We start from the raw sequence: 72,089 nt of genomic DNA on the forward strand, positions 1-72,089 counted from the left end.
ACTACTGTGAATAATAAGAACTAATGTATATAGAAATAAAAGAAGTGGAAGACTAGATTTTGCTTTTTGATGTAAACCACTGACCCCTACAGTAGGAAAATAGCTGAAAGAATTGTTTGGCAATTTTTTAAATAAAAAACCAGCAGTAAAGATAAAATGAAATGATATAAAATACTCAATTCAAAAGAAGGCAGAAAAGGAAGGGGTAAAAAGCCCCCAAGAACAGAAGGGACAAATATAAAACAAATAGCAAATATTTTTATATAGATGCTCCTTGACTTATGATTATATCCCAATAAACTCATCCTAGGTTGAAAATACTTAGTCAAAAATCATTTAATACACCTAGCCTACCAAACATCAGTAACTTAGCAACTCAGTACACTGTAGTGCTGTTAGCTGTTTACCCTTGTGATCGCTTGGCTGACTGGGAGTGGGGGCTGGCTGCTGCTGCCCAGCATTGCAAGAGTACTGTACCATGTATAGCTAGCTAGGAAAATTCAAAGTAGTTTTATTGAATGAGTACCATTTTTATATCATCATCAAGTTGAGAAGTCCTAAATCAAACTATTATCAGCAGGAGACCACCTGTATATTTAAATATATCTATAGTGAAAACTGTATTAAATATAAGTGATCGAAACACAGAAAAAGTGGAAGTTGACAGACTGAACTTAACAAACATGACCAAATACCATTTCTGAAAAATAATCAGGATCTAAAGGGAAAGGAAAGTGTACAAAAGAGAGTAGAGGGCAACTAGAAAACACAATATGTGGACCTGGGACTCAGCTGTTGCTGTATCTTGCCTTTTTGGTAAGCCACCTCAATGTCCTTTTTCTCAGAAAGCAAATGAGATTTCTTATATCCCCCTGATTTATAGATTCTCCTGCTTTTAAGAGACAGAGCAGCAGCATTTTAAAGCTGGGATAAGTGGTATTCTCAATCTGGAATACAGGTTTCCAATTAGGTTCTGAAATTTCAGATTTTCAGCTCATAGTCTACTAGAATATTTCTAAAAATGCTCATAATCAAGATATAAATTACTGATGGATCCATTATGGGTTAACTCATTGTTACATGCTAACTTATTGTCACATATATATAATTGATAGAGATACATTAGAAACATTGAGAAACAATTGAAATAAATAGCTGGCACAGTACCTTTTGATAAACAATGGAGCACACAAGATCCTTGACAGCAGATAAAGATAGTTCTTGGGCTTCAATGGTAACACTCTCTCGTGTGAGGCCAATCTGCAGTAGAAATGAAACTGTATGCACAGAGCCTCTGGAGTTGGTGAGTGATGGTGCACTGAAGCTTCCATTAGAGAGTCGGGAAGAGAGTCCTGTCTGAGGACTTGAACACGGAGAAGGAGTTGGAAGCACAGGAGGAATAGTTGCAGGTAACACAGACTTCTGGGCTGATGGAGGAGAATTATTTGCAGACATCTGCCTTTCTTTAATCTTTAAAAAATAGTTGTCAATTATTTTTAAATGGTTATGAAAAGGTTTTCAAAATAACAGCAGTAAAAAAAAATGACTGTACTTTTGGATGTAGATGAAATCTTCTTTATTTCCTCTATTAAGCCATTCATACCGATGATTACAAATTCTATCACTGTGAGTTGAATGCACAAATAGTCCTACTTCTCTTAATATCAGTCCCATCAAAAACAGTCTTGTTTTTAGGGCCACAATCAAGGATTTGTACAGGATTTCACATTACTGAGTTATCTTCATGAGAATACAGTTGACAATGCTTATTTACTAAATATCTTCATCTATATTAAGTCTGTTTTTGTCTCTCACTTTTCATTTCATAAGATACACACTGAATCAAAATTGTTTTTCTGTCAAGATGAGAGCCTTCTGGTTTAAAAAATAATGTTTTAGATTAATTTATTCAGTACTTATCCTTTGGTTCACCGATTTGACAAGACACTTTCTCAAATCACTCTCTCAAATGTCCTCATTTTCATTTGGGGGGGGTAAACTTTTCTATGATGAAGTAAAAAGCTTTTAAAAATAGTACACGCATATTTCATTTGATGAATGGATCCATCAAGAAAAGTAGATGCTTTCTGAAATGCTGTCAGCCTAGAAGGAATTTTTAAAAAGTTTTTTTTAATAGTTTATATTCACTTGACATTAATTTAAAAAAATGTATGTATTCTGATACTTTTTTTTTTTTTAATTTTTTTAAATTTTTTATTGTTGGCTGTTCAAAACATTACATAGTACTTGATATATCATATTTCACAATTTGATTCAAGTGGGTTATGAGCTCCCCTTTTTACCCCATATACAGATTGCAGAATCACATCAGTTACACTCTGATACTTTTTTAAAACGATAATTTTTGGTTGTATGTTCACAATTCACAATGAGTAGCCATTTTTGGTCTAGCTATCAGAATCATTTTTTACTACAAGAATAATTTTAGAGAGAGCCTCCTGCTTTAAAAAATATCCCCGGCACTGCTAACACTTGAAACTTGAAGAAATGATCACTTTTAAAAAAGCTACAAGATTTTAAATCAATGAAATTCAACACTTTTATTGTACAATTATAAATGAGTATGACAAGAAGAGAAAAACAGAAGGGATAAAAAAGAAAAGATGTAAAACACATACCACCCAGTCATATAAAAGATGTATAACAATTTCCTAATATAGGTAAATTGAGTATTCTTTTTTTTTTATATGTTAAAAGTCTAATCCTGCAAAATATGACTCCTTACTTGCTTTGCTGACAAATTCCTTTCAGAAGGCTAAGGGACCAGGAGGGAATATACCAGACAACAAAGACATAAATACGTAAGATAGGAAAACAGGATAAAATGATTTTATCATAAGAAGTTCTAACAGTAGGAAAGACAACAGTAGATACAATTAAATATGTATGACAGTTGTTAGGAAAACAGTTCGGAAAGTTAAAAAACAAAAAACATTGGTATGACCCCACGTGGCTAAGTAAAATGGCTCATGAGAGGATTCTAAACTCTATCTATGTACCCATCAACAATTCCAATAATGAAAAAGTAAGGCATCCAATGTGGACGTAGAGTGACATGCTTGCAGAGTAGTTAATGGTGCTGAATTAGGATGAACATGACAGAACAACAAAGACATGCAGATACAGTATTATAAAAGAAAGCTCAGAGAAAACTGAGACCAGAAAAACTGTTAAAAGTATTTATAGCTACCTTCAAATAAATTATTATTCCACACTTATACTGTACAGTACCTAATAGTTCATTTCACATATTGCATCTCACAATACCTCTTTGAAAGTTGACAGAGAAATATTATCATTTTTGCAGATGAGAAAACTAAAGCACAGGGTAATAAAACAATTTACATAGTGTCACATGGCTATGAAGAGACAGAGTAGAAATCAGAATGCAGGTTACATATTTTCTTATCTAGTGCCTTCTCCACAATCACATAATATCTCTCAACAAGAACAAGGAACCGAGAATCACTTGTTCAGGGAGGATGTTGCTAAGGTTGACAGATCACAGACAGAATTGCTCAACTTGTATTTTGCTTTTCTTTTCCAACTGTTTTAAATTATAGCTGCAGAAAAAGATTAAGAACTGAAACCTAAGTCTCTTGACTTAAAGCAACTTTATGTGAGTTCAAGCCTCTGGGCCCAAATGCAGTCCACTCCATACACTTTGTGATCAAGTGTAATCACAAAGCTGACTCTGACAATCTTGGAGAAAGATTTCAGAATGAGAGAGTCATAATCCAGAAGTTGGGTAGAGTTGCTTCAAATACTGGGGGCTAGAGAAGCAGATAAGCAAATTTCAAAAATTAGATACATAAAGTTATAACTCTTTAACCAAATCCAAGAATAGATTATGAAGCAAATGGTTTGTGAATAACCAGAGAATAAAATGGTCACTAGATGTCAGCCTGAATTCAAATAGAAAAAGTAATGCCAAGTCCACTGCATTTACAACTTAGAAAAAATGACTATTACAGCTTCTTAGATGGAGGAAATAATACCTTACATTCACTGAACTCTTACTATCTGCTGGACACTGTTCTAAACACTGTATATGTATTACCTTATTTAATCCTTACAACTCACTTTATAGTTGAGAAAACAGAAGTTCAGAAGTTAAAGTACTTTCCATACTATCTTTCCAAATATGTTGTTTGTGAGTTGAATGTTAAGTGTCATTGGGAAATGTACTGCTCTGTCAACTTACATAATTCTTTAGGGGAGAGCCTTGGAACTCTGTTCTTAGCTTTACATTGTTTTTCATTATGTGTGCATTAATGAAGACACAGGTGACATGCTTATACAATCTTCAGATTGAACAAATACAGGAGAAATAAAAACTAAAATGAGTTTGAAACTTTACAAGGATAAATGTAAAGCTTTGCATTTTGTTTCAGAAATTTAAATGTGCATCAGAAAAAGGAAAATGTTGACTTGGAAATTGTTCATATGAGACTGGGTTATGAACCCAAGAGTTTAATATGCACTGTTAATATAATGGGTGACTAGGAAAATGATCAGAAAAAGGAAGCCAAAGAGAAAGGTACCTGGGTTCAGCTGAAGCGCCACCCTGCCCCACCCAGAGAAGCACATTTTGTGAGAACAAATGGAAAGGAGCCTGAACTGCTGGAACCTATTCCCTATGAATTCATGGCATAATAAATGTTTATATCTATATCTATATATCTATATCTATATCTATATCTATAGTGACTAGAAGACTAATGCAAAACTAAATTCCCTGGGCACCAAGAATGCATCAGCATCAATCTGTATACTGTAATGTTTATTTTCATGGCCCACATTTCTAGACCTACAGAGATTTAGAGTTGAAGAAAAAACTGCATCCAATAAAGGGGAAAGCAATGTCATGTGATAAACATGTGCTTAACAAAACCAAATAGACTAAGTGGTCTTCAAATACTTAAAGGGGTATTAATAGAGGGATTGGTTTTATTCAGTGTTATTGCAGAAGATGGAAACACTACTTACTTACTTACTTGTGTAAGTACCTATAACAATACCTAGTTTACAGTAAGTGCTCAAACTATTCAGTAAGTTTGAGCAATTTTCATGGTAACTACAAAAGAAATAGCAATTAAGGCCAGGCAAGTGGCGTATGCCTGTAATCCCAGCAAGAGGCTGAGGCAAGAAGATCACAAATTCAAAGCCAGCCTTGGCAATTTAGGGAGGCCCTAAACAACTTAGCAAGACCCTGACTCAAAATAAAAAAAATAAAAAGGGCTGGAGGTGTGGCTCAATGGTTAAGCAACCCTGAGTTCAATCCCTGGTACAAAAAAATAAAAAGAAAAAAAAAATTAAGCCTCTTACCTTATGCTAAACTCTGCAAGTGAGATAAACATACTTCATTAAATCCTTGCAACATCCTTATGAGATTTAACTCTTACAGAAAAGGAACCAGAGTTTCAAGAAGTTGCTGGTTGCCCACAATTACATAGCTAATAAGTGATGGAACTGAGATTCAAACTAAAATTTTCTGGACTTCAAATCCCTTTTCTAATATTTCATTCCATATCAACCGCCTAGCAACAGGTTGTCTTAAGAGGGAATGAACTCCATAAGATGTCTGACTCAACAGTTGTAAAGAGCTGAACTGTCACAATAAAGTAGTATAATACTGATGAACACTGTATACAAACCAATCTCTTAAAAATATAATATCACTGTTATATATTATTTGATCAATATCTTCCCAATAAGTTTCTATTTTATATACCAATTAATATTAAATAGTAGTAACTAATAATACAATTTACCTAATAGAACTGATAACTGTTTATAATTACATATAATTTTCTATAAAAGTGATTTTTTTTAAAGTTGCAGTATGAACAGTAAGAAACCAAGAAGTTGTCATATTATCTTCAGCCCACTCATTCCCTCTGTTTCCCTCTCCTTGTTTAGTTTAGGGAACTTTGATTTGCTCTGTAATTTGCAACAAGTTGTAGGAAGCAAAATATCAAGACCAAGTATTAAAAAAAAAAAAAAGCTAACAATTCTAATTTATACAAACCCTGGTATGTTGCTTTATTTTTTGTCTTTATGCTTCAAGTAGAAGGCTGAAATAGTATATCTTATTAATTTATAAACTGTATATCAATTAAATATATTATTTTTAACAGCTATAAGAGAGGTTATAATCAAAGATAATAGAATTTCTGTTTATGTGGAACATCTCAGGTATTCTTTTGGGGAGCTGTCATATTGTGTTTAAGTGAGTTTACATCATCCGTCACCATTGTTGAATGCAATCAAAACATAGAATTTTGGGGGGAGGGTGTGTACTGGGGATTGAACTCAGGGGCACTTGACCACTGAACCACAACTCCAGCCCTATTTTGTATTTTATTTAGAGGTAGAGTCTCAATGAGTTGCTTAGCCCCTAGCTTTTGCTGGGTCTGGCTTTGAACTTGCAATCTTCCTGCCTTAGCCTCCCCAGCGGCTGGGGTTACAAGCATGTGCCACCACACCTGGCTTAAAACATAGAATATTAAAGGCATCATGAGCCCAGTCTGCCAAATTATTATAGACAAAGGTCTTGGAGGTTAAGGGACTTGGTTGAAGGTTACTGCATGGTATATAACAAGTTCATCTACCTTCTTCCTCTCAGAGTCACCTTTCCTATAACACATTATTTTCTACCTTAACAAAGTAGCTACTTAAGAGAAGCTCTAACAGCAGCATTTTCATTCAACAAATCCTCATTGAGTAAGCAATATTTACCAGACTGCTATGAGACACTGGAGTTAAGATAGCAGTGACAGAAACAGACAAGGCCAGTGCTCTCAAGGAAGTCACAGACATTAAACAAACATTTGCATAAATAGCTAGGCAATTACAAACTATGAGAAGTGATATGACCATGCAAGGGGACTTAATTTCAGCTGAGGTCTCAAGGAAGGTCCCTTTAAGGAAGTGACATTTAAGCTAGGACCATTTGATACATACTAGTCAGAAAGGCAGAGAGAGGCAACAGAATCATAAGAAGACAAAACATATCTAGCTACTAAATATTCAAAAGATAGCTCATTATTTAGCGTAGACAACATTCTTTTTGAACTCAGTAAAAGCTAAAGAGGTAAAATGCTTTTCCTATTTGGAACAGTATATTTACCATGACTCCCACCAGCAAAAGGTCGCCCAGGTTCAATTTAGTTTTGTGTGCTAGGAATGCTAATGAAGTGGCAGGCTGGGTCTCCTCATCACCTCCATGTTATTATGTGCATGTCCTCTTTTAGCATGTAAAAAAACATATGACCTTTTTCAGTGCAACACTCACTGACAAGTGTGCTGAAGTCAATGTCCATGTTTTGCCTTGACAAGTTTCACTGTGCTTAATAGTGTGGATGTGGTCTTTATATTGTATATTGTGTAAAAACTCAAGTATCTGCTTATTTTTTAAAATACCAATATTTACTTAATACATTTTCAAAATCATGACTATTACTTTAGATTAATTCAACTAAATTGATTCCTTTAAAACTCTGCTTACCTGGACCATTGGCATTTGAATCTCAGTCCCTCCATTGTCAGGCAGAGTACTGAGAGGGCATAGTACCTGTGCTCTCTGCTCAGGCACTGAAAATTATATCCAGTAATAAGATTACAGACTGCCAGTCTTGCAATGCAAAGTGAATCTATGCTGAGTTTCATATATCTTCATCTTCGCCCCAGTAGTATATAAGAAATCTGATTGGCTAATATCCAAAGAGCAATTTCTCACATGCCACCACTATAAACTAATCACACAAGTGGAGAAAACTTTATTCCTACACTGAAATTAAAACTAAAACATCTCTTAAGTACCTACCTCAATTTTTTCATAAGACAACTGCTCCAAAGAGGTATGCACATATAACAAGTTCAATTTGAATTACATAATTGGAGGGACTCAAAGCACGAGCAGCACAGAAGATGGTGATTATTAAATCAAATTTAAACTTGTACTAGCAAATAATTTCCCCTTGTTCTGTATAGTTACTTTAAAAATGAGCAATTAATTTCACTATGGTTAATATTTTTGCCAATTATAGAATGTCTTTTTTAAAAACTGTACCAAAATTTCCCTTAGGAAAAGTGCATTTAAATTATCATCTATTCATTTTTTCCTGTATGAAGTGTTTTCAGTTTTTATGTAACTTAAAAAATTTAATATCCCAAAACTCATTACATTCTTTGTGTGTGTGTGGCAGTGTTTAACAGAAAGAAATGTCTATTTTAAAGGTCATCTGATGAAACCAAAAGCTTATAAAATGTGTACACTAAAAGACTCAGACTATCTGGGATACTTAAAAATTAATTTTAAAGTATACAGCAGTCAACATTCTTGAATCTGAGTAATCCTGAAATGGGAACTGTTTTACAACTAGCTTCTCAAACAGGAATACTCAAAGTTCATCTGCTCAGGTCTACATCATTTATATTATTACCTTATGGAGCAGAAGCTACCTTAAAGATTTCTGTGACACATTTTTAACTACTACTTTTACTAAAACTTGCAATTTCTTCCTTTCAGCTGAATTGCCATACCTGACCTCACCCCAGATTCTAATATGGGAAGAGGAAAGTAAAACGGGGAACTTTATGGAAATTTTCTGCAGCAAATCCATAGGTATTCCCTGCCTTTACTGCATTAAAAGTTTAAGCTTGACCTAAGCAAAAACAAAATCGCTAAAAACACCAGAACCACAACGTCAAGTTACAAGTATTTTAAGCGTAATAATATTTTCTAGAGGACAAATCGGCGCATTTAAAAAGTTTTCGTTTCATTTGTGGCTAAAGTTCATAAATTTAGGCCATGTCCTGCAGAGTAGGAGTTCAGGGTGTAACTTATCCTTCCTAATCAAAGATGACACCGATAGTCTCATTTCCTGTGGGGATGGGTGTGGCTGAAGAGACAGTTATGTCCATGCCATCAATCTGTGCGTGGAAAGCTCTGCAGGTTGCCTGTCGCTTTATATTCGTGCTTGCAGACCGCAAGGCCTACGCTTCTGGTTCGGACAACTTGAAACAAAATAACAGGCAATCAAATAGTATGTGGTTATTTTTATTGCTCAAAGAAACAGTCGCACTCTTCAGTACTTCGTCTCACGAAAACCCTCCTGAAGCCGAGAACAACTCGGAGCAATGCTGCAACTTGCAAACCTAAAGGCAATCAGGAAACCCGGGTGGGGAGACTCTCCAAGCACCTACTCACCCCTTTCAGACGGGTACAGCGTAAAGTGATGAAAAGAAACGAAAAGCCTCAGGCAAAATTCGGCACTCTGAGTGGCGTCCGCAACTAGTTTGGGGACACCGGGAACTGATGGACCCTGAAGGGCCGGGCGCGGTGGTCACCCGCGAGAGCGAATCCAAGTTGGCCTCCGCGCGGACGCCGGAACTTGGCCCCATCTGGCGGCCGCGCCGGCGCCCCCGGCCGCCCGCCGCCCCAACTTCCCGCCCAGCCCCGTGGCCGCCGCCCAGCCCCCGCGGGGTCCGGGTCCCGGTCCCGCCGCCGCCGCCGCGTGCGGGTGGGGGAGGGGCGCCGCCGCCTCAGCCCGACGGGCCGGGAGAACAAAGCGGCGGCGGCGGTGGCGGCGGGGCGAACTTTTTCGGTGTCTGCTCCTCACTCCCTGAGGCGACTACTTACAGAGGCGGGCTCGGCCCGTCGTGAGAAACTCCGCGCCCGCCAGCGTCTGGATCCCGGACCAGGCGCCAGCGAGGCTTCACGCGCCTCGCAGGATCCCGCCCGCCGCCGGCGCCCCTTCCTCCCCCCCTCCCGTCCCGTCCTGAGGCCGGAGGGCGGGGGGCCGGGGCGCGCGGGGCGGGGGCGCGCGGCCGGCGCGGCGCCTGCCGGGAGCTGTAGTTCCCCCGCGGCCCCGATCGGTGGTGTCCGCGCGGGAGGTCGTCCGCGCTCCGCACGCGGGTGAGGGGCTGCGGCAGCGTCGGGCGCGCTGGGCTTCTCACCACACCCTGTGGGGTCCCGGCGGCCCTGCGAGCGCTGGGCGGCGGAGCGGCGACGCCGCCCCTGGCGCGACCCCGTGTGTGCCCAGTCCCGCGCTGCACTTGAACCTCACCGTTCCTACTGACATGCCTTTTTCTCTTTTGCTCTCCGCTCCAAGGAAGACGATGGCGTCTAGAGGTGATGTCTCGAACTTGGGACTTCAGGGTGTCCAGAGCCGTAAGCAGGTCCCACCCTAAGACGCCGTCGACTCCCGCCCACATTCCCCTCCTACCCTCCAGGTGCCGCCTGACTTGGCGGCCGGGGCGTTCCGCACCGAGACGGACGCCGCCGGGGCGCATCACCTCGGCACCGCAAACCAGGAATGGCAATTTGCACTGTTTTCGCGTTTGCTCCTTGTCTATCTTCACCCTCGAGTATGACCTCTAACATCCAAGTGAAGTGCAGTCGAAAATCACCGAACCTCGGCTCCTACATGCAGTGTAACCAGGGTGACAGCGCGAACCTCGGCTCCTACATGCAGTGAAGCCAGGGTGACAGCGCAGGGCGAGTATTGGAGTGGAAGTCACATAGGGATCTAGGGGGAAGAGATGTTAAATTATAGATATATGTGGGAGAAAAGTCAGAGCGGCTAATGGTCATTGTCACAAAAAGACGTAGTTTTCCTGTCAACATTTTATCCGAAATAATACTTAAGTAAAATACAGGGAAACAATTGGAGGGGTTACAGTCAATGATCCCCATTCAGAGGTCAAGAGGGAAGTTTTGAGAATGGAAAGAAATCTGACCTAAGTGGGCACCACCTTTTTTTTCTTTCTTTCTTTCTTTTTGGTACCAGGAATTGAGCCCAAAGGTGCTTAACTACTGAGCCATATCCCCAGCCTTTTTTGTATTTTATTTAGAGACAGGGTCTTGCTAAGTTGGTCAGGGCCGTGCTATGTTGCTCTGGCTTTGAACTCTGAGATTCTCCTGCCTCAGCCTCCCAACCTGGGATTACAGGCGTGTGCCGCTGGGCCCCTACTTTTGATACCATATCATAATGTTAGTGGATATTCCTGGATTTGAAGTTAAGAAATGGGATTTTGTTGTGGCTGTTACTGCTGCTGCTGCTTTTCTGGAGATTGAACCCAGGGCCTCACACATGCTTAACACTGACTTTATGTCTAGCTATCTCTCCAGAGGCCCTATAGGGATTTTAAAATAAATTCTAATAAAGATGGAACAAGTAAAATTGTATGTAGCCCTGCTCTACTCCGAAGCTAGTTTTAAATGATGTTTCTGACACAGTCTCTGGAATTGTAAGCTGATGGTCTCCAGTAGCATCTAGCTCAATCTGATTATATTTTTGTATTTAGCCTTATTCTTCCATACTTTTGTTTTAGAATTGAAAGTAGATTCATTTATCTTCTTTTCAAAGAACTCTCTTGCCTTACTTTGACTTTTTTTTTTTCCCTTCCACTTCCCAAAGTTTTAGTCCAGCCCAAATATCCTTTTAGCAAAATTCCCAGGACCTCATTGGACCAGTTTGCAGCCAGTCTCATCTCATTATTGACTTCCATTTTCTGTTGTGATCCTTAAAGAGACAGAGTTACTCTTCTAGAAGAACTTTTCTAAATGAATCAAACTGTTAATATACAGAGTTTTAAGTGCTTGTGAGAGAACAGATTGTTTATATGTACTTTATTTCACTCACATTGCTTTGCTTCTTTATAAAAATAAATTGTCTTCTCCACTGTAGTTGAATCTTTCAACAACACATTTAAACATAAGACGTTTTGTACCTGTAATGTTTTTGTTTGACATGAACTTCAACTTCCTCAAGACGTTCCATTCTTGTTCTAAGGGCATTACAGAGATACAGATCGGGTTTAATAAGTGATATATTTTATCCCTAATAGAAAATGCAATCTGAATGACCCAGACAGAATTTTTCTTCTGAGTGGTATTTTGTGAAAACAAAATATTAAAATCTTTCTCTTCCATGGCCACAATTGTCAATCTTCTTTTCCCGTATGGAATATTCCTCCTCCTCATACTTAATGACACACACAAAGCCACACACATGGTACATAATATATGCCAAAAGCCAAAAGGGTCAAATTTTTGTGCCTTGAGACAGGAGAATTTCCTGATTAAAAATCCTAAATACAAAAAAAAAAAAAAAAAACATGATTTGCTAAGGACCAGCTGGGTTTAATTGATAGAATGTAGTTACTGGAAAATTGTTTTGTGTTTATGTCTTTTTTCATGACCTTGGAACATAACTGAAAAACTCAGAAAGCTGTCAATATAAAGTTAATTCGGTAGTTATGGGGGGGAAATACTTTAGGATCTATTTCTTAATCAACTGAGACACTTGATATAGACTTTGAAACCTCCTGCCTCTGTTTCCACTGCCATCACCCTGTTCATATCTCAGTTTGGATTACTACAATAGACTTTTAGCTGTTCTCCTTCAAGACTAGCTAGAATCATTATATCCTTGGAACTGTCTCCTCTGATTTGTATGCTTTCAGTAATTATTCTGTACTCTGATAAATCTTGATATACAATTCTCTTGTCATTTGTCACATTTGAATTGTAAATTGTTTATCGGATCCTCCTGGGCTTTCTGTCTGCCCTTTCCCCTACTGAATTTGTGGAAGCCCATGTCTTATTTTTTATTTACTCATCCATTAGCATAGTGCTTAGTAACTTTTGGCTGATTTGGGTGAATTTTTCAATATGTTTTTATCATATTGGTTAGCCTAGTACTCCTAAAATATTATGCAATAGACTCTGCATATATCCACATGTGTATTTATAACATCTGTATATAATCAAAAAGATATTATATAGCTCGACTAAGAGGAAGATTAGGAATATCTGGTAACTAAAGGGAGAGATTACTATATATGCCCCACCAAGAATTTCATATGGTGTCCTTAAAAGTGAGAATTCAGTTAATTTGCAATAAAAAGCCAATTATGTTGTCTCCTCCCCCATAATTTCTGTTTATCTTTGTGATTATAATATGGGTTTGTCCAGGAAAAAAAAAAGGTAATGCATAAATGTCCTAATGAATTTTTTAAAATGGAATTAACATTAGATTCCCTGTGGCTATAGAGCATTTCTTTTATTCTAGATTTAATATAATTGGGTATTAATTTTAAAACTCTCTTTTGAAAAACTGAAAACTAGTTACAATTCCTCCCTCTTTCTTTCTTTCTTTCTTTCTTTCTATTATTGAACTCAGGGATACCTTACCGCTGAATACATCCCATCCCTTTTTATTTTTTTATTTCCTGTTAAGTTGCTGAGGTCCTTGCTAAGTTCCTGAGGCTGGACTCAAACTTGTGATTCTCCTTCCTCAGCCTTCGGAGTCACTGGGATTACAGGCATGTGCCACTGTGCCCAGTTAGTTATAATATATTTAAAAAGTCAACTGAGAAAGAGAACAAAGGTACTATGGACCTCATAGGAAGCTATTTAAATTACCACACCAGGACCTATCCAAACAGAGGAGTTGAACCCTCTCTCTCATATTGTGGAGCCAAAGGAGTCCATTGGAAGGAAGCAGCTGGGAAGGTACTTAGGACAGTGTCCCTTAGGCTCTGCCATTTAGTACCTTCATGCCACTTAACTTCACTAAGAATTGATCTCTTTATATGAAGGGAAAGGAAATACTTATTTACCTCATAGGGTTCTTATGAGAGTTAAATGAAAAAAAAAAATACATGTAATGTAATCTAATCTGCCTTGGTATGTATCATGGTTCCATGGTGACCATGGGTAAGTTAAACTTTGTGCTTCTGTCTCTTCCTCATCAATTAATTTGGATGATAGTGATCCTTACCCCATGAATTTTTATAAGGATTAAATGAGATAATGCACAGAAAGCACTTTTTTAAATGCCTCACACACACAGTATGCTCAATAAATATTATTATTATGTGTTATACTAGTAGTATTTTTCATGTTAAAGAGCTTTTTATATCTATTTATCTCTTCCTATCCTTTGGCAGTACAGAGGAATAAAAGTAGGTTAACCTTGATTCTAGGGAGGGAGATTTAAAATAACAAAAAGCTGAAAAGGAACAGGAATGTGAATGGTCATAGAGTGAATTCCTTTTTGCTTCATCAAAGGGAGGCCAACTGCCACCCTCAAGTGACCAGAAGCTATCATTTATGCAGTGTTCCAGTACAACTAAAATCATTAGTTTTATGTTTGTTGGTTTTATTTTAAATATAGTCAGTTAAACTATCATGACCTGGATAGTTAATTTTAATTTGTACTCTGATCATAACACCTCAAAGTTGACAACATCAAGTAACTCCAGAATGAATTGAGTATACAACTTAGACTTGAAGCCGTCTGTTACTTAAATGATGAAGTCGAACTTAGCTGAAGCCTAATCTATTTTAATTTAGCTTGTTTGTTTTTCCTAGATTTCCTTTGAGACTTTACAGTCTTTGATTTATTGATTCACTAAACATTTTTGAGAGATATTTGTGTCTAAACCTAAAGACTGTTAGCTAAGTTATGGGAAAAATCTATAAAACATAAAAGAGTTTAAAAAAAAAGTAGGAGGCAAAATAAAGGGTTAGAAAATGTCGGAGAAGTGCATCCCATGTGTTTGTGGAGGATGATGGTATAAACAAACTAGCAGTTGTATAAAAGTAGAAAACATATAATTATGTATAGTGCATAATACTTGAAATAACAATGAGAGACTATTACTGGCTCATGTATTTACTATACTATACTATTTATTTATTTGTTTGCTGATTTATTTATTGGTGCTGGGGATTAAACCTAGGGTCTAATACATGCTAAGCACTTGCTCTACCACTGAGCTACATCCTTGGCCCCCAATATACTTTTTATTGTTATTTTAAAGTATTTTCCTTTTACTTATTAAAAAAAGTTTACTGTAAAACTGTATACTGTGTTTTGCTGGCAGGAGCCTCATATATTTAGCATCTCTTGATTGTATAATTTTTTTCTTGTACTTAATTTAATCTCCTGTTGTTTTGTTCATTATAGTCCTAGGAGCAATAAACTATACCACACATATATCAACCATATATCATCTCATGAAAACCCTCCCGAAGCCAAGAACAACTCGGAGCAACGCTGCAACTTGCAAACCTAAAGGCAATCAGGAAACCCGGGTACATATAGCTTAGGTGTGTATTAAGTGTGTATTGTGTGTATTACATCTAGGTTTGTGTAAGTACTCTGTGACAATTGCACAATGACAGAATTGCCTAATAATGCACTTCTTAGAATGTATCTATTTTGTTAAATGACACACTTATACCTATATTTGTATGATAAAGATGTGTGTATTCTGTAACTAGCTGCATGATTTAATAAAATGTATTTGTAGCACACAGAGATGTGTGTAATCAGGCTATTGTTTATCTGCTATATCATGTTTCCCTCACATTTTCAGTCTGTAAAAATCCTGAATAATAATTTTTATTGCATCCTATATATATGGCTTTCTCATGAATGACATTCATTTCCTGTCTAAGCTATTACATTGTTTTCTGATTGATGTTCATTTTCTCTAATCTAAAAATTGTATCAAAAGAAGGTAATCATTTTACCTTCTTTTGCTTATGAAATTTCTACCTTCCCCCTTTCTAAATTTACTACTTTGTTTCTTCCTAATTTGTAATACAGATCTAACCCAAACTATTAGAAGGGTTTTCCTGAAAGACTAAATGAACATATTATAAAAGGTAATTAATCAACTTCTTTTGTTTTGTCACAGAACTCTAAATTCAAGCTGTAGAATTCCCTATAACAGTTATGTGACTTACTGAGTGAAGCCCATAAAATATCAAGCCTTGACCAGTAACAGAAGGGGATTAGTCTTGCTAAAATTTTATGCTAAAATTTAAGCTTCTTTTGGGGGGTGGGATTTAGATAAATTGAAAGATTATTTTGTAACCACAATTTTTGCTGTTTTAGTATTACCAAAACACTCAAACTACTTTGTTAGTGTTTTCAAGTATATAAATAAAACAAACAGCATAAAATTGGCCCAACTAAGTAAAACTAAATATATATATAGGAACATAATGTGGTTTTAAAGGCAGAATTTGAGTTATGATATTATGTTGCAACTTTCTGTCTAGTACTAGTAGTAGTAGCTATGTATGGTATAACCAACTTGTTTTTAATGACTATTGCTATTTTCTGTGAATCTGTATCATCTTTTTTGCTTGTTTGTTTTTTTTGTTTGGTGCTGGGGGATTGAACTCAGAACATTGCATTTGCTAGGCAAGTGTGCTACTACTGAGCCACACCTCCAACCCATATTTGCTTTCTTAATGTTCTATTTTTGGACCCTGTGGAAAGAGATTTTAAAGTCTTTCTTCCTGTTTCATTTGAGACTAGCAAGCTTAACCTACACCTTAAAAACAAGCATTTTAAAAAATATAACTTGAAAATTACTCTTGCAATGATTGATGTTTCATGAAAAGTCAGAAGGGGACTAATTAACATGCACAATTAACACTGCTCCAAGATTACAAGATTGAGAGAAAGGGCATTTTTCAGTTAAAACTCTTTGTAGCCTGATCAGTAGAAAAATCTCACAATTGCACACCATTAAAACAAATATAAATAGAATATGCACCTTAAAAAATGCACAAATGATCCCAAAGCAAAAAATAACTGAGTGCCTCAGTCTTGACTTTAGATTATATTAATTTATATTATGGTATTTAATTTTCTTTAAAGAAGAGAAAGTAATGCAAAAATGAATGTTCTGCTTAAAGCCTGGAAATAAGATAATTCCAAAGGTCTTGTCTTTGGAACGAGCAGAAGTAAGAGGAGAGGGAGAGAGCACATGTAAAATAAGTAAAAGCTTATTTTAGCATATTAAAAAGTAGATTTTTCATAAATTTTCTCCTTTGAAACTGTTAAGTGCCTGTAGGATTGCTATGGTTTGGACACGATTTGCCCCCCAAGAATTTATGCCTTGGAGCCTTGGTTCCCATTGTGGGGATATGAAAGGCGGTGGGAACTTCAAGAGGTGGGCTTAGTAGAAAATGATTAAGGTTGTTGGGGGCACTTCCATATTTGTTGTTTTGCAGTTCTGGGGATCAAACCCTGGACCTTGTGCATTCTAGGCAGGTGTTCTGCCACTGAGCTACATGCCCCCCAATTAATGCAATTCTTCTGGGACCCTGGCTAGTTCTCAAGAGAGGGTTTAGCTATAAAAGAGCAAGACTGGCCCTTTCCCAAGCTCTGGTTTCATGTCTTGACATGTGATCTCTCCCTCTCCTCTTAACTTCTGCTCTTCTGCCATGATGTCATTCACCATGATGTGATGCAGTTAGGGGCACCTTCACCAGTGCCATCACCATGCTGTTTGGACCTTAAGCCTTCCAAACTATGAGCTAAATAAACCTCTTTTCTTCATGAGTTATCTAGCCTCAGTATTTTGTTATAGCAACAGAAAATGGTTTAAGACAAGGGTACACTGCATGAGGATGAATTAGCTTTATGCGGGCCTGGACAGATTAACTGCCCTGTGTCTTAATTTTCTTGTCATTAATAATTAGGACAATGACAAGATCACTAACATACTTATTGATAGAATTAGAAGATCTTTAAAAACATAATTGAAGGATACACTAAACATCCATGTTCATATTTTCAATATATACCACAAAAATTTAGTAATTCTAAATGGAAAAAAAATTTTGAGCTAACAGCCTTTATGTTTCCCATGTACATATTGTACATGTACATATTGCAGAAATTGGTGCTTTTTCACCTCATTTGATCCCATGAAATGCGAAATTTAACATAGATGGACCTTTTTTAATAAAAGCCAATATGTATGTGTATATGTGAGTGTGTATATATATATATATATATATATATAAATTATACTATATGTATGGATACTTCCCATAACAGCCAGTTGATTGTAATTTCCCATTATAGTCAGTTTTGACATTGTGTAGCTCAGAGCTATTTCATAATCTGTAAAGAGTGAAGTTATCTTCAGTTCTTCATCTTGTTTTCTCTCTACTTCATCTCCTTGAGTGGATAGAAATTCCTTACTGGAGATTCACTTCTTTAGATCTTGAACATTTTTTGTTTTTCAAAGCCCTTAGAGAAAAATTGATAAAAAGAACATGACAGGACTAGGGATGTAGCTTAGTAACAGAGTGATTATCTAGCATGCACAAGGCCCTGGGTTTAAAAAAACAAACAAATGAAAAACAAGCAACCGCCCCCCCCCAAAAAAAAAAATAACCCCCAAACCAAACACCAAAATAAACCAAACAAACCAGCATGTTGAAATTAATAAAGGGGGGAATGAAATTGTGTTGGGACACATGGTTAGCGTTGGTAAAAGGAAGGAGGGTTTATGAGGACTGTGTATCTCCCTTTCTTTAAGAAAGTAAATGTTATTCTAAAGGGCTCAGAAGGGAGAAGGCCAAGAAATCAAAAGAGAAAAGGAAACTATTTTTTTCTAACTTTCATTCCCACCTTGACCTGACCTCTGATCTTGTGAAAGGAGTTGGGAAAATTTACAGGAAAACTAGATTCCTAAGATTTCTAAGGAATAACAAAAGTATGACTCCAGACTGTAAAAACAAATATTTTAATGTTCATTCTATTATCGAGAGCAGCGGTGGACAGATTTGGGCAAGGATATAATATGGTGCCTTTAATTGTCTAAGAGCAGGGTTCTTCAGATTGAGGTTTGTGTAGGGGCAAAAATGTAGGGGGCAAGTGAGGGGTTAGTGACAGGTTTGAAACTAAGCTGCCTGCTTAATAATTTGTCTAGGACTGTCCCTTTCCCAGTCTCTCTACTTTTATCCTCAGAGCCTTACAAAATAACTACTATGCAACATGATTACTAATGTTATCATTAATCTGATTATATGATTTTTACTAATGTATTTTTCAAAAGTATATAGCTTAATTCAGTGATTCTCAGCCTGCTGCACTTAGATTTACCTGGGAAGCTTTTAAATAATCTGATACACAGACCAAATGTCACCATTTTAAAAGAAAGCTTTCTAGATAATTCTAAAGTGTAGTTACCATTGGAATCATTGGCTTATGTATAATCTCTTCACTGTGAGAACATAGTGGTTCTCAAATGTTTTGATCTCAGGACCTCTTACATTATTGAGGACCACAAGTAACTCTTATGTATGTGGAATATGTCTGTCAATATTCATTGTATTGAAAATTAAAACAGGCATTTTATAGATGTTTAATTATGGATTCATTTAAAAATAATAAAAGCATTGCGTTAAATAACACATTTTTATGAGAAAACTGCACTTTCTAAAACAAAAGAATTTAGTAAGTACATTGACATTGTTGAACTTTAAATAACAATCTCTCTTTTAAAAAAGACTTCTTAGAAGACAACCAGATTCTGATATTTACTTATGCATTCAATCTGTAATAATATGTTATTTTGGTTAAAGCATATGAAGAAAATTTGAAGTAGTAGCATGTGATAAGAGTATTTTAATAGCATTTTCATATAATTATTGATAATCTTTGTTATTAAATCAAAATATGACAATTAATATCATAAAAGTTAGCTGTTACATTACCCCCCCCCCCGTTTCTGTATACTTTGAATAGATCTTTTCTCCATGATTTTGTAACATGGCAAATTGAGAATTTGAAAAACATTGATACACTGAGTTATGCAGATATTCCAAATGTTGAACAGTTCATTACATAGTATAATCACATTTGTTAACATCACTGATTTTTTTAGAAAAGTTATTATGTATTAGAGAACTATCAAGATTATGGTAGCAGATACAAGTTTTCCAATTCCAGTTTTCTCTTGAAAGATCCAATTGTATTATTGGCAACTAATATTGTTAGTTATTTTCCTTGAAGGTATAGGTACAGTTTATTTATTTTCAAACACATATCTGGTGAATATTCAAGTCTGAGTAATCATAACATCAGTCATTGTTATTTCAATTAAAAGTTGAATTTTATGAAAAAAGCAAAAAGTTCACCACAAATCTGAAACAATGTTTACAAATGCCTTTTGCTTGAGATGATAACTGTCCTTCACTACACAGAAGTGCTTTCTTTGTACCTCTCATTTTATCATGCAGAATATAAAAAGCATACACTCAACTGACGTTTTTGGTTAAGATGAAACTGTATTTATAATCCCATTTTGAAAAACAAATACTAAAAATGATGTTCAAATATTGGAAACCAGACATTACAGGAGAGTGATGAAAAAATGGAAAAGAAATTAAATAAGCCTGGTGTTTTCCCTGGCTTACTGCCTTGAGAAAACTTCTAGTGCAGTGCAGGTAGAGGAGATCCAAACAGAGCCAAGTGGTCTCCAGGAGATGAAAAGACAGAGTTGAGCACAGGGCAAGGTCAGGTTGTCAGATTTTTGCAGAAGCAACTCTGGGAGAAGAGAGAGCTTCATGAAGGGAAGCCTTTAGAGGACAGGAAAGATTTCTCCACAAGTTTTTAGGTGAGAAGGACGACAATACTCAGAGTGGGAGTAAGAACAACCAAAAAGAAGCAGGAGCAACAAGCCCTGGAACGAGGATGAGGTCAGGACTATTTCATGTTTCTACCAGTCAGAGTGGAAAAGTTTCAAATATAAGGGACAAACAGTAGAATACTCAGGAAAGTGTTGTCCTAGTAGTGGATCAAATTAGTCCTGAATTACAGGCTGCTCTGCATAGTGTAACAGAAGTTATAAGTCAATCTCTAAAGGGTCAAATTGTTTCCAACACAACTATGACCCAGAACAAAGATAAGGAATATTTAAAGGAACACACACACACACACACACACACACACAAAATGCCCAGCATTGAAAAAGAGCAAAATGCACAATGTCTCATATCTATTTGAAAATTATCAGATATGCAAAGAAATAAGAGTATATAACCCATAATAGGGAGGAAAAACTATCAGTACAAAAAGACATAGAACTGACACAGGTAAAAAATGAACAGATAAGGATAAACAGTTATTGTTATAACCATATTCCATGTATTTAAGAAGACAGAGGAAAAGATAAGCATGCAGGAAGGGACAGGATGGAATAAAGAAGACCTAAATCAAACATAAAGATGGGGGAAAAAGCAATGTCTGAGATGAAAAAAACATTAATTGGGACTAAGCAGATTAAGTACTGCAAAAGAAAAGACTAACAAACTTGAAGACAGAAATAAAATACAAATGAGAGACAAAAAAGATGCAGAGACTACTGACTTATGATGAAACTTCAAACAACTTCATAAGTGTGTACTTGGAGTCCCTAAAGGAGTGTGTGGGGGGTGGGGCAGGAGGAGAATGGGGAGAGAATAAAAAATACTTGAAGAAGTAATGGCTAAAATTTTTCCCAATTTGATGAAAACTTAAACCCTATTCATCTAAGAAACTTGGTAAACAACAAGCACAAGAACATAAAGAAAATTTCACCAAGACATATCATAATCAAATTTCTTAAAACCTGTGAATAAAGAAAAGTTTTAAGAGAAGATGGAGAAAAAAGACATATTACATGCCAAGAGGAGCAAGGATAAGAATGGCAGCAGAATTATCATCAGAAAAAGGTAAGAAAAACAAAGCAAAAAACCAAAACAAAACCCAAACCACTACAACACAAACAAACAAAAATACCCTGCCAGAGTAGCATCTTTATAAAGTACTCAAAGAAAAAAAAAAATCTTTCAACATAGACATCTAAACTCACAGAAAATAACTTTAAAAAATTAAGGAAAAATATTTTTTTTCCATTGTACAGAAACAGAATTCATCACTGTAGTGTATGCACTGCAAGAAATACTAAAGAATATATTCTAGGCTTGGCACAATTGCTCATCCTTGTAATTCCAGCTACTCAGGGGGCTGAGGCAGGGAGACCAAAAATTCAATGCTGGACTGGGCAGATTTAAAAAGCTTGAGGATGTAGCTCAGTGACAGAGCTACATGTGCAAAACCCTGGGTTCAATCCCCACTACTGGTGATTGGGGAGTGGGGAACAGGGAGAAACACATTTTAGGAAACACATCTAATCTTCTAAGGAAGAATATAAAAAATGGTAAATAATGTGGTAGATGAAAAAGATTTTAAAAACTCATTTAACAATAAGTTTGAAAGATAATTGTTTAATGCAAAGATAATATATTTTGAGGTATATAAGTAATGTATATGACAAAATATCATAGAGACCAATAGAAGTAGAAGAACCCATGGATTAACCCATGGGTGCTTTATCATTGAGTTACATCCCCAGCTTCTTAAATTTTTTATTTTGAGTTGCCCAGCCTGGCCTTTAACTTGTGATCCTCCTGCCTCAGCCTCCTGAGAAGCTGGGAATATAGGCTACCATATATGCAGCTGTAAGGTTCTTATACTACAAGGTAAGTGATTTTTGAAGACAGATAGTGCTCCATTAAAATGTACACTACAAATCCCAAAGCAAACATGCAAAAAGGAAGAAGAAGAGAAAAAACAAAGCAAAACAAAAATGAAAACCCAAAACCAAAAATGAAAATGTAGCTAAAAAGCCAACAAAGGAGATAAAATGGAATACTAAGAAAATAAATCAAGTTAATCAGGAAAAAGTGGTAAAAAAAATGAACAAAGGACAGATGGAACACATAGAAAAGAAATGGCAGAGTGGTTTATTTAAATTTGATTACAATAATCACATTCGATATCCAATATCCACACTCAATAATCACATTCGCATCCAAATACCTCACTTTAAAGCCAAAGATTGTCTAATTGTATAAAAAAGCAAAGGTTACCTGTATGTTGCCTATAGAAAATACATTTAAAATGTAGATAAGATCATAGTTTAAAAATAAAAGGATGGATACTAATAAAAGGATTAACACTAATCAAAATAAAATTGGACTAGTTACATTAGTATTAGAAAATGTAGATTTCAGAGCAAAGCATATTGCCAAGTACAAACAGATTCCTTCATGATGATAAATGCTCAGTTTGTTAGGAGGACATTTCAATAGAAAGGAAATAGGAAATTCACATTTACAGTCAGAGATTCTAACACCAGTCTTTCATTAATAAATAGAACAAATAGACCAGTTTATAGAAGATTTAGGCAACTCTATAGAGTTGACTTAACTGCCACTTATGGAATACTACTTTATAATAAGAGAATATACCTTCTTTTCACATGCACAAGGAACATTTAACAAAGTGGATTATTATTTTGAGATATAAATTAATTCTCAAAAAAATTTTAAAATTATCTAAACAAAGTGTCTTCTCTGACCACGATGGAATTGAATTTGAGATCAATAACAAAAGAAATTAGGGAAATCCTCAACTGGAACTAAATAATACAGTTCAAATAGCACAATTGAAAAGAAATCAAAAGGAAACTAGAAAGCATTTTGAATTGAATGAAAACAAAGTCAACAGCAAAATATACAGAACAAAGTGGAGTAGTACTTAAGGAGGAATCAGGGACCAAAGCCTTTTTATCAGAAAAAAGTAAAATGCTGTAAATTGAAGACTCAGGCTTCCATGATTTGAAACTTTTTTTTTTTAAGTTTTTTTTTTTTTTATTTGTAGAGAGTACCTTTATTTGATTTATTTACTTTTTATGTGGTGCTGAGGATTGAACCCAGTGCCTCACACGTGTGAGGCAAGTGCTCTACCACTGAGCCACAATCCCAGCCCCCCATGATTTGAAACTTAAATGGAGTTTGTTGTGTATCAAAGTGAACCCAAAGTAAGCGGAAGAAAGCAAATAATAAGATCAAAGTAGAAATTAATGGGAGAAAAAATGAAGCATACATAGAGAACATCAATGAAATCAGTCAGTTGGTCTTATGGTTAAGGTTAAAGATTAACTCATGAAACTTTTGTTGAGAATGTGGTAGAACTAAAATTACCACACACTCTCATATAACGACTTTGAAAGACCGTGTGACTGATTGGTGGTTGTCTGGGCTAGTAGAGAGATGGATTACCAAGGAAAAGAAGGAGACTTTACAGGTGGTGAATATGTCCACTCACTGATTGTGGTTTCATAGATATATACCTATGTTAAAACTCATCATATATTTTACATATGTTTAGTTTATAGCATTACAATTATCTTGTAATAGGGCTTTTAAAATATGTGTATTAAGGGGTTGAGATTTAATGAAAGCAATAATTTTTAATTGCTTTATCAATGAATTCTCCTAAGTGAGAATGGCTCTTTTCTTTTGTTTTATCTTTCTTTTCTTTCCCCCCCTCTCTGCATGGCAGTAAAGACTATGACTATTATAATTTTGTGTCCTTGCTGGGTGGGGTGGCACAAGCCTGTAATCCTAGTGGCTTGGGAGTCTGAGACAGAAGGATCACTAGTTCAAGGCCAGCCTCAGCAACTTAGTGAGGCCCTAAGCAATTTAGCGAGACCCTGTTTCAAAATAAAATATAAAAAGGGCTGGGGATGTGCCTGAGTGGTTAAGCACCCCTGGGTTCAATCTCCAGTACCAAAAAAAAAAGTAATAGTAATTCTGTGACCATTCTTTTTTGTTTTTCTTTTTAAAAATATTTTTTAGTTGTAGATGGACACAGTCTTTATTTGTTTGTCTTTATGTGGTGCTGAGGATCAAACCCAGGGCCTCACACCTGCTAGGTGAGCACCCTATCACTGAGCCACAACCCCAGTCCTTCTGTGACCATTCTTGATAGGAGCTAAGGGACTAGCAGTTTTACCCACCATTGTTTTTGCAACATTTGTGCAAAGTCATTGCACTAAAAGGGTAACTCTTGTCTTAGTATTATTATAAAAACTAATTTGGCTTTGGAGAAATACAAAAAATTCTCAGGGAATCCTCAGGGGTCCATAGACTACATTTTGAGAAATGCTGTTTTTTCTTTCTTTCTTTCTTTCTTTCTTTCTTTCTTTCTTTCTTTCTTTCTTTCTTTCAGTACTGGGGATTGAACCCAGGGTCACTTAACCATGGAGTGACATCCCCAGCCCTTTTTATCTCTTATTTTGAGACAGGGTCTTGCTAAGTTACCTATTGCCTCATTAAGTTGTTGAGGTTGGCTTTGAACTAGCGATCCTCCTGCCTCAGCCTCCCAAGTCACTGGAATTACAGGTGTACTCTACCATGCCTGGAGAGAACTGTTGTTTTTAGTAGAACATTCTAGTCAGTATTTCTTTAGTGCAATGATATCACTTTAAAGATGGGACAATGTGTGTGAAAATCCTGCTGTGGCAGCTTTGTGAGGAAGGTCTTTTTTCTTTTTTCTTTTTGGCATTTGGGTTCTGCTAGTCTTTTAAACCACAGTATAGAATCTATACTAAGATGATAACCACTCCTCTTGTTTTTTTGGTGCTTTTTTTTTTTTTTTTTTTTTGTACTGGGGGTTAAACCAGGGATGCTTTACCACTGAGCTATATCCCTAGCACTTTTTATTTTTTATTTTGAGACAGGGTCTCACTGAGTTGCTTAAGGTCTCACTAAGTTGCTGAGAGTCCAAGTTGCTTACTTGCTGAGGTTGGCCTCAAATTTGTGATCCCCCTACTTCAGTCTCCTAAATTGCTGGGATTACGGGTATGTGCCATCTTGCCTAGGGATCACTGCATAGACAACTGATTTATTTCCATGATAAAAAGCAGAGCCTGGGACTTTAATTAAAGTGTAAAAGTTATTGGTTATATCCCATCGAAAGAGTTTTAGGGCAGCAAAAATTGGTCTAGGGAAAAAATAGCAGATATAAGGGATTTCTATAAGTTTCTAGAATAAAGGAGAAAAGAATAGAAAAATGAGTGAAGGAAAATGGAAGAAGGATATTTAGACACAGAAATGTGAAAATAAGAAAGGTAGGGATACCTACAGTTGGGTTGGGTAAATTGATCAGCCTCACTATGTGAAATATTTTAGTTTGTATGAGATCTGTCATATAGATGCATTTGTGGTGCTTTACCACAAAATGAATTGCTCAGACCTGCCTTCAGGGAAAGACTGCTCTGGCTGTTGAGTGTGGCTGGGTGCAACTTACTTGGCAGCAGAGATATTAAAGGGAAATCCCTCTATCTGGCAGGAAGATAAAACCCCAATCATTTTGGCCATCACAGGACAGGCTATTTAAATCCCATAGCTCCCTCTGAGGTTGAGTGAGGCTGTGGGGCCCACTTCCCTGCTAACCTGTCCCTCATTCTGTTCCTCCTTCTTCCCACAGGTGTCTGTCCCAGAGGTACTTCCTAATTCACATCTGCTTGCTAAACTGTTTCAGATTCTGTTTTTTGTAAATCTCAACTGCAATAGCATCTTACTTACTTAAATGTATCTCAAATTAGAGAACTCTAGGGAATAGAAAATCATTGTCAAGTAACTTGTTAAAATTTTAGCTCAAGCCAGAGCTTGGTGGCACTCACCTGTGATCCCTGTGGTTTGGGAGGTTGAGGCTGGAGGATCATGAGTTCAAAAACAGCCTTAGGAATAGTGAGGCACTAAGCAACTCAGTGAGACTCTGTCACTAAATAAAATACAAAAAGGGGTGGGGATGTGGCTCAGTGGTTGAGTGCCCCTGAGTTTAAACCCTGGTGCCCCACCCACCAAAAAATAAAATCTCCAGCAACTGGGGAGGCTGAGGCAGGAGGATCATAAGTTTGAGGGTAACCTGGGCAAATTAGCAAGACCCTGTCTCAAAATAAAGAATATAAGAACTGGGGACATAGTTTAATGGCAGAGTACTCCTAGGTTCATGCTCCTATTAAAAAAAAGGCAGCAAGTTCAACTTTTCCCGTATTTTTTGTTTTGAGTTGTTTATATTTAGCATAATATTATATTCACATTTTGATTCATCTAGGTTTGCCATTTACACCCCTTTTCTTATAAAAATCATACTGTGAAAATATAAAAAGGTAATAATAGGTTAAGAAAACTAGGTTCTTTATTACCACTCTGGAAATCCTCTTTTTCAAGGCTAGCTTAAGCATCAAGAGAGGAAATATATTGGGATGTGTAATAATGATTTAATTCTGAACATTGGACCAATAGAAAGTTCTGAAGTGATTCAATTATCTCTATTACATACTGATATTCTTTATTACATACTGTTCCTGTATGTAATAAAGAAACTATTTGTGTTATTTAAGCCTGTATATTTTTGTCACTCAAACTCTTGGACAAGAATTAGATTAACAGGACTGGGGTTAAGGCTCAGAGGTAGAGCCCTCACCTAGTATGCATGAGGCACTGGGTTCCATCCTCAGCACCACATAAAAATAAAATAAAGATATTGTGTCCACCTATAACTAAAAAAAGAACTAGATTAGCAATCTTGATCTAAGAAAAGGAGGTACTTCTATGCTGTCTTCCCTTCCAGTTCCAGATGGGGGCAGGACAGTGTATATTCCCCAGCCAGTCCTCTGTATTTAAAAACTGACCTGTAGCCAAGCCTGGGCAAATAGAGTGGATGGGTCTTGTAGCAGTGCTTATTATCTTCCAATACTTGCTCTAATTTGTAGGAAATAGTTTTCTTTTTTTCAACATCCCTTTTCTGATTTTTTTCAGGGAACTCTGTTGCTGGAAGATGACTCAGGAGAGACCAAGCCCTAAACCTCAAAGAGGACTCTTTATTTAGTACAGATGCTTTTTTTCTGGAGGGGGTGGGTACCAGGGATTGAACTCAGGGGCATTCGACCATTGAGGCACATCCCTAGCCCTATTTTGTATTTTATTTAGAGACAGAGTCTCACTGAGTTGCTTAGGGCCTCGCTTTTGCTGAGACTGGCTTTCACCTCCTGATCTTCCTGCCTCAGCCTCCCCAGCGGCTGAGATTACAGACGTGCACCATTTCCCCGGCCAGATGCATTTTTTTTTTTCTGAGTATTTTTGATTTATGATTGGTTGAATCCTGGGATGCAGAACCCATGGAAATAGAGGAACAATTGTAAATAAAATTGTTTTTGTGTTTTCCTTTTGGAGGCATACACTAGAGAAGATTGAGAGCCTCCATATATTCTAGAATTTATATATTTCATATAATTACTTCAACCATACTTCTCAATTTGGATGTACGTATCTCACAAGGCAGGCAACTATTTGTGAGAAAAGATAAAGATGCACTGTTATAAATATTTATTCTTGAGGGTTCCAGTTCAGGCTTTCTCCAGGGGGTTCAGTTTCCTCATCTGTCAAATGGGATTAGTAGATTAGAGGATCACGGAAAAGGTAGTAGAACAAGGCCTGGTACAGAATATTCAGTAAATGTTTTCTTAAAGAGCTTCAGAAAAAAACACTTCCTAAGCCCCAAGGTCTGATGAACCCTTTCTCCCTTTCTCTTCCCTGCATGGCACTGAAGATCATAAAAAGGCTCTTCCATGTCTCTTCCTTCCTTCCTTGCATCCTCTCCAAGACAAAGAAGTGGCCTTCTTTGTTCCCTCGGATTAGGAAGCTTGTGTCACCCAGGGCAGCCCAGCCCCCTGGTTTGCTAAGGTCTGGGGGAGGAGGGCTGCGGCTGCGGCCTGCGTTGCGCAGCTGGAGGCGATGGGAAGGCGGGCGCAGTCGACCCAAGGGTGGAGAAGGGGGAAGGCGACGGACGCGCGTTCTCGGGCTCGTGACCGCCGGCGGCCCGGGCAACCCGCGCCTACACAGCTTTCGAGAGATGGCAGGCGGCGGTGACCGGCGCGTCGTGGGCACCCTCCACCTGCTGCTGCTGCTGCTGGCCGCCCTGCCCCTGGCAGCCCGTGCTTACAGTCGGGCCCCAATTGCCTGGACCCAAGAGAAGGTGAGGGTCTGTTTCTGCGTAATTGTACCTGAGTGGCTCTTGGCGGGTGCCGGGACCCGGGGCTCGGCCAACCCTACCTAGGCAAAGTGGGAGGCAGGGCAGAGCTGCGTCCCGGGCTCAGGAGCCGGCGCCCCAACACAGCGGCCCCGGGGAGTCGGGAATGCGTCCTCGCCAGGGTGCTTCAGCTGGCCCCGGGGCTGCTTAGCAGACGTCGGGGGTGGGGGGTGGGGGCCTGGGTGATGTCACTGGCTTCCCCTCGACTGCGGTCTAATGGGCGTGCTGATAGGCACAGGGAGTGTGTATTGTCCGCGGTGGGCAAGCAGCAAACGAGGGCACATCGCGACCCTGGAGGCCAGCAGTCTTGGCGCACCAGGGCCGCCAGGGCGCCAGGGTGCTGGGAACGCTTGGGGATGTGCCCTCAGCTCACCATTCTGCATCTCCAAGGATGCGCTCCTAGCGTTGAAGTTTCCCTGCCATCTCAGGACCTACGTGTGTTGTTTTAGATTTATTAAGCCGAGCAACTCTAAGGAAAGGAGAACCTTAACTGAAATTCCACTTTACAATTTTTTTTTCCCTTAAAAGAGGGTACATGCTGTTTTCAGGGAAACACATCTAGTTGTAGTGGAATTCTCATATAGGAACTTATGATGAAAGTGATTTGTAATTCCTTCTCTGTGAAGTAAATAGATTCACAATTACTTCCTTTTCTTGCGTTAATAGTTTTGAAATCATGAAGTTGCTGAGGGCTCGTGCGAATGTTAATGGCATTGGAGTGAAACGGTATACTTTTAAAGAAATTACAAAAAGCAGCAAAGTGGAGTGATATGAACTTTTTCAATATTATTGAACAGCTCTTCCAAATGCTTTCTGAACGCCTGTGTCTACTCAAACTTTTGAAATGCAGGGCACATTGGTGACTGCTCGCTCCCACACTAACACATGCATATGTATGAGAATAGCCCACTTTAGTCCTGATCAGGCTTAATCAGCTTCACCCTACACCAGGCACCCACTTATCTAGGGAGACCAGCAGCCACAGGGAACCTGATGGGGGTGAGAGGGAGGTCAACTCCAGTCATTTCAAGGAAAATAACTTCCCACTGGGGTTGGCTAGAAGTGATGCCCATGAAGAAGACCATTAAATTACATGCAAAATTCTCATATTCATTACTCCTCTGGGAATACCTTATGGGTCAGACATGGGGAAGGGGATATTAATAACCAGAATGTGGGGCCACACCAGATGTGTAAGACACATCTAAATGAATGAGAATGAGATGGAAACTGTTAGAACTAGCTGTTCGGAAGGGATCATTTGTAGGCATGTGTAAGCAGGGGGTATTTGTGGGTAGGAGAAGGTGCTGTGTGATTCTTAAAATGTTTTAAGTTAATGAGAATTTAACTTTTGAGAAATGTCTTTAATGCATGAGTTCCTACTAAGTTTATATTAAGAAGCTTTTAATCACTGTTCCATTGGGAAACTGAATAGTTTCAAGTGGCATAAGCACATGAAGCAAATGGTATAAGTAAATGACAATCAACCGTGACATTTCCACATTTCTAGCCCCCCCTCCCGTGTGCTGTAGGCCTTCATAAAGTCTTCCAGGCAACCAGCTACAGCTTGCAGCCTGGTGATGACTCAGTTCACTCTAAAATACATGCCTTCCTGCTTTTTATGACATTTGGATATTTTAATCATGTGAGGTGTGCCCTTGGTACACTGGTCTGCCAACAGGAGAGGTGTGGTAAAGAAAGCATCGATTTCTAAATCTATTTCCTTTGTTTTGAAATAAAGGTGTGTCTCTTTCAGTGGCATCTAATATGTAAAAACAGATCAACAATGGTGTATGGTTGTGTATAGAAGACCATGATCTGGTTATTTGAAACCTGGAAACAATTTTTCCATGGAAACAGTATCATAAATCTTTAAACTCCCAAGTGGGCCCATGCATATATAATTAGGGAGGATGAAGAGGCATAGTTATTTTTTTTTTCTTTTTACAGTACCAATCTTTTTTTTTTTTTTTTTTTTAATTTCAGCTAATGTTTATTTGGCCTGTGTGGAGCATAATGCTTTCATGAACAGCACCAATCATTAAAAAGAATTTTTTTTTGAGTTGCCAACCCTCCTGCTTCAGCCTACAGAATAGCTGGGATTATATATTATGCCACTGTGCCCAGCTAAAAGGTAGATTTTTTTTTTTGAAGATGGGAACCACATACAGGATAATTGGCATCACCTAGGATGCCTACTCCAGAGTGGGCTTTGGAAAACTGTTAAATGTTTTCTATAGCATTTTATATTCTTCTGCTTATGGATCCATATGTATTTTAATTTTTTGGGTACTGGGGATTGAAATTGGGCACTTTGCCACTGAGCTACATATCCAGCTCTTTTTGTTTTTTATTTTTGAGACAGGGTTTCACTAAGTTACTGAGGGCCTTGCTAAGAGGCTGAGGCTGGCCTTGAACTTGCAATCCTCCTGCTTCAGCCTCTCCAGTTGCTGGGATTTTACAGGAGTACACTACCATGCCTGGCCAGAACTACATGTATTTTAAATCTTTAGGGTTTCTCTCCTCCATTACCCTAAGACCTTAGTCATCCACCCTTCCACCTGCATGAGTCTTCTGGAAGCAACCATGGAGACACCAAGGCAGGAACAGGGAGCTCAGTGGTAGGCTGGGTGTTGACAGAGGGAAAAAGAACACATCCTTTTGGAACCTCTCCTGTTTTGTGGGTAAGTACTATAATACCCATTTACACATTAGAAACCTTTTCTTAGACACTGCTAATAAATGAGGAAGCTTGGAATTGACCTTCAATTGTTGTTTTTAAAGCCTGCTCTGCTCTAATTTTAAGAAGGGACTGCTTGCATTTTAAAAAGACAGATGTTATCTCATTCACTTCCCAACTCTTTCCCAGCTGCATTTGTAATGTCAGTGGCATGTAACACACAGAAGTTCAATAAGTGCTGGCTGAGTTAAATTTGCAGGCAGACAGAAGTGTTAATCTGAGGGCTGGCTGGAGCCCTCCTGTAGGTTGGAAGCTTGACTTGAATTGGTGGCATGTCTATGAGGATTTCCCCTTAATTCAGTGGTTTGGAACCTCAACTTACTCTGCAAGCTGGGCCAACTCTCCAAATTATGTAACTAAACCCCTCTCTGACTTAGCACCATGTGATTAGCAGAGAGGAGATGCTTCAGGATAGCTGGTTCACACTTTTTTTTTTTAGCTAAAAGATTCTTGTCACCCAGAGCAGACTTATTGTCCTTTCTGCCTGGATGAAAAGACAAGGCCAGGACTGTAATAGAACCTTGCTCCTCTGAGAATGCCTGCACCAATGGAAATTGTCTAAGTGACTTTAAACTGAAATGAACCTAGAATAACTTGGGGTTTGCATTTACTGCTGGGCTCAACTCTGTTTTTGCCTCTGTTACTGTCTTCCCGCTGAGCGCACCCTTTTTCCCCCTCAAGTTTCTCCTCTTATTTGGTCTTTTCATCTGCACGTAGGTGTTTGTATTTATGGAGTTCTGAGACTAAGACTCCTTAATAATTGAATGTATATGCTACTTAGAGTGGGAAGGTCAGATGCTCTTCCATATGGGGTTTAATAATAGATGAGTCTAAGTAATAAACTAAGTGTGGCTGTTTTACCTTTTCTATTCTGCACTGACTGGGAAGCTTGTATCTCTGTGAGTCAATAGGACATCTTTGTTCCCAGAGAGGCAGGGAGGAAGAGGACCCTTTACGGAAGTACATTAATGAATTGCTTGATCTCTGGAGGTTAAGGAGCACACATTAGTCTCTGGATTCATGAGTGTCTATATAAAAATTTATATATATATTTGTAGACAAAACACAGCTGAAAAATAGCACCCCCAAAATTATATGTGGGGGTGCTATTTTTCAGCTGTGTTTCGTCTACAAATATGCCTTACAGTTAGAGACATTGAAGGAATATTTCGCTTCTGTTTTTTCATAAGTCTCATAAGAACTTTTTCAAGCCTCTGTAAATCACTCATTTAAACATGAACTTGATTTTCTTTCACTGTGAAAGAATGAATGTGAAGTGAATGTGAAGCGCAGGAATGAAGGACCTTGAGCACGATGACCAGGTAGGCTCTGGGCTAGAGTTAAGATAGTAAATAGAAAACAAGATACTCACTAGTCAAACAGCAACACAACAGTTTTTGACTGTCACTCTGACCGCCCTGGGCCAGCCTAGATCAAAATTGGCAGAAACATCTACATTCCGAAATGCAAAATGAATGAAACCCGCTAACATTGAACCATGTGACTTCCTGGCTCCTCGGCAGGTAGCCTCTTGTGTGTCCTGTCTTTATACTTGCTTGTGTATTTGACTGAGTTGATGTTTTTGATGACAAAGATGCAAATTTTACTTTATTAACATATAAACACATTCTTAATGAAGACAGTTTTAGAAAGATAGTTCACCTATTGATTCCTTATTTGATGAATTTGCCCAACATTTTTTGAATGCTTAATATGAACCAGCCCCTTGAGTGGCTATGGAGAGGAAGAGAGAGGTAAATAAGACAGTTCAACCCTCATGCAGCTAATATTTCATACAGGGTGTATGAATAAAGATATTAACTCACAGGAGGAGGCCTTTACACCATAGCCAGAGCGGGTAGAATTTTGCCAGGTGAAGAGGAAGAAAAGTAGCCTGAAGTGGCACTGCTGGTCGAAGGCCCCAAGGGAGCAGAGCCTCAGAGTGTTTTGAGGCCTGTAGGGAGGCCAGTGACCAAAGCCCAGTGAGGCGCCCAGTACAAGGGGCTTGTAAGGCAGTGGGAGAGACAGGCAGGTTCCTGTTGGGAGGTTAAGTATTACGTAACCATGGAAGTCCTAAGACCTCTTGCCTCTATTTTCTTCTTTTTCCATTTCCATTGTTTTGTCTTTTAGCTTTAGCTTTTTTCCTCAAGTGCTACTTTGAGACATGATGACTTAGACCCTGGAGATACCAAGATGGCAGTGACAGATCTATTAAGAAAACATACCTAAAAATGTGTTACTAGTAAACAAACAGAAACCTGAAGACATTCAGGCACAGCAACAGCATTCAGGAGTAAACTGGAGTACATAGATGAGGCAGAGCACAGGATTGATCGGAGCCCACAGGCCAGGGATCTCTACATGGACTTGCCTGTAGCTCTCCTATAGCTTTGGGTAACAAGCTGATTTCTATGAACCTCAGTTTCCCCTCATTTATAAATCAAGGAGGTTGGGCTAGATCATCTGTAAGTGGCTTTTTCAGTTCTAACATTCTATCCCTCTTTAGTGTTTGATAGAAGATAATAAAATAGAACTAAAACATTGAATAGTTACAATGATAGTATACATATATTAGCTAACTTAATTCTATTTAGCCTAGAATGTAGATGTTATTGCCTCCATTGTATAGATGAGGAAATGGACCCTTAAGGAGGTTAAGTATCCTGGCCAGAATTACAGCATGTTAAACAGAGGATGTTGAGTTGAGAGGATATGTCTGATCCAACAGCTGTGCTCTTTTGCATGATAAATACCAGAGACTGGCCATCTCACAGTGTAGAGAAATCTAAGTAATTAGGCAATAAGCATTTTCTAATTCCACAGTTTCTCACCAGTCACACGCAGTAATTCATCTGGAGTGAAACTATCTGCATGATTATTTCAACATATCCAACTTTACTGGTACAGGAAGGAACTGTAACTAGACAAGTCTCCCTCAATTTCTCTTTTACATTCCAAAGAACTCAGTATCCTTATGTTACTCTTATCATTCCCCTCAGGGAAGAAGTCATCTGATCCATCATCCACTTCCCTTTGAAGAGGAGTGTAACACATTCCATCATTGAGTAATAAACATACAATGTATGAATGATTCATCGTTGCCATTATCATAAGAAAATATGGCATGTGTGAAGTCACACCAAAGATGCAAATTTGAATGTGAAGTTTATTTAGCTTTTTAAGTTTCGTTTTTAATATATAAGTGTACCTAAGAGTGTGAATGTCAATAGAATATTAAAATAATTTTAATTGCATTTTTTTAAAAGTTTACTATTTAGCAGATTGTAGGATCATCAAGCTTGGATTGAAAGGAATGGCAACAATATCTGAATCAGTGCTGTTTAATAGAAACAGATAATGATGTGTTCATATGTAATTTTTACATTTTCTGGTAACTACATTACAAAAGTAAAAAGACAACAAATGAAATTAATTTTAATAATGTACTATAAATTATGCATGACATAATTTACCTTTTTTTATACTGTCTTCAAAATCCAGAGTTGATATTATACAAAGCATATCCCGATTTGACTAGCTACATTTCAAGTCCTTCTTAGTCATATGTGGCTAGTGGCTCTCATGATGGATAGTGTGGATTTAGATCAAATTCTTTTATTAGTTTTTCTGGGGGAAGGAGAAGTTAAGAAACTTACCCAAGGTCATGCACCTATGAATGACAGCTGGAAGCTTTTGAATACAGCCTCTCTGGTTTGTGACAATACTTATTCTGTAACAACACTGCTTTTTATATGTGCTAGCAAAGCATATTGTTTTGTTGACTGTAGTTTTCTTAAGAGACCGTTAATTAATTAATTAATTAATTTATTTATTTATTAGTTATAGAGGGACACAATACCTTTATTTATTTATTTTTGTGTGGTGCTGAGAATTGAACCCAGTGCCTTACACGTAGGAAGCAGGAGCCCCTCCATAACTGATATTTTTAAACCTAGTTTTACAAAACAATTGTTCAGACATCATTCAAATTTATACAGGTAATAGGTGTGAAACAGTAATTCCCAGGTTAAAAGCATTCTGACAATTTTGTTTTTAAAATAAGCTGTCAAACTTTTTTTTTTAACTTTGTGAATGGAAGAGGCCAATTTCTTAGTTGAGTAGTTTGATTTACCCATGTCATATGATATAAAAATATTCTTTTGAGAGTTAATGCAATTATTTGCGAATGTGTCAGTCTGTCTTAAATATAAAGTGATAGCCAGTTAAGCAATTTCATTTGATCCTCAGAATTACCACCAACCAGCCATTTTGAATTCATCGTCTCTTCGGCAAGTTGCAGAAGGCACCAGTATTTCTCAAATGTGGCAAAATGATCTACGACCATTGCTCATAGAGCGATATCCGGGATCCCCTGGAAGCTATGCGGCTCGGCAGGTAAGAAGATGATGTACAAATCTAAAGGTTGTTAAATATTTAGTTTTCCAATAAGGGATGATGTTATGGCTGAAGTTCTGAAGTATTTAATGCTCAGATTTGTCACTTCATTACTCATTGTCATAGAAATGTCTTTTGAATTAAGCAAAACATGTTTTTCTCAATAGATCTTTGTGTGAAATCTAGGTCTGAAGTATCAGCTCTTGACCATTTCAATAACATGCCCAAGGCTCCTAACCCTTAAACCCAACATCAGCAACTTTTGCCAGTCCTTTCCTAACAGCTCTGGGCAAAGAGTGAGTCACTGTATTGTCAGTTGTCAGTCATCTTTCTTTCCCCTTAGGGAAATTGCTTTCTCCTCTGAGGCAGTGATGAGCTACTTTTTCTAGAGTAGTGCTTCTCAAACTTCTGACTTTGACCCACAGTGAAAGTATTTTTTTTTTTTTTTTTACATTTTATACGTACAAACATAAAGATATGTGTAGCTGAAACCAATGTTTTGTGAGAAATGCTCATTCTCATTACCTGTAATACACCGGGATATTGTTAATTTCTGTTTTGCTAATTTAAAAAAAATACTGGTCATGACCCACTAAACTGATGTTAGGATTCACTAATCTTACCACTGCTGTTTGGCAGACTCTGCTGTGAAGGGTGGAATTAGAATTTTATCTGGGCTAGACCTTGAATTTCTCTTTGCCTCCGTATTGTATGTCTTCTTAAGCAATCTGAAATCCCACCTCTGAATATCTGCTTTTTCAAACTAGTTCCATCTTGAGGGACATCTTGATAAGGAATGGGACTGGCTCCTCTAATCTTCCTCTAAAACTACTCCACCTGCCCTGCACTGCTCAGGGCAAAGACCTTGATACCAGCTGCCCAGAGAGACTTGCAAGGTCCACTTTGTGGCTTTGGGCTCTTCCTTTCTTACCCCTTTCTGCCCCATTAGTCTTACAGGACAGCTATGTATCTGTTGCCCCACCAGCCTCTTGTCTTCGTCCAATCAGCTCTTCTTGTCTTAAGGAATTAGATGGTGGAGACAGACGGTAAAAGGACCTTGGTACTTTCTAAGCTTTAGGCAGACAGAGGAACAACAGTGATGATGATTGACTTCCACTGAGCACTTTTATATTTCATTCAGTCTTCAAAACAATGCCACCTGTGGGTGCCATTATTATCCCAAAGCTATGGATTTAAAAAGACCAGAGGTTTAGGTAAATGAATTAATTTGCTTAAGGTTATGCGTGTACTAGTGATGAAACCAGAATCTGGACCCAAATGTGCTTGACTTCTCCATCCTATCACTCGAGAGCTGAGAGGAACCAATTCTGTGGTAGGCGTACTTAAACAGTTCCAGCTCTGGGTCTTCTCAAATCCAAATTGGAGTGTGAGGTACATACCATTCATTTCAACAGTGTTCTCTGGACCTCATCTCCCAAGCATTTTCTTAAAAGGTCAAGGCAATCACTTGTGCTTTCCAAAACCCTCAGTTCTTCGCTAGAAAAAAACATAGGTCTATGGTGCTCACTTGATTCAACCTTTTTCATTTTCCCACACTATTTGCTCAGAAGGCTGTTTATGCCTGGAAACACATGTATACTTTAGGTCTGAATTCCTTGCCTATGGGTTGTAAAAGTCAACAAACACAGTGAGTTACAAAATACATATTCATTTAAAAGTTTTTAAATCCACAGTAATATTTTCCACTGCTCCTAGGGGTGGAGGCAAAGGAATAATTGACTGACGTTGTTTTAGAATGTGTTGGGAATGAGGCTGGGCTGTCCATGCAGACGGCTGATGGAGCAATAAATCACAACAGGATGGTTGTGTTAGAAATTTCACTTAAGAGATTCAGTTTTATAATTTTTTTGAGAAGCAAAATCACCTTTAATTTTTAGAGACCTATCCCCTACATTGTAAAAGACAAAGGGCATCCCCTTTTTAAAATGAGGTAGATGACAGAGTAATTATGAGGGCACTACACTAATAACCTTAATTTGATTAGGATTAGAGTCTTTCACTTGGAACTGAATTTAGACAAGAATTTTAGCATTTTTTTTCCTTTTGAGGCCTTTTTGAGAGCTAGATCAGAAGTTTTATAACTCACAAAGCTACAAGGTTATAACTAGAGAAGATTCTCAAATCTGAAAAACTGTGGACTTGATATAATATTGGTTAATGAATTAACTTTTGCAGTTATCAATAAAGATATGCATTGCTATGCATTCTTTTTCAGGATAAGAGAATATTTTGGGGGATCACATGTTACAATCTACATTTTCATGGTCTTTAATCAGTGACCCTAAAACTGCCTATAGGATTATTAGAATATTTTTATTTGAGGAAATAACTTGTTTATAGAATAACTAATGTGAAGGCATTGAATTTTGAAGTAGTCAGTGATTTTTATCTAAGGTTGGAATAAAAAATAACTTAAAAAAGCAGAATGATAAGGCCTCCTGATGGAGCAAGAAATATCCTTTTGTCCTAAAGAAGCAAACCAGAAGAGTCAGGACCCAACCATTGTGCTGAGAAAAGCCTGGCCCGTGGAGAAGCCACATGTGAGGTACTCTGGTCAATGGTCCATCTTATCTGGTTTTTATTCATCCAAGTCCAGGCAGCACTCATAAAAGTGAAGAATTCTGCACCTCACTGTTCCAGCCCCTAGGTGTTTGAGGCTCTTCAGAGGAGACCCCAGACATGGTGGGGTCTTCTCCTCTATCTGAACCTATGACCTTAATAAAATGATTTTAAAAAAATGTCAAAACAACCACCATACAAAAAAGAATCAGTATCTAAAAATCCCCCAAAGGTGCACAGTGCTTCTGAGACACCAAACTGAACGTACCCAGTGGTGTGGGTATTCCAGTGTCCACCCTCAGGCACTGTGTGAAGGGCCTGTGTGGAGGGCCTTCAGCTTGCAATCTCACACTTATTTCAGGTACATCCAAGAAGATGTACCTGAAGTTCACAGGGGCAGAGTGCAGTATCTGACAACAGTGTTTGTAGACTTAGTACAAATACTGGAGAATCTGCTTCCTCCATACAATTATGGTCTACCGATGACATTGTTCCTCAAAATCTGAAAATTAGAATTTAAGTTTAATTAAAATTAGACCCAGGATCATCCACTAATGTTAACTTAGAATTAATCCGCCTGTTACCCTATCTGGAAGTAGAATGTCATCTACTAGGCTCCTTACCAGACATTAAGGGGCCAGCTTTTCATCCCTGGAGACTTGTAGTGGGAACTTGCAGACTAAGTCTGAAAGTCAGAAGTACAACCACCAGGGTGGTTGGTGACCTAATCAGATTTTGCAGCCAATCTGATTGTTTATAAATATTATTTGTCTCAGTTGCTAAGATAAATACAAATATTTATATTGAATGCAAAAAGGTTCCTTCAGGAAGAACTCTTTTAGAGCATTTGCTATTTTTTTTTGTGTGTGTATTTTAGTATCCATGTAGACATCAGAAATTATGGCCCAGACCTGGTTAGTAGTTGATAAATGAGTTTGTGTGCAAGGCTTCTGAACAATGCTAACAGATTAAACTTTTAAAAATCCCAGTTCATTCTTTAGGCTACTCTTGGTGTCAAAGAAGCCATTTTTATGGAGCAGTTTATCATCTGGATACCAGATGTTCTGGAGTATATATATATATATATATACAAACACACACACACACATACACACACACATATACATTCTGGAGTTTGTGTGTGTGTGTGTATATATATATATATGTATATACACACATATTATATATATATATATATATACATACTTTTTTAAAGATGATCTCTTCTATGGAAAAATATTTTTTATACTCTAGGGATAAACTCATTTTCATATGTACAAAAGCTTATCTTAGCTGCACAGTTTTTTCTCTCCATTCAAAGAGTTAGGTTCTGTATTATATAATTTTATATATTCTTATTGCATCTACCCCAATTTATTTTTACAGCTAACCCATAGCCTTCTGTAAGCAAAGCACAGTGCTAAGAATTTTTGTGGAGAATTACAAAATAAGTGAAACATGAATGCTGATTTCAAAAAGGTTATGAACATTTCTTTTGCTGATATAAAAAGATAACATGTAAACTTGTATAGAAAGAATAAGCTTTGGAACCCTAACCATAACCCTAACCCTAACACTAACCCCAACCCTAAACCTAACATTAAAAATAACACCCTAAAAAAAAAAAGAAAAAGAAAGAAAGAATAAGCTTTGACAGTGACAATGTTCTTTAGGCCACCACCCACCCACTATAAAAAGGAAGGAGTGAATGAATTGCTGAGAATCTTGTTTATTTGGTCTGTTTAGGACTGATTATAGAATCAGTATCTTACCCTGTTAAGTTCCCTTTCTCTGGAAGCTTCCTGCAGTAGTTTTTCCAAAGCCCTTGCCTACGTGTCATGTCACATTAGCAAGCAGCAGGCCACATAAGACTTGGCTAGCATAGAAAATCCTATGTTTCCTTGGGGAATACACCCTTCCCATTTGTTTTCAATTATTTTAAGTTATTTGTTCATCCTCTCAAGGTCTATCCCTTCTGGATGTTAATTGTGGGACAAATTGTTAGTTATTTTGCTTGTTAGTTTGTCATTTTGAGTTTTTAAAAAAATAACTTATAAAAATGTATATAATATTTGAAAGAAAGAAAAATAATATAGTAAGAAAAATGAGGCAAGGGGAAAATAAGGACAGGAAAGGGCAAATGAAATAGCAATAAACTTACCCATTCTTCTCACACCACAAATTTTAGGTCATTAAAGCAGACACTTCCAGTCCCAAAAGTGATGGTCCTTTCTCCATCTGCTCCTTCTTCCCAGTAGTCACTACGTTGCTCATAAGGCCCAAGGTGGGCAAGAGAGCGTGGAAAGAGATTCTTTTATATTTTTCCCAGCACTAGCAATGGGTCTGGACCTGTCTTGGATGCAGATGGAAAGCTTCTTCTTCTCCTCCTTTTTTTTTTTTTTTTTAAATACATTTATTTATTTGGTACTGAGGATTGAACTCAGGGCCTTGCCTGTGCTAGGTGAGCTCTCTACCACTGAGCCACACCCCAGACCCCCCCCACTCCCCCATCACCCCGCAAAGCTTCTTGATATGTAACATGGATCTGAGTTGCTTATTGATTCTTACAGTGGTTAGGGGCTTCAACTATCCCCGACCCATTCCCTTGTTATGAGCTCTTTCTCCATGACCCTTGGCAGGTGGGTGTCAATTATCTTCAGTTAATATTCATTACATACGAAACATTTGCTGGCCCTGGGGCACATGCTATGCATTTGAGACAAAAACAGCTACCTTTAGGGATTCCTAGCTTCAAAGAGCTTAGAGACCTGTAGGACCTTGATATATACGATTTCTCAATCATGCCTTCTTAGACTCTTAGAAATATTAAAAGTTGACTTTTAAAAAAATTTTTTTTTGGTTGTAGATGGACTCAATACCTTTATTTTATTTCTTTATGTGGTGCTGAGGATTGAACCCAGTGTCTCATGCATGCCAGGCAAGCACTCAACCACCGAGCCACAACCCCAACCCCTTAAAACTTGACTTTAATACTTCTGAACCAGCTGCCTCCATCCTAATGTGTAGATATGTTTATGATACATTGTTAAGTGAGGAATGCAACAGGGCTGAGTAATGTGTAAAGTAGGATTCTTTTCCTATAAAATGAACAACCCTCTGGCAGATGTATCTGTTGGTGTGCTAACAGGTTCATATAAGCAAGGAGAAGCTATGTTGAAAGACCTACAGCAAACTATTAACACTGGTTAGTATTAACAATTGGCTGGGATTGATTGATAGAAGGAAGATTAGGGGAGAGGGAGAGGATGAGTTTGTTCTTTAAATAGGAAAATGGCTAAGGATTTTAAGAGCAATTAATAGCAATGTTTTACTACTATTAATAAGCACAATGAATGTGTACTGAAATCTATCACATAAAACTTTAAAAACATAATTAATAAATGAAAACTGTTTAGATCTGAAATTTTGGTTTTTGTTTTGATCAGCACATCCTGCAGCGAATTCAGAGACTTCAGGCCGACTGGGTCTTGGAAGTAGACACCTTTCTGAGTAAGACGCCCCTTGGGTACCGGTCTTTCTCAAATATCATCAGCACCCTTAACCCTACTGCTAAACGACATTTGGTCCTTGCCTGCCACTACGACTCCAAGTATTTTCCCCATTGGGACCACAGAGTGTTTGTGGGAGCCACTGATTCAGCTGTGCCGTGTGCAATGATTCTGGAACTTGCTCGAGCCTTAGACAAGAGACTTCTTTCCTTGAAGGTATCTACTTTCCTTTTGTTGACTCCTAGGATAACATATATTAGCAGTAACTCTGAGTGAACTCTGGAATCCTTGGGGAAGTGAGAAGGCCATTTGGAAATTGAAACTTTTTGGAATATTTTTGTATTTTGTTTCAAAATGATATGAGTTTGAAGCAATATTCGTTGGAAGATGACATGATTCAAATTGTCAATGATGGATAATAAGCCTAAGATATGTGACAGTACATTCATTAATTGGCCCCTGATTTGCCATCCTTGAGTACATATTAAATTAAATGCAACATTTCTTTACAAATAATGAAGAAGGAGGAAGGTTAGTACAGGCCCAAGTATAAGAATTTTGTTATATAATAAACTATGTTTATTTCTTATTTATACAGTGATGAAACATCACAACCTTCTGATTTGAGAGATGGTGGGTCTTGAGTTGGGGGAAGGGAGCTGCAGGGACGTGGTTCTAAAGTAGAGTGGGTAATTCAGACATATCGAGATGAAAAGCATGAAGCAGAAATGCATTATTGCTATTATCTCTGAATCTCAGCTCAATTTTATGTAGCATAGCAGAGCTTTTGTTATCCTCCCAGCTCAAAGTACTTTGGGGACTCTCAGATGTTATTTCAGTCTCTGTGTTCTCAGGGGCTATTGGAAAAAAGTGCTAAACTAGATGAAGACATTTTGTTCTGATATCACTCATAACCAAGTAAACACAACAAAGCAAAAACAAAAAACTTTGTTCATGGGCAAAAAATATCTTTTCTTCCCCCAGAGCTTTATGAAGGGTCCAACCTTTGATACAATGGGTATAAAGAAGTAAAAGGTTTATCTTGTAATGGAAGTAATAGAGATATTTGGTTCTATTTTTGTGGATGTCCTGAACTTGAAGAAAGCAAGGATTGTTTATACTCTCTCAGTATTCGTTTCTCTGGGTTTTTTTTTTCCATCTTATTTTGTTTTCTGAACCTTCTATGATGCTTTTATCCCATGCTCTGCCCTGCTTTTCACATGTGCTTTTCCCCAGCAATGGGTGAGGGAATTCAGAAGCTGATATAACAGCTTAATTTTTCATATTTGCATTTCTAGTGTAAGGACATGAAATGAAGCGTTATGTAAAGGCACGGTTTTGTTTAGCTGGTGTGTTTTCTCTTGGTGAGCAGCTTTACCTTTTGCCACATAGCTCACACATGTTTTTGGTGACCAGAAATAAAAATTACTGAATGAATTGTTGGATGAGGATTGCCATTTAAAAATTTGAGTCACCATGTACGTTCTCTTCTTTGCCTTTTCTATTAGAGGTAAAGGGTGATGTGGAGGATTTTTAAAAAAACTTTTTGACTGTACACTTGGAGAGCATCAAATTTATTCTTCCAGTTATATTTTAACTAAATTATCATTAAGGTCTTATTCTAAGTTCTTCAGCCATCATAGATTGGGCCGGTGATGGTGGGAAGTGACCTGGGAGATGGCAATTCTTGGCAGCCCTTCCCATCTCCAGTAATAGGATTGTAATTACATATCCACATCTTTTGCCTGTGACTTTGCTGTGTCCTCCCTTGTAGCAAGTTACACTTCCTCGTCCTTTGGCTCTGGATTTGGTTATTGACTTGCTTTTGTCAGTGGGTTGTTAGTAGATATGCCATGAGGCTGGGAATGTGCTTGCTATTTTGTGTCTTTCTTTGCTGTCACCCTGAGAAGATCAGACTCTGGCTGGCCTTCCAGTTCTAGCAGGAGGATCAGAGACACACATAGAGCAGAGGAACCTCACTGAATGCAGGGTGAAACAGAGCTACTCCAGCCCAACCCACTGTAGGCTTGTTGTTCCCTGGCTGACTCATGGAAGATATGTCCCAGGAGCATTTATAATTATTGTGTTTAATCCATTGAGTTTGGGGTGACTTGTTATACTTTGTTACTGTGGCATTAGCTTAATCTCTTAATTGGGGATGGCTGCAGATAATTCACCAACCATGTGAACCCTGATAACTAGGCATTTATAATATTTTCATGAAGACCTGCACAAATCAGGCCACAAAGATTCTTCTAGCTCCAAGGTACAAGCTAAGTTACTAGAAATGGAAGGCCATTGTTATTTTTCTGTCATTCCTGAAAAGAAGCAAAAAGAGCAGGTGGTCTCATGGGACTCAGGGTCAGTGTCCACAACAGTCTACTCCTGCCTAAATGAACTTGTACTAAGAGAACAGAATGAAAGTAAGTCACTGCTCTGATTGTTGGAATCACCCTGTTGTTGAAATTTCAGTGAGGCACCCAAAGCTTTAAGCCTGCAGAAGATGGACACTACCTCCTGGAACTGCCCCCATGCTCTGGAATTATGCTGTTTGATTTGGAGCTAGAACTTTGGAAGCATTAAAAGTTCTTTAAATAGCCGGAAGCTTAGAATGTCTCTTCTGAAGAATACATCTTGCATCTTTGCCAATGAGAAAATCTATTTAGCTGCTTGGTACTTATTAAATCCTGAGTGCATGTATGTTGGACAGCTACATCCTCTGCTTAGTGCTATCAGGAGTTTTGGAGGTTTAAAATGAAATGAAATTTGTGGGCTAACTAAGGAGCAACATTAAGATGATCAAAATGTTTGGCAACAGATAACTTAGTTTTCAGATGATGAAGACACTTTCTTCTCTTTTTTATGAGAGCACCCTAAAAACAATAAGAACAATTCCACCATTGAAGAAAGTAGGGCACACATATTAACAGGAACCACAACATGAAGGTAGAAGTGGATGGAGATGGCAAATGACACATCAGAATCGGGAGAGAATCAGATGAAGCCAGCTGGTCTCCTGATGAAATCCTGGAACGAGTCAGGAATTGGAGGAATGATGTTCTTAGGGAGGCAGAGGTGAGGCAGGGAGCTGGTGCAGAGAGTTTATAAATCCATATAAGGAACACTCAAATTTTACATTCCTGATTCATACCAGCAGGTAGGGTAGGTGAGCGCCCCAGGGCACCTCTGAGAAGATGAGAGAATGTTTTCTAAAGAAATTGAATCAAGGAGATTCTGGACTTGGGGACATCAGATATAGACAGGAGCAGTAATGAGGTGCCACAGGGAAATCCGGGAGATTAAGTGAACATTTCTATATTTTGAACAATGAGATGGTCAGTCTTTTCCCCATTTCCAGAACCCGATAACCAGCAGCCAGCAGATACCCACCAGATAGGAAACTGGAGGATTGGAGAATGTGGATCACCTTATGTCACAGAGAGGGACATTTGGGGATTCTCAATAAAAACACTTCATGAGTGCTAGATTATGCTGCAGCAAAGCTAACCGATTTGTGTCTCTAACCAGTGTTTCAGTGTTTATTCTTTAATATGAATAAACACAAAGGATGACCAGACATTTGAGAACAGTCTCCATCATGAAAGAAAAAAAAAGCAAAATAAATAATAAAAACTGAAAAAATGAAGTTGGAGGAAATAGAATAGTATAAGGAGCAGAAGATGACCCAACACTGTTTTCAATATCCTTAGAGAGAGTAGTTACATCCATGAAACAAAACCAGAATGCATAATAACAGAACAATCACAGAGTAAGAAAAGGCTCTTGAGAATTAAAAATACTATTTAAATATTTTAAAAAAATATTTATTTTTTGATTATAGTTGGACACAATATCTTTATTTTATTTTATTTTTATGTGGTGCTGAGGATCGAACCCAGGGCCTCGAATGGGCTAGGCAAGCGCTCTATTGCTGAGCCACAATCCCAGTCCCTATTTTAAATATTAATTTAAATACAATTGCAATGGTGTACACCTGTAATCCCAGTGACTTGGGAGGCCAAGGCAGGAGGATTGCAGGTTCAAGGTCAGCCTCAGCAACTCATCGAGACCTGTCTCAAAATAAAAAAACAAAAAAGGCTGGGGATGTAGCTTGGAGACAAACTATCCCTGGGTGCTTTAATTCCCAATACAAAACAAACAAAAAACTATTTTAAAACATCAGTAAAAGGGTTGGATTCTAAAGTAGAAGAACTATCTTTTCTAGAACGAAGAACAGTAAGAAAAGAGATAATGAATACTTCTGGAGAATCATTCCAGGAATTCCAATAGATCATATAAAAGTAGAATGAGAATGGCATTTGACTTCTCAGTAGAAATCATGGGAGCTAGAAGACCATGAAATTGGGCCTTAAATATTTTAAATAGAAATAATTTGCATTGCAGAATCCTCATATCCAGCCAAATGAAATATGACAACAGAATGAAGATATTTTCATTTGTGTAAAGGCTCAAGAATGTTCACTCCTATGTACTGTTTCATTTTAAAAGTTCCTTAAAAGACATGCTCCAGGAAAATAATTGAAAAAAAAAAAAAAGAGAAGAAGAAGTCATGGGATCTGGTTTCTGGGGCCATATAGGAGAGGCAGAGGGAGTCCCTTAGGGCATAATTGTTGTGCCCTGTTTTTTCAGTCCAAAATCTGGCTTATAACTTTTCATTGTGTAAATCATTGCATGGTTGTGATTCTGTTCATCATACCATTTTGAAGGTAACCAGAGCAGCAATGTATTCACCAGTGGCGCATGGTTGCACATTTTTCTTCTCGGGAACTGCAAGCCTGTGAGCTGAGAATTTGGTGCACTATTGATATATTTCTGAAAACTGACTTGTGTGGTTAGTTTAAAGTGCTGTGGTACTAATGGTAAACACATCTTGTCTAAGTGGCACTGAGAAAAGTGCATCACATAACAAAACCAGTGATAGCCATGCAGACTCTTTGGCCACAGATTAAATTTTGTTAAATTTAATACTTTGCAACACTGTAGTAAATTTTCTCAAGTGTAGTATTTTGACTATAATGCACAAATCAATGACAATCAATATGTCACTTCTTTTTCAGACTGGAAATATGTTTGCTAAATTGTCGTGAAGAAATGTGTGCCAATTTGGACTCTTCAGTTTTAATATATAGTCATAAATACTCTGTGCATCCTAATCTTGCGTCATAGACAGTTTAGTAATAAGTGATTTTTAAGTAATACTGGCATAATTTAAAAAAAAATTTACACAGTGGTCATACCCCCCACTTTTTTTCCAAAAAATATTTCTGTTTTTTTTTTTTTTTGGCACAAAATCTGTGATGATTATGTGGTAAAATACAGTATGAAGGCTGAGAGTTGACTTTTAGACTTAGCCATGTAGAGGTGATAGTGTCCTCGACAAGAGCAGTGTTAGTAGATGGAGGAGATAAAGCCTCATTGGGGTAGGTTTAAGAATAGGAATTGGAGACAGTGAAAATAGATAAACTCTGTCAAGGAGTTTTTCTGTAAAAAGGCTTAAAAATGGGGGTGGAAATAGTGGGGCCAAATATTTTAAGATGACAGTTGCAAATGTGTATTTTCAGGTTGATGGGGATTATCCAGCAGGAATAGAAACATTGATGATGTAGGAGAAATGGTATTTTTGGAGTGATGTCCTTGAACAAATGAGAGGGGATAGGATTTATAGCATACGTGGAGAGACTGGCATCTAATATGAGCACTGCAGGAAGAAATCAAGGTCATCAGTTGGGAGTGAGCTCGGCTGAGGTGTTGCAGGTCAGGGAGAGGAGGAATGTGAAAAGCCAGCAGAGTATGAGGGTGAATGAGCCAAGAACAGTGTGACTGAAGTTCACATGACATGCCAACTTGAGGTTTGTGGTCATGAATTTTAAGCAAGACCAAACAGTGTGGTTGGTTCAGCTCCATGAGAGCAGGCACAAGGTAGGTAAAGAATTGGACGTAATGTTTTGCCAGGAAAGTCTGACCAGGCAGAGAGAGGCAAGGGAGCAATTAGAATGATGTACTGGAATTTAAGCTGAATGTGGATTGAAGTGAGAATATCATGGGGGCCAAGGGCTGTGAAAAGGTAAACAATTCAGTATGAGTGATTTCAGTGGGGTTGAAGGATTGTGGGGATTTCAGTACCAGAAGGACTAACCCAAAAGGTAAAAGTTGTCCAAGAGTGTAAAGTGTAAAGTGGATCAGAATCCTATTCACCTTCTTGGCCTGCTCAAATACTGTCTCTTTTATAATGCTTTCCTTGATGTCCCAAGGATTTTTGTCTCTCACTCTATCCAGTTTTCTGAGGACTTATATTACACTTGTGGCTCTTGGCACATTTTACCATGCTTATGAACTTATTTTATCTCTCCTAACCCAACTAAAGTGTGGGCTGTTTAAAGGAAAGCCTATAATTTTTCTTAGTGTCCCTATAACATTCCTAGGGCAGATTCTTGAATGTAGGTTCAATAAAAAATTGCAGAGTTCAGTAAGGTGAGAGGCAAGAAAGATGTGCATTTATTTCAATCTGTGTTCCCCAGGAAACACATTCTGATGTGGAGTTTAGCATTCAGGTCATTTATGAGGGAGGATGAACACTGGCAGGGAAAAGATATGGAACTGGACAGGGAAGAAGCCAAGCTGCGGTGCTGGTTCAACAGCAGCCTCGGCCAATCTCTGAGGCGCTCTAGAGGCACAACCACCATTAGGGAGCCCTTCACACCTGTTTAGGCCAGTTACAGGATGTAGGACTAGCCCAGAATGGGCAACCCAGGCAGTCCTTGAAGCTGCTGACAGCTCCCCCAGCAACTGGGGTATCATGTCCCCCTGAAGGGGAACTGGTGGCCTATCACAGGGTTCATCACAGCAGTTCCATAGTTTCACAATTCTCTGGGGAGTAAAAACAAATGTAAGACTTCTATTTTCAGAGGGACAGAGAGAAGGTGAGATTTATATGAGTGTAGATCATGGGAAATGTGATGATTTTTGGAGAGGAAGTGGTGTGAAATAAAATTTGGCATCATTTCACTTGCTTTGGTATCTTTCTTTCTTTATGGCATGTCTATTTTTTTCTCAGTTAATAAGAAAGAGTGCTGTTTTTTATTTTATTTTTTTAATCATCACAGCATTTTTGTTCTCGTTTTATTGCTCTTTTTGCCAGAATGCCTTTGACTCCAAGCCAGATCTCTCACTCCAGCTAATTTTCTTTGATGGGGAAGAGGCGTTCCTTCACTGGTCTCCTCAAGACTCTCTGTATGGGTCTCAGCACTTAGCTCTGAAGATGGCGTCAACCTCACACCCACCTGGAGCAGGAGACACCAACCAACTGCATGGCATGGTGAGTCTGGATGATTTCCATGGAGCTGCAGCTCAGGCTCTGCCTCTAAAGAAAAGGTTGCTAAAGCCAAGTAAAGACCTAAAAGTGCCATGAAATCCCTGGAGTAGAGTGTTTATCATAGAACATTCCTTGGCAGGCGTTGGGTTTTTGAGGAATCCCAGAGCTACGAAAAATGATTCTGGGTTAGAAGCCATGTTTGACCGAGCTTAATTAAAATGATGTAAAAAATCAGATTCAGGAATCATCAGATTCAATTTGGTTTAAGGGCAGCACAGTCTTCAAATAGTGTATGGAGGTAGAGAGAGCAAATTCCTTCTTTGAAGCCTTTGTAAAGGCAATGGAAGCTGGTGTCCTGGGAAATGGGGTAAGGGGAGGATGGGGATGAGGAATTTCTCAGTGTCATGAAAACATTGTCATCATTGTAGTGGGCATATGATATTTTCATGTGTTGGTTTGATTGTGGCATTTTTGACATGAGGGTTGGGGACATTTTGATGCTGCCTTAAAACCCTGCTACCCTAGCAGGAAATGGACCCAACACCCAGCCTCATTTTCTCATTCGTATTCCTGAGTTCACATTCCATCCCTAATCCCTCACCCCCTATTCCTGAATCCTTTCCTGACTCTGACACTCTTCCCATATTTATCTTTACTCAGTTCTCAAGACTTCACTAACTCCACCTTGGGACCTTGTGTTACTTCATTCTTCCCAGGATGCTTCATTCATCCCTGATCCTCATACCATGCATAAATGATAACCTGTTCCTAAACTCTCCACTGGCCTTCACCATAGGAGTCTAAGTGGTCACATTTAATGTCTTCTATGACTAACATACCTTAAGTTTGTATTATCCTGTGTAGTGTCCATTGGCTGCTCATAATGGGTCAGGGGAATATAGTCCACGCTTCATTCATTCACTTGTGCCCAAGCAACTAAAAGGTCTGAGGAGGAGGAGAGAATTGGTTGACCAGCATAAGAACAAAGTTATTTATTTTTCAGTCTATATATATGAATCCATAGTGATGGCAAAGACCGCTTTTTTTTTATCCCCAGAACAAATTTTTAATAGCTTACCCAACCTTGTTAATATGTTCCTGCTTCAAAGGTTATTATTTTTAAAATGCATGCATTTAATTATCATTCATGAGTTCATAAATACTACCTCTTTAGAACATACTCTTTTTTAATAAAAAAATTAATAAGTGTATCTTTATTTCTTTTAGAATCACAGACTCTGACAGCATTCATCTACTACTATGTGTCAAGATCTATACTAGATATTTACCCACACATCATTTCACTTATATAAATCAGGAGGTCTTAAGCTAGGAAGTAGTCTTGAGGGAGTCCTCTTGCCTGCTGATGCTTTATGGCTCAAATAAGTCAAGGAACACTGGTTTAATTATAGAGGCATATAACTAGAGAGGATCTTTAGGGATTAGCTAGTTGGAGCTCTTCACTTGATTCACAAGGAAATGGAAATCTGGAGACACAACGTTATAAAGCTCCTTTACAAGGACTTTTTCTTTCCTGTTCCTTGATGGATAGTTACAGTTTATTCAAGTGCTTCCAATACACTGTCATGTCATCACAGATTAAAGGTAAAATGGCTAATTAGAGGGAGTAGAAGATCTGACAGGCTTGGACTTCCATCTGAAAGTAAATATACTCTTCTTTAAAGTATGAAATCCGGATGTCACTAGTATCCTTCGTGACATCCTTTTTGGGGGGATGTATGCACAAAGAATTAACACTTTGCCAGTTTGTCCACATTGCATAAGCAAGATTGAAAAAGTTCTCCAAAATAACTAACATACAATATTACCAAAGCCTTTGTTCTTTTTTAAAATATTGATTAAAATGTTATTGTGTTTATTTAAATTATCCAAGGTGATGTTTTGGGATACATATAGATAATAAATGGTTACCACAGTGAAGCTAGTTAATATGTCCATCCTCTCATGTACCTGCCTCCCCTTTGTTTATTTGGCAAATGCATCTAAGACCTGCTCATCTAACAAGAGTCCTGAACACAGTACACTCTTATTAACCACAGTCCTGAGATTGTACATTAGGTCATAAACTCTTCCCTTACATATCTGCTACTTTGTGTCCTCTTACCTGTATCTTCCCATTTACTCCCCATTCCCTGACAGAAGCTTTTCTCTCTTATTAAAGCTTTTGTTGTTTTAAATAGCTCCCTGTAGCATTTTCAATTACTAAAATGCAGTTAGCTTTGACTGATTGTTTTTCCCTGTTGATGAGTATGAAACATACTTAGGTGACTGTGATTAAGTAACCATATTTTTCTCCCTTAGGATTTAATGGTCTTATTGGATTTAATTGGAGCTCCAAACCCAACATTTCCCAATTTTTTCCCAAGCTCTTCCAGATGGTTTCAGAGACTTCAAACAATCGGTAAGCACCATTAATAGAAAGTAACACATGACTTCTTTGTACTGACAAACACTACATTTTTAAAATTCAAATTTTATGATTTAAGTGTATGATTTAAATGTGTAATGCACTTTAATGACCTTTTTCTTGCCTTAATGATTAGTTTGTAATCCTTACCCATCTCTTTAATAGGGCCAGTTTATTTTCCTGTGTGTATCTCTATTTTGAAAGGGAAAAGTTTCAATGTAGTATTTTAACTACATTCTACATCTGCATATTATTAGGAATGGTTTGAAAATATTTCCTCGGAATCCTGTTTGATGCATATAGAATGAATTTCTAGGGAAAACTTTCCTTAGCAAAGTGTGTCGACTAATGATGAATATTATGTCTTTATGATGATACCAAAAGATAGTCTTTAATTTTTATTCTGTTCTCTTTCTACTTTTATCATCATCCATTTTCTGCCTTAAATAGACATTATTTTCTTTCTTTTTTTTGTAGGATTCAAACCAAGTGATATTTTTCTTAATAGAGCTCATTAATTTAATTTTAGATTCACAAAAAAATGAACAGGTAATACAGAGAATCCCCCATACACCTCCCCTGATCTTTACCTCCTCAGTTTACTTGATTATTAGTATCTTGTGATATTGCAATACATTTGTTAAAATTGAAACAGTATTGATATATTACTAGTAACTGTATATCATCAAATAAAGTTCTTAGCTTACATTAAGATTTATTCTTCATATTATGTAGTTTTCTTCATATTATGTACTTTCCTGTGGCTCAAAAGAGAGGTTTTTATGAATGTATAATGTTGGGTATCTACCATTACATTATTACAAAATAATATAACTCCCCTAAACATATCCTGTGCTTATGTATTTATCTTTCCTCCCTTTCCTCAGGAAAACAAAAATCTTGCTTTTCTTCTTCTTCTTCTTTTTTAAAATCTTTACCTCTATAGTTATGACTTTTCTAGACTGTCACAAAGACAAAAATATACATGCATCCTTGACAGACTTGGACTATTTCACAAAACTATATGCATTTAAGCCTCCCCCCACCTCGGGTTGTGTACACAGTATATTTACACTAATTTGTGTCTTCATATTATTGGATAATAATGATCATCACATTCCACCATCATTAATTACCCAATACCCCCTCCCTTACCCTCCAACCCCTCTGCTCTATCTAGAGTTTGTCTATCCCTACCAAGCTCCTGCTTCCTATCAAAAAATATTTGATAAAAGTCTCCTTTTATCAAATATTTTTTTATATAATACAATCTCAGCTAAATTTTTTAAGGAAGTAAGTGATCAGGATACAAGAGAAGAGATCCAGTAAGAGCCATTTAAACTTTAAGCCAAATAAATGGAGGGTTAGTAGGAGAGATCAAGGATGATCAGGCCAAGGAACAGTGATACCCTGTGGCTCAAAAGAGAGGTTGGGACTTAGAGAAAGGAAAGCCTAACTTCTTCCCTTCATGTTCCCATCTTTATAAAACCAACAGAACAAAACAAGACAAACCATTGAGGCGTCAGGAAAAGATGAAACCGAGATGGATTTTTATAATAAAACCCAGGCTAGGAGGCTGCTTTTGAAGCAATAATTTCATGCCAGAAATGTTTTATGGGACACAAAGACTTCTTGGAGAAAGATGGAATTTTATTATTTCTAAGCAGTGGGAAAAGCACTGCTGTCTTAGCTCATGCCTTTGCCATGACTTAAGAATTTGCCAATATCAAGATCTAGACATGATACAAGAGAAACTTGAATTTCCAGATTCTTGTCTTTGGCGAATTTCAATTCCTTTTTGAAAGAATCATTATTCTGGCATTATTGATATAAACTTCTTGGACCTCTTTCTTACACCATGTTTTTCTTAGTTTACTGGTAACCTCCAGAGATTGAGTTTATCTTCTTTTAAGGAATTTGCATTCTTCTTTTATTTCTTGTACTCAAATGAACTTATATCAGTAACATTTACCTTAATGCAATTTTAATGCATTGTGCTACTCCTCTGCATGGTATTTACACTTCAAACTCTATCTCTAATTGTATAAGGAAAATTTTTGTTCTATCACAAAGGAATTATGAATATCGATAAATAGGAATATTGTTTTTGATGGTGGCTACAGCTTCCCAATATTCCAAAAATCATATCATATGTGCTTGCTTACTAGATGGCCTAGTTTCACCTTATAAATCTAGCAATTAAAAAATAAATAGCTATCTTAGGAACTTTTATTTAGTTATTTTATAATCTTCTTGTGATTGTTCATCATCTTGTAACATATGTCACATAGGTTTTATGTACATGGGTTATATGTTCAAGATGACAAGAGTGACAGAATGTAGGATAGTGATTCTTGAACTTGAGTAAGCATCAGAATGTCTTGGAGGGCTTGTTAGAGCACAGGTTGCTGGTTTCCACCCCAGAATTTTTGATTTGGTAGATCTGAGGAAAAACTAGATAATATCCATTTCTGACTAGTTCCCAAGTAATGCTGATGCTACTAATCAGGAACCACTCATGTGGGTCACAATAGGTACCTCTTTTTCATATAGTGGTCTTTTGACATACTTCATCCTTATTATGTTTGAGTATTCCACTTTTAAGCTCCATATCTCTTCTTTAGGCATTCTTTATGCAGCATTTGGACTTATAAGTACCTACATACCTGAGTGTACCCCTCTTTTCCTTTGATTTCTCATTCTCCATCATCTGTTGAGTTTCCACCTTCAAGGAGATTCTCATCTGAAAGGTTAAAGCCATTCCTCTCTCTTCCTACTCTAAATGTAAATACTAAATTTAAGCAGATGTGTATTTTCTTGGTATGGCCATGCTCACTGCTGCATAGTCTTTTAAAAAATGATGGCTACATGCACTAAGATTCCAACTCCTTCAAAAGGATGTTTTGAGTCTTGATCAGATAAAAATAGATATTCATTTGCTATCGAATTATCATCTGCAGAACATGAACTTCATGAATTGGGTTTGCTCAAGGATCACTCTTTGGAGAGGAAGTATTTCCAGAATTTGGGTCACGGAGGTATTATTCAGGATGACCATATTCCATTTTTAAGAAAAGGTAATGTTTGTGTGTGTGTGTGTGTGTGTGTGTGTGTGTGCGCGCGCGCGCACGTGCACGTGTGTGTAGCAGTACCTCTGCAGGTGCACTTATTTATTATCTATTGTATTTGTTGTATTTTATGTGCATTTTGAAATTTTAAGGCTACATATCACTTATCTCCTCTTTAAAGTAAATTAAGATCAATGTTTTCAGCCATGGCTCATCCTCAGACCTTAGTTTCCTGGTACCATCAGATAATTTTCTTCAGTATTGAAGATTTTCAGGTCTCTAACATGTGTGTACATTCAAGGAGCATATTAAACATAAATAATAACTAGTGCTTTATAATCACTAAGACTGTGATTTGACTATGCTAAATTTATGTATTAATGATTTGAACCAATCCAAAAGTATTTAAAATATTTAAAAATAGACAATAAAATTAATTTGATTGAGAACTATAGTTTCAAAGGGAAGTATACACGTTGTACTATGAACAAACTTTGGCCAATATGTATCTTTTGATTATGTGCCTATAAGCAGTTAGATGCTTGAACCACATTAAATGAGAAGGAAGAAGTCTAGACGGTTCCTCACCTGATCTTTAGTGACACCAGATATGATTTAGATGCAACATATAATGCTTTTACTTTCCCTTACCAGGCCTCTCTCTTCAGGTTATAAAATGAAATGATGGAACCCACCATTGTTCATTGATATGGAGGAAGATTGGCTTCAAAGAAAATTTTACTTTCCCAGTGTTGCCCTTCTTAGTGAACAGTCTACATTTATGTAGTTGTTCAGGTCAGACTCTTGGGAGTTGTCCTTAGTTTGTCTCTTTCCTTGTGATCCACATTCATATCTAACAAACATCAATTTTTAGGTCTTTGAGGTAGCATCCAAGTTGAATACTGGTGTGCGGTACTGGACTTTAGTAATAATTCTTATTCCCTCTGATTTGCAACAATCTATAAGTGTGAGGAACCATTAAATTTAATTAACAGAGAGAAGGGGTTAGAAGGTGTAGCTCAGTGTAGAGTGCTTGCATAGCATGCAAAGGGCCCTGGGTTCAATCCCCTGTACCAGGAAAATAAACAAACAAAAACTAAAATAAAACAAAGCAAGAAAATAAAAAATAAAGAAAAGAGAAAAAGAATGAGAGAGAAGTTGGAGGAGAGAAGATAAACCCTTCAAGGTCTTATCCCCAGTGACTACTTGACTTACTTCCTTAAATTAGGTCCTACCTTCCAATGATCCATTCAGCCATCAACAGATGAATCCACTGATGATGTCAGAGCCCTCACGATCCAATCACTTCCCCAAAGCCCCAGCTCTGGACATTGCTTCATTGGGGACACTGAGCTTTGGGGTTATTCCAAATCTAAACCATAACTTTAACTATCTACCATATCATAACATGGCTTGTATTTTTTTTTTCATGGAAGTCATTCCAAATCCTGAGGACACTTTCATTTTTTTACATGTAGAATATTGATGAGAGCCTATATAATATGATATCCTGCCTCACCGCCTAAAAAGTTAGGTTGTATTTTTGCACTTTGTGTAACTCTAATGTTGTCTGGTCAATAAGGGAGCAATATCCTTGTGTCAAGATGGTGGAAGTTTTTTGGTAGATGGGTATATCTAAATTAAGCATTTGTAATACAAAGTCCCTTTTCACTTCTGTGTCTATAAAAGTTCTAAACATGCTTTTAATTGTTAAACTTCCTAATAACCTCTATGCATCACTTCTTCTAAGTTATTGATCATATCCTATTATTGCATTTGGTTATATTGTGAGAAACTTTTTATTATAAAGACCATATGAAGATATGAATTGTATGTAAATATTGTCACCATGTAGTGTATACACTGTACATTTAAAATATTAATCCAATAAAGATTTTTTGAATTTGAAAAAAATGGAATTACAGTAAAAAAGAAGGGATGTTGGAAGTCTGAATCAACCCAAGGACTCTTGCAGTAGCCTCCCAACTGAGTTTGTTCCCAGATTTTATTCTTGTTTCTCTATTTTTTGTATAGGAGTTAGAGCTATCTTTTAAAAATGTAAATCAAATTGTGATAGTTATTATTTTAAAGGTCTAGTGGCTTTCTCTTATAGAAAAAGACCTGAAGTCTTTACCATTGCTTATAACACCCTCCATTTTCTGGCTCTGTTCTTCTTCTTCAGTATCACTTTCTACCTCACTTTCCAGGTGTTGCTGTGATCCAGCCACACTGGCAGTCTAGTTGTTCTTCAAGCGGGATAAGCACATTCCTGCCTCAGTACTTTGCACTTGCTAATACTGCTGTCTGCAATGCTCAACCCTGGATCTGTGCATGGCTTGCTTTCCCTTCCTTTGGTGTGTGTCCCCCCCACCCTGTTACCTGCCTCTCATCCTTTATTCCTTTACCTTATTTAATTATTCTTTTTTTATATACCTTTGTTTTATTTATTTATTTTTATGTGGTGCTGAAGATTGAACCCAGGGCCTTGCACGCACTAACTAGGTGAGCGCTCTACTGCTGAGCCACACCCCCAGCCCCCTATTTAATTATTCTTAGTAAACTTTATCACTTTCTAAAATTATGTTTGATATGTGTTTATTTGCTTCTTTCTCCACTGGAATGCAAGCTTCACATGGCATGGCTTTGTCTTTTCACTAAAGAAACTTCAACTCATAGAACCAGAACTGGTGGGTAGTAGGTGCTTTTTACTTATTTAATGAGTCAATTATTACTTGTTTAAGGAGTGAATGTTTTTGGAGTACGAGAGTAAGATATAAAGAAGTGTCCAACAGATGATGAATTATCAGGTGTCCTTATGTGGTACAGAGCTCCCTCTGCTTGCAGAAAGCCACTTTCTGCTTTACTTGCTGTCAACCTGCCCCAAATGACAAGTGGTTTCTTTCTTATTAGGTGTTCCAGTTCTGCATCTGATACCATCTCCTTTCCCTGAAGTCTGGCACACGATGGATGACAATGAGGAGAATTTGGATGAGTCAACCATTGACAATCTAAACAAAATCATCCAAGTCTTTGTGTTGGAATATCTTCATTTGTAATATTCTGGTTTAGTACATGGTAATTGTTTCTGCACCAAATTCAAAATTCAAGGCACCATTTAAATAATCCGATTCCAGATAGATGCTGTATGGAAGCTTCTATCCTGGAGATGCGTTTTGTAGGTATCTTTGAATATGTGATCAATGAATTACAGAATTATGTCTTGAATTACCTATTAATTTTCATCTAGAAATAATAGGGAACACATAAAGAAAACAGAAAATAAATGTCTTTAAAAATTCTTTAGATAAAAGCAATTAAATGAAATCAGATTCAATTATTCAATATCAGTTTTTAAACAGTACTTAAATATGATGGTGGTGTGCAATATGTAACCTTAGTTTTGTGATTTTTCAACCATGGAAATCTATTTTATAATATAAAACAGACATGTACTTTGAAGGCTTTCAAATTTCTTTGAGAAATGTTTGTAGGGTTAATTTCAAGGAATTAAAATAAGAATTAAATGCCATGTTGTGAATTTCTTTGTCATATATATAAATGAAGAAGTATGTAATTAAATTCGCAGCCCAATTTTTATAGTTTTGCAACTTTATTCTTGTAAAAATAATATAGTCACTAATAAAAGCATTGGAAAATTGATTAAATAAGAATATCCCGTACTGACAGAATCATCATTGCTTTTAAAGTTTTTTCTCTATTTTTTTTCAGTGCAGATTTTTCTTATATAGGTTTAATTAAAAGGCTTATTATTTTGGCCTGTTTTCCCCTGTTAATCATTGTAATTACCAGACAGGTATTTGTTGTTTTGGTCTTGGATTGAGCTGAAGACAGACAAAGATCATTGAGTGTGACCTTTAAAGTCAATATTTTTAAAAAAATATTTTTAAATTTTCTTTATTTTATTTATTTATCTATCTTTATGTGGTGCTGAGGATCAAACTCAGTGCCTCATGTGTGGTAAGCAAGTTCTCTACCACTAAGCTACAATCCCAGCTCCTTTAAAATCAACATTAAAGTAACAGTTAAAGCACACTAGTTATAATAATTTTTGCGCAGGTAAATTATATGGTATTCAAATTTGGCTAATTACTTATAGCATATATTTTTTCCCCTAGAAATACATAGGCCACACAAATTGCCTTTAGTCTTAGGAGGCAATTATCTAGAAATATAAACTTGATCAACTGAACAATTAGGAAATTGATCCTGCCAAATAGATGAAGTTGGTTGGGGCCACTGTTCTCTGTGTTCGGAGTAGACAGTAAATAATCACTGAATTATTCTGCTGAGGCCAAATAGAGAGTGAGACAGACCAGGTAAGTGGGGAAACAATGTCAATTTTAAGTTCAGTGACAGTGTAAGTCACTGGAAAAGTAGTTTCCTTGCTTAAACATACTGTCCAGGTAAGAGAAGTATAATTTAAAAATTTATGGCTATGTATAATTATAATCAAGAATATAGTTAGATTCTTGAATTTACCCTCATTGAAAATGTATCCAGAATCACATAGCTAATAAGTGCAGTGGGATCTGAACCCAAGCAGTCTGGCTCTAAACTTATGTTTGGAACCACTGTAAAGCATTGCCTCTGTACACAAAAAGAATTTTGCAGAATATTCTCAATGCCAAATGCAAAGCAACATTTGCATCTTGAAGTTTTTATAGGTCATTCCTTCTATCTGGGGAAACATTCTTAAATCCTTATTACCATGATCTACCTGACAATGTCAAGCATCAAAGGCACATCATCTCTGTGCATAATTATTTCCCCACCGTACCAAAGGCTATTTTACATTAGCATGGGTATAACGGAAAATCAACACAAGGGCTTCTGGGGCTAAAGAATCTAAGCCACAAAGCAGGATTAAAGGGAGCTGAATTTTTGAGATTAATTTTTTGGATGAGAGAAAACATTTGAAAGGAGTTCAGGGAAAACATATTTTTTTTTTTTTTTTTTTACACCATAAGAGTAATGGTTTAACTGATGGTATTATTGTTTAATTGCTAAATGGTTTAACTGATGATAAACAGCATGAAAATAAGTTTTCACAAGGAACTTACACATTAGTTGACAGCACTGCATATATAATTATAAGCTGAAATGATAAGCTCCTTTTGAGGCAGAGTGAAATTAATAGGAGATCTACTATAATCTTTTGAGTTGGCATTGGTTGAATTATTTTTAGAGGAGGTTGAGGGATATGTTGAAATGAGATGACGGGAAAAGTGAAAACATAAGCAGCTTAATCCAGTGAAGGTTTCCTTGCTTTAGACTGGCACATCCTGAAATTCACTAAGAATGTGCATTAATATGAGAAAAGCAATCATGATGTCATAAAGGGAGACATTTTAAGGTATTAACTTTGATATTAATCTCTGTAATATGTTCTGTGTAATTCATGCCAGTCAGAAATATTACTTTTTGAAAATTATGGCCATAAAGGCGGTGCTCCATAAACATTATGTTACATTTGGAATTTTTCTGTAAGCATTTTGGAGCATTTTACTGCCCCTCAGAGAACCATTTGTATGTTTCGCCTATTACTGTCAACCCTGAAATACATAGGGTTATTTTTCTTCTTCAGGAGAAGTGAGTTCAAAGGAAAATATTCATAAAAGAGCATTCATAACCTTGGCATCTAGAAAAATCATGAGCCTGTTATTGTAGCTTGAGGGCTGTGGCTGGAAGAGAAAAGACAGATCCTTCGAAATGGAGAAATGTTTTAGATAGTGAAGCAGTTGTCATAAGAACAAAGCAGCCCATGTTTCCAGGTCTAGCTTCAAATCCTGAAACAGTTTATTCCATGAAGCTTCTTTCTTCCATCAAAGAAATACATTCATTATGGTGTTACAGCAAAACCATGTGAAAACTGAACATTTGCTCCATCAGCTTGGCCCAGCTGGAGGTGATTACTTTGCATAAAGGAGGGATGGATAAGACTCTAGAAGCTTCCATTTCTCTAATGCACAGACAGCCCCACAGGAGGCTTGGTCATGGTCTATTCTGTTGAGTATTACATTTCAGTTTTTTTTTGGGGGGCCTAAATCTGAGAAATGAAGGCTTGGAGATAAAGGAAATAAAGAGAAATTGAAAGAGATTATTCAGGACAGCCTCAGTAATTTAAAGCAAAGTGAATGTAGGAAATCTGAGGAAATTATTGAAGTTTGCTATTTGTGAAGGCTTGGGACTGTGCTTTCAAGGCCAGCCTTTTCGTCAACTTCTGGCTTCAAAGATGAATGTAAGAAAGATTGAGGTTTCCCTCTCAGTTTCAGGGCCACTTTCTACACAGCCTGAAACTCTAAAAGTTGTTTTGAAGTGGTTTTACTTCCTCCCCTTACGTCCTCCTCCAGTCTCACTTCTCTAACGTATATGGTACATCTTTTTCAGCTTTCAAATAGCAAAATGACTGCTTTGTTGCAAAGGGCTGATACCACTGTGCAAAGCCACTACTGTGCTTCATGGAAGGGCTGGGGCGAGAGGAGAAGTTGCTAGCTAATTGAACCCATAGGGTGGTACACGATACCCCTCTAATCTTCTCGAACACGAAAATTGTCCCCAGACTCCTGGAAATACAGCCTGCAACAATAATTTATGACCTTTTTGAAGAGAGCTGGGATGAAAAGACCGTCTGTGTCGGGGCTGTATCCCTTTGCCTGAATTTGGTTGGGGAGCTCACGCAATGTGAAGTCATCTAATGGGGCTCAGATTTCAAAGACAAGGCATGGACTCTAGCCCACTCTCCCAACGAATCCAAATTTGCCAGTAGAGAGTTTAGACCATGTGTTTGAGAATTAATATCAAGAGCACACAATTGCCAAAAAAAAAAAAAAAAAAAAAAAAAAGCAACATGGCTTAAATCAAACAAACAAAAACCAAAACCCCAAAACAAAGAAAACCCAAATTCACAAAGATGACAAAGGTAACATTAAAATAGATTTAAAAACTGACAAGTTTATATAAATCACACTGAAAACTTTATTCTCTTACACTTACTTAGCCCTCTGTCCTTGGCATTCATGGATTTTATATTTGTGGTTTTGGCTAACAAAGAATGACACTTAGTAAATTCTGTGACCAGAAAGAAGTGAATGAACATGATGGCCCCTTGCCATCGATGTCACTGCTCTCTAGTGCCCACTACACCTCTGTTAAGACTACTGTTCTTGCTGGAGGTACACTTAAAGAAGTCTAGAAAAGTGATGGTACAGAGAGTAGCTTTGTAAGTTACTTTAATCACTTGTCAAAAGAAGAATTAAGAGTAGGAAAAATATCACTTTAGTTTTTTCCCCAATGTTTTTAATGGGGCAAATTTTATGTAACAATGATATTCAAAAGTAGCTAAGATCCCTTTTGGGTCATACTAGAGTTATTTCACATCAAGGAATTTATTACAATATTCCTTTGATAGGTTTACCCATGTTGTTGTACATTAGTATCCTCATTTTTTAAAGAAATGAACACAGAAATTAAATTATTCTCAATTGATGCTAGGAGTAGACTCTGGGGAATTTAATTTTTGATGCACAACATTGTCTAATTTCAGGCTGATTCTGAGGGGTCTCAGAAGTTTTCTAGCTTATTGGTTTTTAGCTGAGAGTAGGGGGCATGTAGAAATTGTGTGTGTGTGTGTGTGTGTGTGTGTGCACGTTCATTAGAATGCGGTGCCTACTTGTTCGTTTGAGGGTTGGGCTGGGGTTGTGGCTCAGCTGTAGAGCGCTCGCCTAGCATGTGCAAGGCACTGGGTTCCATCCTCAGCACCACATAAAAATAAATAAATAAAATAAAGGTATCATGTCCAACTACAACTAAGAAAAAAAAATAAAAAATAAATTAAAAAAAAAGAAAAGGAAAAGAAAAGATTGAGGGTTGCTTCTTGCATTTAGTGGGCAGAGGCAAAGACAAATGTTCAGGCCAGTCTGCACAATAACGAATTGTCCCAGCCCAGTACCAATGGTGCCCCCCACTGAGAAACACTGATTAGTTTCCAGTATCAGATCTAGAGATCTAGAGAGGCTCAATCATTTAAGTTTCTTTGTTTGCAAGTGACTAAAAAAAAAAATTAAAATTATCTGAGAAAAACAGAATTACTTCATGTCTGTGGCTTTAGACACCACAGAGTCTGAAACCCCATCTCTTCTTCTGCTCTGTTGTCTGATGAGTTAGGCTCTCAGCTTAGGTAAGTGCTTCCTCCTGGGGCAAGATGGATGCTAGTAGCATCAGGTTCATATCCCCATAACTCCAGGTTTAGGAGAGTATCCATCACCTGTACAGCAGTTCCACATGGTCCAAGTGAGTTTTTAACCTCTGGTGGCCAAGTCTCTGAGCTGGAGGATGGAATGCCCTGATGGACTTTGACTTATACCCATCCTTGTAGCAGGGTGGAGGATCAACCTCACCAAACTACAGGGAGGAAGGTGGGACAGGGAGGTGTAGAGAAATGATGCTGCACAAATAAGGACATCAGATGTTCACTATAGTAGGCAAGTGACCTAGGTGTCTTATCCATGGTATCACACTTTCTTTCTCTTGTGGCAATAATGTTAGAATGGAGATACACTTGATTTCCATACAATCTAGGGCTAAAATCTCATAAGAAGAAGACCACAAGAGTTATAAAACATTCTATGCCTCAGGCACTAAATATATGGATTAGAGGTTCCTAAATTCAGCTGCTCATGCATTATTTTCTGCAGTGAAATGAATCTATCAAAGACAAGCAGAGTTGCTTCAACTAAGCACAGATTTTCTTCAAGATGATTGTACTTCTTCTCCAGACCTACAGGTAAATTGAAAGAGCTTAGAAAGTTTTGTCCAAGGGAAGAAGGGTAGACTTGTTTACATTTCATCGTGACAGGAGGCAGAGAGATTGCTTATTTAAGACACCAAGAAAAATTGAGGACCCTGAAAAATTGCCCAGGAAAGGTAAACTTCTCTGTTACAGGAAGCTGGCAGTCATGGATGAGACCTTGTCCAGATACTGCCTGAGGCCAGGCAGACTGAAGACCAGGGAAGGGTTTCCTGACTTGCTGTGAATGTTTCAGCCCAGTGATATTTTTTCCCCCAAGATCAGCATTGAAGGCAGCACTTGGCTTCTTATACCACAAAATATATGTTTCTTACATTGCTTCTTAGAAGCCCATAAATTATCAAGCCAGTGTAGGAGGGCTAGCCAGGTTTAGGTCTCCGTCAAGGCCACTATCAGACCACCTTACCATTGGAGACCGAACTGAGATTGTTGTTCAGGGATTGGGACCAAGAGAGTAGAATACAAGTACCTTGGAACTGAAATAGGCCTTAGAAACCATCCAGCTGTGGTTCTCACCCTCAGCTTTAGACTTTCCCTGGGGCAGCAATGCAGACAGGGGCCCTCTCCACAGTCTTGTTCCTTTCCCAGAAGTAGAATGTGCTGCAATGGTTTCCAAAGGTTTGTGTTTTAAGCAGTAGAACTCTTTGCCCCCCAAGGATTTTTCAAATGGAAACCACAAAGATAAAAGTAGAGCAGATCTGGTTGAAGCAAGGAGAGAACCTTATTGGCCAAACCTTATCCAAATCTCCACCACACTTGTCCCCATCCACTCCCACAGGGACTCCTGAGCACTTCCATCCATGAAACCTAGGACTCTGCAGAACAGAGCTCAGAACATAGAACATATTTATTTTTCTTCCCATTTGCCTTCATTTTTACTTCCATTAATTGCACTCTCTCTGTTAAAGCTTTAGCCATTTCCTGTTAGCCAATCCCCTTTTCTCTCTCTTTTAAAACAGTACTTATCACTGTTATCTATTTGTTAATTTGTGTATTATCTCTCTTTTCCCTTTAGAAGCTGAGCTCACAAGAAGAGCAGGGACTTTGTTTCATTTATTGCTATGGTCTCAGTGATCAGCCCAGTCCTTAGCACACAGTAGATGTGCATTAAATCCGTGTTGAATGAATTTCACAGATGAGGAAACTTGTCTTTCCCAATACTAGACCTTCAGCCAGGATGATGCACTTGTAGGTCACGTACTCAATCCAAATGTAATCACCTTGACGCATCTTGCCTTTAATCTGTCCTTGATCTTGTTCCCCACTCCCTCATTTCTCACCTGGAGTAATGCAGCAACCTCCCAGATAGATTCCCTGAAGCTGTTCTGCCCTCCTTTAATCTGGACTCCATGCAACAATCAGAGAAGGTTTTTAAACATGTAAATCAGATTTCATCACTATGTGGTCTAACACCTTTGGATAGCATTTCATTGCATTCAGAATTAACACAAACCCAGTGCTCTGGCCTACAAACCCCACTCAGAACTCAAAGACATACCATCTGTCCCTCTCTCAGCTGCAGCCCCTCCTGCCTCTGTTTTTGTTTCTCAAACTTACTAAGCTCTTTCCTGCCATAAGGAGGCTTTTGGGCAATCTTTCCCTCCACCTGGAATTCTCACAGAGCTTCTCCTCCCATCTCCTTATCTCAACTGTTTCTTCCCTGTATATTTCTCTCTCAGCACTTTGCTCATTTTTTTCATTATATTTATTATAACTTGTCATTAGTTTTTTTGGGGGGGAGGGCTGTCTCCATTATCAAATTGTAAGTCCTTTGAGGGCAAGATCACTCTTATGTTTATTATTGCATTCCCAGTGACCTGCGATTAGCATGTTGCAGATTTTAATAAATACTTGGTGATTAAAAATTATTCAGATATTTATTTGGCTTCCAATCCTTTGACTTCAGGACTTTGTTCTAATGTCCCTTAGCTGAAGTGACCTTCTCTAGCCACCCTATGTAAGACATACCAATGTATTTCCTGGCTTTGGCCTGTTGATGTTGGTGAGAAATTTGGTATTCTTTCTTAGTCTGGGCCTTTCGTGTTCTGTAAGAACAGGGCTTGTCTTCTGCTATTGGACCTACTGGCTGCCTTAGGCTTCCACCCCACCCAACTCTAGTCTTCAGGTCCTCCATACTCATTTAAGGCCTTTCCTGCTCCATTTCAGAGGAGATGGGGGAAACAAAGACAAAGAGATCTTATATAAGTCAACAGTAGGTAGACTTAGGACCAAAATGTCAAGTTTGGGGATTCCTGTCCAGTCCAATGTCTTTTCACTGTATCATGTTAATCTTTTATCTTCATTTCAAATCAAAGTGACTTACTTTGGGGTTTCAGATGGGCTCCCCAAAGGTTATGGAGGACATGATCACTTAAAATCAGAAAAGAAACAATAATTCAGGCTTTTGGGTTAGATAGACAAATCTTGATCAGACAGTTATTGAGATCAAATCTATACACAGGGCTGGAATTAGGCACCTAGGGAGCAGAAGCAGTCATAGACCCAGATTCATATCCAGGAGCCAGGCACTGGGTGGTAAACTGTGTATGCCTGACCTCCTACCCCATGCCTCCAAAGGGAGGCTCCAAGCTCAAGGTTGGGGATCTGGCCTTCAGATTCCAGGAGCTTTGAGCATAGTGCCTCAGAAAAGTGTTAGACTTAGAAAAGCCACAAGATTCAGTGGGTTCACAGAATCCCCTGGTTCTGCCTCTTGCCTCCTCTGACTTCTTTCCTTCCAAAGAGGACATTTTGAAGAATTTTCTGGAAGAGAGATGAGAAATGTGGATATGAAATAAAGCGGAAAGAAGAACCACAATACTGAATATTTTTTCAGCACTGGTGAAATTTTTGAAGGAGATATGGGGTGGGGAGCAAAAGGCCAGAGTAAATTGGCAGAAAAGGGAAAGAGAAGAAGAGGGAGTTGAGGCTCTTTCAGGCTTTGAGTGAGAAACCCATCCTCAGACCTTAGGAACAGGCCCACGTGCTCTCCTGGTGGTTTCCGTGTACCAGCAAGGCCTTTGGGTTTAGGCTGGTTTCTCTGGTAGCAAAGAAGATCTGAGAAAATTTGCAGAGGCAGCTTTAAAGCCTCCTCCAGAGAGTTTCTGACTCATCCCTTTGACTCCCGCCTACATCTGTCAACAGGGAAACTCCAGGGGTGGAGGTTGCTTCCCTGTGCTAAACCATTTGCCTTCCTGGAGGGTGGGAGATGGGAAGAAGTAAAGGGGGCTTTGTCTGTGATATCATACCATGTCCTCTCCTTTGTTGTTCTCCCATTTGAAGCTCAGAATGAGGAATAGCAGGCTCATTAAAAACATGTTTTTAAATTAAGGGATTAAACTCTGTAATGGTGAAATTTCAGTGTATAATCAGATTGTAGAGTTAAAGCTTTGAAGCTGTTTCTGTGTTCTTAGGACTATAGAAGTTAATTCTTAGACATTGCTTTCCTCCTAAGTGCAACTTCAGCATGTGGCCAAGGAAACTTACAAGGGCAAGAGGCTATCCATCTCAAGTTGTAGGATGTGCTGGACTCCCTAGTCTTTTCGTCCTCTTCCCTGGGTTCTGTGCACTGTCTTCTACATGCTGCTGAGTGCCCACCAGCTGTGTGATACCTGAAAGTTTGCCACAGGCAGAGTGTTTGAGGATTCTGTCATTCTGTGTTTTTACAGCATAATCTGTGGATTCTGTTGTGATTTATAGTTCTCCAACTTGACATGGGGTACATCAGAGCTACAGAAATGCTGCCCACGTGAGCCCCCTTTTTTTTTTCTTTCTTTGATATCAGGGCTACCACTTTGGCTGCCACCAGACCAACACAGCAACCAAGGACAAGGGTTTGAGATGGTTGTACATGAAGTGCAAAAGAAAAAAGCACTCATAAATGTGGAGTTTATTTGCATTGATTCAGGGATCCAAGGAAAAAAGTTGTTGGAGAAAAGAATAACCCGTGTGCCCACTAAAGTTAGAATTGATCTTTCTTTACTATCCTGGTTCTTCCCCAACTCACTTGAGGCCATTTCTCTGGCTCTTTTGCGGATTCCTTTTCATCCCCAGACTTGTTAACATTAAAAGGCCATCCATAAGGCTCAGTTCTTGATCTTCTTTATTTCTCTATCTTAGGTCATTACTGAACTAATCTAGCTTCAAATGTTTAAGACACCCAAATGTTGATGGATAGCTCTCCAGAATTCCCAACTGCCTTCTAGACTCACATATACGACGACCCCTGGAACAGAACCATCAGCGGTCAAGTTTCACATGTTCCCTCTGAACCTTGGATCCTCTTCCCACAAACCTGTTCCACTCCTGTTCTTCTCCATCTTGATTGACTGTAGCTCCATTCTTCCTGCAGCTCAACCAGAAATACTGGAACCATTCTTAACTCTTCTCTTTTTTTTAAAATCAGGAAATAGGCAGACCAGGTCTATCTTCAAAACACATCCAGAACCCAGTCCTCTTTTAGCATCTTGATTGCCCCCACAGTGGTCAAATCTCCATTATCCCTGGATTTCATTATTGTAAGAGACTCTTAGCAAGTATTCTTGCTTCTACCCTAGCCCCATTTAGTCTCTGCTTAGTGCAAAAGGAAAAGTGATCCTTCAAGAAAGTAAGTCAGGTTATGTCACTCCTTCATTCAAAATCCTTAAATAGTTATTAATTTACTCAGAGTAAATGCACAAGGCCTTACAGTGGCCTACTTGGCCCTCTGTGATATGTCCCCTAACACCACTCTGTCTTCATCTTTGGTTAGTCTTTATCATTGTTCACTCTGCTCTAGCTACACTGGACTGCTTGTTATTTCCTAAACACTGCAGACTTGGTCCTACCACAGGACATTTGCCCAGGCTGTTTTCTCTGCCTAGAGTATTTTTCCCAAAGATAATTTCATGACTGATTTCTTTATCTTCTTCCAAACCTTATTAAAAATGTTGTTTTTCAATGAACTCTTTCCCATATCCTCTATTCAGAATTTCAATCTCTTTCTCTGTGTTCTATTCCTTCTTTAATCAGCCTCTAACATACTGTACAATTTCATCATGAACAAGTTGGTTTCATCCCCGGGAGGCAAGGATGGTCTAACATATGCAAATCAATAAATGTAATTCATCACATAAATAGAATTAAGAACAAAAAAATCAAGGAAAGCCTTAGACAAAACAGCACTCATTCATGATAAAAACACTGAAGAAACTAAGACAGAAGAAACCCATCTCAACATCATAAAATCTGTAAATGAAAAACCCCAAAACAGCATCATAGTGAATGGGGAAAAACTGAAAGCATTTCCTTTAAAATACGGAATGATACAAGATGTTCACTTTTACCACTCCTATTTAATATAGTGCTAGAAATTCTAGTCAGAGTAATAAGGCAAGAAAAGGGATAAAAATAGGAAAGGAAGAAGTCAAATCATAACTGTTTGCAGATGATTCGACCCTATACTTAGAAGATTCAAAAAACTCTACCAAAAGACTGCTAGAGCTAATAAACAAATTTAGCAAAGTAGCAGGATACAAAATCAACATACAAAGATCAATAGCTTTCCTAAATATCAATAATGAATCTACTGATAAAGAAACCAGGAAAACAATTCCATTAATGATAGCTTAAAAAAGCACACCTAGGAATAAATCTAACCAAGGAGGTGAAAGACCTCTACAATGAAAACTATAGAACATAGAAGAAAGAAACTGAAGAAGATCTTAGAAGATAGGAAGAGCTCCTGTGTTCATGGATAGGTAGAATTAATATTGTTAAAATGGCCAAAAGCAATATACAGATTCAATGCAATTCCCCATCAAAATACCAATGACAATCTTCACAGAACTAGAAAAAAACAGTCCTAGAATTCATTTGGAAGAATAAAAGACACTGAATAGTCAAAGCAATTCTAAACAAAACAAACAAAAACAACAACAACAAAAACAATGCTGGCGGCATCACAATACCTGAGTTCAAATTATACTACAGCATTATAGTAATAAAAACTGCATGGTAATGGCATAAAAGCAGACACATAGACCAATGTTACAGAGTAGAAGACAGAGCGACAAACACACACATCTACAGTCATGTGATAAAACAAATCACAGTTGCCAAAAATATACATTGGAGAAAAGACAGCCTTTTAAACAAATGGTGCTAATAAAACTGGTTATCCTTATGTAAGAATGAAACTAGACCCTATCTCTCACCCTGAACAAAAATCAACTCAAAATGGATCAAAGAATTAGGAATTAGACAAGAAACTATGCAAATCCTAGAAAAAAATGTAGGTCAACACTCCCACATATAGGCACAGGCAATGACTTTCTCATTAGGACCCTAAAGCTCAGAAAATAATGCCAAGGCATCAAATTAAAAAACTTCTGCACAGCTAAGGAAACAAGAATGCGAATAGAAAACCTTCAGAATGAGAGAAAATCTTTGCTAATTACTTAACTCCAGAATACATAACAAACTCAACACCAACCCCACCCCCCCATTAATAAATGGACAAATGAACTAAACAGACACTTCTCAAAAAAAGAAACTGCAAAAGGCTGACAAATATATGAAAAAATTGTTCAACGTCATTAGTAATTAGGGAAATGCAAGTCAAAACTACGCTGAAATTTCATCTCATTCAAGTCAGAATGGCAGGCATAAAGAATACAAACAATATAAAGAATATAATGCTAAGTAAAGTTAGCCAATCCCCCAAAACCAAATGCCGTATGTTTTCTCTAATATAAGGATGCTGATTCATAATGGGTTGAGGGGGTGGGGAGAATGAAAGGATTGGACAAACTCTAAATAGGACAAAGGGGTGGAAGGGGAAAGGAGGGACATGGGGGTAGAAAAGACGGTGGAATGAGATAGACATCATTACCCTAAGTACATGTATGAGGACACAAATGGTGTAACTATACTTTGTGTACAACCAGGTATATGAAAACTTGTGTTCTATATGTGTAATACGAAGTGTAATGCACTCTTCAGTCATATGTAACAAATTAGAATAAAAAAAAAGAATACAAATGATAATAAATGCCAGAGAGGATGTGGGCCACAGCATGGCATCAGAGAAGTGGCACTTGAGTGTTGATGAAGAGCAGATAACCTCAGTATTTAAGCCCACACAACCCACAGGGATGCTCAAACATGGTTTCATTTTCCTGCTTCTGGCCTCAGACCCTTTGACCCAAGTTATAGTAACTCTGTCTCTTGTTGGTTTCTCCAACTTGGTGCTTCTGACAATAGCTTTGTTTTGTGGATATGGTGACAGGAATGGTTAGGAGTACCCCCTTCCCTTTCAAGAGTTCTAATTAAGATGATAAGTTTGGGTGAGCATCCTGTATCTAGGGCTCAGGTCCTCTGGTGATCTTGGACCCCTCCTATTAGTGGCCTGCTATGGTTTGGATGTGAGGTGTCCCCCAAAAGCTCACGTGTGAGACAAAGCAAGAAGGTTCAGAGGAGAAATGATTGGGTTGGGAGAGTCTTAATGCAATCAGTAAATTAATTCCCTCATGGGGATTAACTGAGTGGTAACTGAAGTGACAAGGTTTGGCTGGAGGAGATGGGAATTTGGGGTGTGGCTTTGGGGTATATATTTGTATGTAGCAAGTGGCGACCTCTCTCTGCTTCCTGATCATCATGTGAGCTGCTTCCCTCCGCCACATTCGTCTGCCATGGTGTTCTGCCTTACCTCGAGCCCCGAGGAATGGAGCGGATCTTCTATGGACAAAGAACTCTGAAACCGTGAGCCCTCAAATAAACTTTTCCTCCTTTATAGTTGTTCTGGTCGGGTCCTTTAGTCACATCAGCAAAAAAAAAGCTGTCTAAAACATGGCCTCTCTGCACCCCTCCCCTGCTCCTGTCTTGGCTTTGTTGTTGGTGGAAACTGATTGTGTGGAATTTCACTTTCCCTAGAAGTTCAAAGGTTCACCCGGTATAGTTCAGAATATGTAATTTGACCATTGAATAACAGGGTGGACACAAAGCTTCAGTTACCAGCAATAGAGAAGTGATGCTAAATGAGAACAGAAACCCCAGCCCACTCCCTGGGAATAGGGAACCACATTGGCTAGAAAGAAGATTGTGTGGTGGATCTTAGTGTCCTGTGTAGTGAAGTTTGTGGTGTTATGGATGAATCATGTCCCTTCTCTGGGCCTTGATGTCCTTGTCTGCAAGCTACAGGGGTTCAACCTAATGATCTGTAGGTACCTTTGGATTCCAAGATACTATGCAGTAGAACAGGTTACTATGTAAGAGCTTTTCCTTTGGAGATAGAACTGAATTCAAATGCTGGCTCTACGATGTAAAACAGTCAATTTTGAGCCAGTTACAGTATAGTTTCCTCAGTCGTAAAATGGGATTCTACTCATTCATAGGTTTTTCATGATGATTAAATGAAATAACTTCTAAGAAAACACCTCTGAGGTCTGTCACC

The 72,089-nt window shown here is 37.9% G+C and overlaps 2 protein-coding genes across 5 annotated transcripts in view; one reads left to right on the forward strand and one right to left on the reverse strand.

The window, feature by feature from the left end:
- Prkd3 (protein kinase D3) overlaps positions 1 to 10,113 on the reverse strand; it is a 69,195-nt gene extending 59,082 nt beyond the window's left edge. For 2 of the 4 annotated variants that reach the window (XM_071601500.1, XM_027933453.3), the window contains exons 1-2: positions 9,668 to 9,820; positions 1,168 to 2,103 (exon numbers count right to left, since the gene is read on the reverse strand). In XM_071601500.1, the coding sequence (XP_071457601.1) occupies positions 1,168 to 1,455 (288 nt within the window). In that variant the 5' untranslated portion in view covers positions 1,456 to 2,103; positions 9,668 to 9,820. Of the gene's footprint in view, positions 1 to 1,167; positions 2,104 to 9,235; positions 9,408 to 9,667; positions 9,821 to 10,094 lie in introns of those variants that run through there. The other 2 variants (XM_071601499.1, XM_071601498.1) reach the window with 2 other exon arrangements.
- Positions 10,114 to 28,514: 18,401 nt separating this feature from the next.
- Qpct (glutaminyl-peptide cyclotransferase) lies at positions 28,515 to 58,358 on the forward strand. Its single transcript, XM_027933447.3, has 7 exons — positions 28,515 to 28,727; positions 35,770 to 35,916; positions 41,943 to 42,221; positions 49,165 to 49,341; positions 51,661 to 51,760; positions 54,727 to 54,843; positions 57,745 to 58,358. The coding sequence occupies exons 1-7, from the start codon at positions 28,605 to 28,607 to the stop codon at positions 57,888 to 57,890; spliced, it is 1,089 nt and encodes a 362-aa protein (XP_027789248.2). The 5' UTR covers positions 28,515 to 28,604; the 3' UTR covers positions 57,891 to 58,358.
- Positions 58,359 to 72,089: the final 13,731 nt, after the last annotated feature.

This window comes from Marmota flaviventris, chromosome 14, assembly GCF_047511675.1.
Source record: "Marmota flaviventris isolate mMarFla1 chromosome 14, mMarFla1.hap1, whole genome shotgun sequence".
Classification (NCBI taxonomy): Eukaryota; Metazoa; Chordata; class Mammalia; order Rodentia; family Sciuridae; genus Marmota; species Marmota flaviventris.

Bases quoted from the DNA above. Each gene is read 5' to 3' on its own strand.
- Qpct (XM_027933447.3), top strand. From the start codon at position 28,605: ATGGCAGGCGGCGGTGACCGGCGCGTCGTGGGCACCCTCCACCTGCTG. The intron at 28,728-35,769 runs GTGAGGGTCTGT...TTTGATCCTCAG, and splicing joins TTGCCTGGACCCAAGAGAAG to AATTACCACCAACCAGCCAT. The intron at 51,761-54,726 runs GTAAGCACCATT...TATCATCTGCAG, and splicing joins TCAGAGACTTCAAACAATCG to AACATGAACTTCATGAATTG.